General features: G+C 40.6%; 2 pseudogenes; both read left to right on the forward strand.

Moving 5' to 3' along the window:
* The first annotated feature begins 33,925 nt into the window (after positions 1-33,925).
* Positions 33,926-34,867, forward strand: LOC126937686 (60S acidic ribosomal protein P0-like; annotated as a pseudogene).
* A 989-nt stretch (positions 34,868-35,856) lies between these two features.
* On the forward strand, positions 35,857-37,615 carry LOC126937579 (X-ray repair cross-complementing protein 6-like; annotated as a pseudogene).
* The last annotated feature ends 34,474 nt before the right edge of the window (positions 37,616-72,089 follow it).

Consider the following 72,089-nt stretch of genomic DNA (forward strand, 5'->3'; position numbering starts at 1 on the left):
AAGACAGCTCAGTGAGGCCTCGCACTGCCCTCAGCCCATCCTGCCTCATTCAGCCTTATACCCCATAAAGAAGCAAGTTCACAAAATAAACTCAGTTCCTCATCCTGCCCTCCATAATGCTTTTATGGGACACTTGATTTCTTCCATCCTCCATTCACATTTCAATGTGTGAGTTTTAGGGAAGACACAAAAGGCAGCATTCAGCACTCCCTCAGTCATCTCCCGAAGACTGCATTCCCCTTCCTTGCACTTCTCCAGGCCTTACTGTCTCTCAGGTAGAGAGTTAGTTGATTCATGCCTCTCTCTGCATAGTCATGCGCAAAGGCAGGATTCATAGGCAATCTTTCCCTGTGGAAAAAGGAAGAGGCAGTCTCTGCAAGCTAGAAAGAAAACACTCCAAGAAACCTTTTCGGCACAGCTTCCTGTGCCAGTTCACTACAAATCAGAGAAGTTTGAGATGGTATAGCTAACCCTTCTTGAATCAGAAGGTTCTGTTCTTTAACTCCTATTGTTCAAGGAAAGAAGTTTGGATGACTACATGTGAAAGATCAAAACTAGCTATGAATTCTTTCAACTTCTCGCATTAAAAAGTCGAGTGTATTTCCTACTCCTTAAAGCTGGACTGGCCTTGTGACCTGCTTTGGCCAATAGAATGTAGCAGAACTGTTATTTTGCAAGCTTGAGCCTAGGCCTCACAGCTTCCACTCTTTCCCCTCTGGAACGTGATGCCATGTGTACAAGCCCAGGGTCGCTTCATCTTAAAGATGAGAAACCACATAGAAAGAGACACTCCAGACATGAGTGAGCGGTTCGCAGAATGGAGATGAGTCATACGTCTCTTGGTTTTCAAACAAGTCTGCACATTATTTTTTGGCTGGGCACAGTGGCTGACACCTGTAATCCCAGCACTTTGGGAGGCCAAGGCTGGCGGATCATGAGGTCAGGAGTTCAAGACCAACCTGGCCAACATGTAGAAACCCTGTCTCTACTAAAAATACAAAAATTTTCCGGGTGTGGTGGCACGTCTGTAATCCCAGCTACTCAGGAGGCTGAGGCAGGAGAATCACTTGAATCCAGGAGGCGGAGGTTGCAGTGAGCCAAGATCAAACCACTGTACTCCAGCCTGGGCAACAGAGCAAGACTCCATCTCAAAAAAAAAAAAAAATCTGCACACTTTTTGATACACCTCACATAACGTGTTAGAGTTTAATTATCTTGGCCTTAGTCACTTGCTTTCGGTGAATACAATGCAGTAAAAGTGACGCCACATGACTTCTGAGGGTAGGTTGGAAAAAGCAATACACTGTCCACCAGGCTGTCTCTTGTGACACACGCCTTGGGGGCCCTGAGCAGACACATGAGAAATCTGGCTATTCAGAAGCTGCCATCCTAGAGGGAACACATGGAGAAGCTGCATGGAAATAGAACAAGATGCTCCAGGAGCCCCAGCTGTTTGAGTCAGCCCAACACCAACCAGCAGACACGTGAGTGAGAGCCTTCAGATGACGCCAGTCTTTGGGTGACTCTAGGCTGATGCCAGGTGGAACAGAGATGAGCTGCTCCTGCCAAGCTCTGCCAAAATTATAGATTTATGAGAATAAATGTTATTTTATATATTTATTCATTTTTAATTTTATTTATTTATTTTTTTAAGACAGAGTTTCACTCTTCTTGCCCAGGCTGAAATACAATGGTGTGATCTCAGCTCACTGCAACCTCTGCCTCCCAGGTTTAAGCAATTCGTGTGCCTCAGCCTCCCGAGTAGCTGGAATTACAGGCATGCACTACCACACCTGGCTAATTTTATAATTTTAGTAGAGATGGGGTTTCTCCGTGTTGGTCAGGCTGGTCTTGAACTCCCAACCTCAAGTGATCTGCCTACCTCAGCCTCCCAAAGTGCTGTGATTACAGGCGTGAGCCACCATGCCTGGCAATAAATGTTATTTTAAACCACAGTGTTGGGGTGATTTGTTAGGTAGCAACAGACAACAGATACACTATTGCATTTTATTTATTTATTTTTTTACTCACAATTTCATGTAGGACAGCAAAGTTTCAACTTTGTAATGGGAATACTCATAAATTACTGTATAGTCACATGGTAGCCAGTAATTCCAATAAATATTGCATTTTCTTAAACTGGTCTGCCATAACTTGGTGAATTCTGGTAAGGGTATGCCTAAGCCCCAGCAGCCTGAGTCAGTGAAGAATATACTGAGAACAAGATGCTAAAATTAAGAGGGGCAAGGGCTGGAGATACCTGCCTCAGCTGCAGAGGCAGCTGAAGAGTTCAACACATGATGTCTAAAGTTAGAGGAACTCAAGTGAAGGGAAGCAAGCCAACAGGTGTAAGAGGGCAGTACACATTTTCAGGTAGGTGAACAGAGACCACATGGTGGCCACCCGTTCCTGGGAGCTCAACAGGGGTAGAAGTATGGGGAAAACTGTTCTCCATCCCGGAGGAGGGACTTTTCTTCCTGTCTTATGGGACCCAGATAAAGAGACAAAAATAATATACACGAAACCTTTAGAGGGATAATGAAGTACTCAATTACTTGGACTGTATGTTCAAAGAACAGAAAGCTTCAGTGTTTTCAACATGAAAATGACCTCCATACTAAACTATGCTTGTTAACTCACCTATCACTAGTTGACCTAGCCTTAGGTAGAAAGAATTAGATTGAAGATGGGTCACAGATGCATTCTATGGCTTGGAAATGATACATAAAGTTTCCTAGATATGAATGAAAAGGATTTGTGAGAATAAACCACTACTCTTCAGCAATAGAAAGGTTTAGATTCTGCCGGCATTTGAATGTGACAGTTAAATTTCTCAGCCAGCCCCAAATCATCTCTTCCCTTGCAGCATGGTTTTTGGAAATCCATTGTATACTCTCTTTGCTTCATGAACCATTCACTCGAGCATCAGCACCATATTTTTGTATAGGTTAAATGAAACCTCTCATCGTGAGAGAACCCTGTGTTCTAATCAGCAAGCATGAAAAGTAATAATGGAATCGAAGCTATAGATGCTGAGCATTTGTTAGAGGTTGAAGGGTAATATATCATGTGTCCGTGACTGTCTGAAATCATCCCATTTCATTCTGTGGGAGGTTACTATAGATTTTCTACACATTTGCCAACAAGAATAAAAAGAAAGAGAGCAATGTTAGAGACTGTGTTCAAAATAACTATCTGTTGCTATTGGTAACTAAGACTTGCAGTAAATTGAAATGTAGGATTCTATGCCTCTTTTTGATTTTCAGATGGTTGAAACTTTTAGAAAAGGGACTTAGTTTATTTTTGGTTTGTACAGTTCAAATACTTCTCAGATGGTCAGTAGGCCTTGGGAAGGTTTATATGCCATATTTAGATGACTAACGCTATGTTTTAAATAAGAATGTTTAGGACTTATCAAAAAAATTAAACTTAAAAAATGAATTGGGCCAGGCGCAGTGGCTCATTCCTATAATCCCAACACTTTGGGAGGCCAAGGTGGGCGGATCACTTGAGGTCAGGAGTTAGAGACCAGCCTGGCCAACATGGCAAAACCCTGTCTCTACTAAAAATGCAAAAATTAGCCAGACATAATGGTGGGTGCCCATAATCCCAGCTACTCAGGGGGCTGAGGCACAAGAATTGCTTGAAGCCAGGAGGCAGAGGTTGCAGTGAGCTAAGATGGCACCACTGCATTCCAGACTGGGTGACAGAGTGAGACTTCGTCTCAAAAAAAAAAAAAAAAAAAAAAAAAAAAAAAAAAAAAGAATTGGAAGATAAGTAGGATATCAGCTGGTGAACCAACTCCTGGCATGTCCCTACTCAGGGCCATCTTCCTAGATCTTCTCACTTCATGGCAGCTATTACTCATACTCCGTGAACCTTTCTAGTGTCCTCTTACAAGTGGTTTGGCTTTTTCTCTCAGTCTTCACCCTGTGCTCACTCTTTGGACTTGATGAAGGCATTTGGCTAACCCAGTATCCACATTGGGACTTTTGCAGTTACACATAACAGAGTATTCAACCCAAACCGGCCTAAACCAAAAAGGGAATGTACTGGCTCACGTGATTGGAAATTTCAGAAGTTCAGGCACATCATGATGCAGGGGTTCAAATGATATTTCCAAGACCCATTTCTCTCTGTTCCATGACTCAACTGCTGTATTGATTCCATTCTCAGATGGGTTCTTTCCCTGTGGCCTCAGAATGGCTGCCACCTGCTCTGGGAACAACTTATTTCTAGGTTTAAATCTGGTAGAAAACGGTGGGTGTCTTTGATTCAGAATTTTTAAGAAACGTCCAGACCAGGCGTGGTGGCTCACGCCTGTAATCCCAGCACTTTGGGAGGCTGAGGCAGGTGGATCACCTGAGGTCAGGAGTTCAAGACAAGCCCGGCCAACATGGTGAAACCCCATCTCTGTTAAAAATACAAAAAATTAGCTGGGCGTGCTGGTGCATGCCTGTAATCCCAGCTACTTGGGAGGCTGGGGCATAGAATCGCTTGAATCTGGGAGGCAGAGGTTGCAGTGAGCTGAAATTGTGCCACTGCACTCCAGCCTGGGTAACAGAGTGAGACTCCATCTCAAAAACTTATATATATATATATATATATATAAAAGGAAAGAAAAAAAAAAGAGTCCAGAAATTCATACAGATAAGACCAGTCTAGATCCCATCCTTGTGCCAAGAAAATATGGTATGCCAGTTGACTCAGGCCTCAATTCAATTTCCACCCCCAGACCTACAGCTCCATCTAGACCACAAGGAATGAAATGCATAAGGGATGAATCCCAAAATGAAAAAAGGGGCTATTGACAGGAAAGGAAGGATTGGATGCCAGGGAGGCACACAAAAAATATCCATTACATCTGGCTTTGACCATTAGCTCTTCCTGGGCTGAGATTGCACTCAATACTCCAGTTATATTGAACTCTATTCCTCTAACTTGCCATGCTCTCTTTCCTCGCTGTGCTATCCCGCATACTGAGATATGTGCAATGGAGCCTGAGCCTATTGCTTGCCCATCATGAAAGGGTGAAAATGATTTTACGCTAAAACACAGAGTAAGGCTTCCATAATTGAGGTTATTGGACTCTGCCCAATGAAGCACCCTAGCAACCCCAGAGACCTATAGAAATGAGTATTATTGCTTCCAAAGTGTGTTGATTGTGTATAGGGAAGCACAACTACTTTTCAAAATCTATCCTGATGTAAAATGAACTATACTAGTGAAGGAGACCAGAATATGCCACCCCAAAATAGGCCTCTTTGGCATAAGGATTATTCTGAGCTGAAGGCAATTGAGGAACATTAGACCCAGAAAAAGCTCTGAAGCAGGGCATAAATTTCCCTTTCTTAAAGGAAGCTTACATTTATAAAAGACATTTACATTTGCAAAAGTGTCTCCCTCTACCAAACCAGGAAGGAGGAGGATGGCAGTTGCAACTCCTATCAATGGAGAAGGCACCAACTGAAATCTAGATGACAAACCTTAATAAACAACTCTTGTTTCCACACAGTCCTTTGTTACCTTGCATAACTTACCCCCTCAGCAGGTCCCAAACCCCTTTTTCTTTGTGTAACCTAAGAAGGTATGTAAACACTAAGTTCTGACTGCCTCCATGAGCCACGTTTTACTTTATCCAGAACCATGTATATGTGTAACTAAAACTGTTTTTTTCACTCATTACTCTATCACTAGAGGAAAAGTTTTCCCTTCCCTACAAAAGAATGTCTGTAGCAGATCTGTGGATCTGTAGTGCCCAGAAGCACTTAACATGGTGGTCAATACAATTTGGGAGTGCTGGCCGGGCACGGTGGCTCATGCTTGTAATCCCAGCACTTTGGGAGGCAGAGGCGGCTGGATCACCTGAGGTGAGGAGTTTGAGACCAGGTGGACCAACATGGAGAAATCCCGTCTCTACTAAAAATAAAAAAAAATTATCCAGTCATGGTGGTTTGTGCCTGTAATCCCAGCTAATCTGGAGGCTGAGATAGGAGAATCACTTGAACCTGGGAGGTTTATATTTTTATATATATATATATATATAAATAATATATATATATATGCTTTAATCGCTCTTGTTTCAAGAATATTTAAGGACTTATCCTCAAGTAATCAATCCCTTTGAGACTGTAGCAGGAGTCGCAGACAAAACTCCTCAGACACTGAGCTAAAGAAGGAAGGGGTTTATTTAGCCGGAGGCATTGGCAAGACTCCTGTCTCAAGAGCCGAGCTCCCCAAGTAAGCAATTTCTGTCCCTTGTAAGGGCTCACAACTCTAAGGGGGTGCACATGAGAGGATCGTGATCAATTGAGCAAGCAGGGGGTACATGACTGGGGGCTGCATGCACCAGTAATTAGATCAGAACAAAACAGGATAGGGATTTTCACAGTGCTTTTCTATACAATGTCTGTAATCTATAGATAACATAACTGATTAGGTCAGGGGTTGATCTTTAACTACCAGGTCCAGGGTGTGGTGCCAGGCTGTCTGCTTGTGGATTTCATTTCTGTCTTTTAGTTTTTACTTTTTCTTTCTTTGGAGGCAGAAATTGGGCATAAGACAATATGAGGGGAGGTCTCCTCCCTTTTCCCCCCTTTTGAGACTCTCACTCAATAGTAGGAGTTCTCACTTTCATTTTTATTACCTATGTCTTCTTGCAAGACAGATCGATAGTGATTCATATAGTACACTTGTGCTGAAGCATTTTGGTGAACTAAGGTAGCGATGAAGCTTTTTATCATATGAAGAAGTACAGGTAGCAAACAAGGGAGCAGTAAGCAGGTTCCTATTACTATTATAACTGTTATTATAAGAGTTTTAAATCTTCCTAGTGCTGGGAACCATTTTCTAAACATGGCCCCAGGATCAAATCCATGCCACACTTGCACAGCCACATATGCCAGTTTTGTCATATCTCTAACTATGTCTTCAACTACTTGCCTTTGATTATCTATATGTGGATAGCAATTAGTAAGGTAAAATTTCCTACAGAACTCTCCTTCAGCTGCTAGCAAGTAGTCAAGAGCTAATCTATTTTTATAGATAGCATTTCTCATATGAGTTTCTTGCTGGGCCAGAATGGTCAAGGCTCTGCCGGTTTTATTAGTGATTATTTTTAAGACAGCTTGTAACCGTATGATTTGGTTGATCACATAAATGGGGGTCCAGTATCCCCATGAGCTGTCCTGTGCCTAAGTAGCAGGCCCATAATATTGTATGATTCTCTCAGAGGGCCATTTATCATTTTTTCAGTTTCTTATAGCTATGTTTCTCTTTTCGCGGGAAGCATAGACAGGGAAGCCCAGGAATTCGCCTGTGTTTATGGGCAGTAGGAAGAAAGATGGTTTAATAGTGCCAATAACATTACTACCTGCTTACTGGTCAGGTAATTTGGCATAAGCTCTATGCCTACATATCTGGTATAATCCAATGGGGGCTGTCCAGACCTGGTGGGACTCCGGGTGGGTCCACACAATTTGCAACTTTGGGAATTTACTAAATGGATTTCTCTCTGTGTGATTTGAACTCCACCAAGTGACTGTTTTTTGTGGTACCATTATACAGTTTCTGTCTCAGACAACTAAGTCATCCTACGGGGTGAGTGAATTATTTTCCTTCTATAGCTATGCAATACTGTACAATAATTGAGGCTTTTAGGACCCAGAAATTATCAGGGTGATTCTTTTGAGCCAGAAATTCATTAGGAACTGGGTCTGTAGGTACTAATTCTTGGGCTTCCCAAGGCCATTGATCTCCTATTACAGTTCCTCCACATACATAACATGAAGTGACATTGAGAGACTGGGCTACATGCTTGGCTACTTGCAAAAACAAATTTCTTGTTTTTCCTGGAATTTCTGGTACTGTCACATTTAGTTCATCATAGAAAGTTTGAAACACTGGCTCAAGAGAGCATTTGTAAACTTCTCCTCGAACCAAGATATTTACTTGAGGATCCAGTCTGGCCTTGTCGATTTCTAAGGTCACACGCTCCTCTTTTTTCCAGCGAGGATCAAGGGGATCGGCTATTACTAGCCTAAGGGGTTACATTGTCACTTAGTACAGGAAGGGCCATTTTTTTCCTTTCTGAAGGTGGGCTGGATCCTTTTCATTTTTTTTTTTTTTTATTCAAGTGGCCTGAATGACACAAGACCAGTATTTACATTTATTTCCCCACAGTCCTAATTTATGACAGATGTACTTATTTTCTGCCATATAGCCTCTTTTCTAATTAAGAGAACCACACCTTATTCCTAACTTATTAATATTAATGACAGCACAGGCATCACATTTTTAAGGTGGCTTGTTTGGGCACCCCTTTTTCTTCTGTTTTGGCTAACATTTTACTCATATCATTTATAAGCCCCCACCAGTCCTCAGTCCTTAATCTTATTTTAAAAACTGTGGTCATGGGAGGCTCAGATGGGGCATAACACACATCAGGTTGGTCATTTCCTGGGCTACATACCTTGTATAGAATAACATTATACAAACAAGTTCTTTTTAGAGCTCCAGTACACTTATAATAACCATAAAATAATAGGACCATAGCAACCTTTTGTCCTACCTCAGTGACTTGATGTATACATGGGAACAGTCTTCAGTCTGAGGAAAGTCAGTTGAAGTCCTTACTGTAAAAGTCCAAATTTTAAGGAAAATGAGTCCCTCAATGAGTTTTCTCATGCTTCAGCCGAGCGTGGACCAATCAGCTTCTGGGTGTGACTGGAGCAGGACTTGTCATCTTCTTCAGAGTCACTTTGCAGGGGTTGGCAAAGCTGCTCCCGTCCATGTACGGCTCACAGTCTACTGATGTTTAAGGATGGTCTTGGAGGTTGGGCCCAGTAGAATAAACTGAGTCCAACACCTCTACACAGTTGTATTCAACTGGGCTCTCTGATACCAGGAGCAAGGTGGTATGGTTTAGGGTGTTGCAAGCTTCAATGGTTATGTGGGGATTTTCACATAGCAAGCTTTGGTACTTGGTTAATCTAGCATTTGCTAACCGATGATGTCCTTTGGTAGTCATTAAAGTCACCACAGCATGGGGGGGAGAGGGCTTTATATTCAGGTTTTGCCTAAGGGTTAGTTTATCTGCTTCTTGTACTAACAAGGCCGTTGCTGCTAGGGTCCTTAGACCTGGGGGCCAGCCTTTGGAAATCTTGTCTAGTTGTTTTGAGAGATAGGCCACTGGCCTTGGCCACGGCCCCACAGTCTGGGTTAAAACTCCAACTGCCATTTTTTCTCTTTCTGACACATAGAGTGTAAAGAGTTTTGTCAGGTCAGGTAGCCTCAGGGCTGGGGCTGACATGAGTTTTTCTTTTAACTCATGAAAAGCTCGTTGCTGTTGGTTGTAATAGATGTAGTTTAATCTACATTTTTATTAACTGTCACCTATCAAAATATTGACTCAAATCCTGCAGCTATTTGATTTCAAGTTTTAAATTGATCTGGTACTCCTCGTGGGACTCCAATTGCATCTAAATAGACATGAGAGTCGAAAGACCTATAAGAGGCTTCCCTCACTTTAGGATGTTATATGTTTTTCCTTCTGGCTGATGAAATGCCAGAGTGAAAGGGATAGCCAAATGGACAAAAGCACAAGTGCCACTCAAGTTATTCGGCAGAATGCCCAGTATAGGTCCACCGCAATACCACCACACATCCATTCGGGGATGAACAAGGGCTGACTGATTGATAAGTTCTTGAAAATTCTTAAGCTCACTGCATTCTTTCAGGTCTCCAAGGAGTGCTAAGTTTCCTCCTTGTCATGAGGGACATGAAGTGAACTTAGTGTTGGGAGATGGAGGCTGGATGGCCCTTGGGGGCTGACCCACAGGGTGCCGGACTTTGGGATATAGCAGAGAGAGCTTGGCATAACTTATTACTCCAGGCTGTGGAATCCTGGAAAAGAGCTACCATGCAGCCCACACCTGGTCGACTGGAGGACCACCTTAGTGGAAAGGGGACAATCTGGGCCTCTGGCCTGCCATGTACACAAGCATAACAATTGCTTTTGTTTAATGTGCAGATGGAATATTTGATCCATTTTAACCAGGCATTTGCATCTTGGTATCCTGCCTTAATTGCTAAAGTTTTGTTTTAAGTCTTCAACTTCTATGATCCTCTAGTAAAATGAATGTATGGTTTTAGCAAATTACAAAAACCAGTTGGAGCAGTCCATCCTTGCTCTTTAGTGGTCTACAGAATGTTGGACCAACTATGGCATGAAAGCTCTACATCAGGGGGCAAGACTCCTTGGTGGCACTGGGGTCTTTATCAAAATCTCCCCAGATTAAATGGTCCTAGCTTACTAATGCCCAGTCTGAGGAGAGTCAGGAGGGACAGAAGTACTTTTCTGAAGTAGAAAGCTGTCTTTGACTTGGCAAGTCCCCACAGGGTATAACAAGGCAAGCATTAAATGCAATAGTTTGAGGTGAAATTGACTTGGTTATGTTAATAACTAGATGGTCAACAATAGAACCAGGAAAGAAGAAAGAGTAATAGAATAGATGAAAAGAGTTAAATTTTTCTTAGCTTTAGTTTGGTAGGGTTTCCCCTGGGACTATGGCCCATGAGTCTGGAGTGGGTGGCACTTTTATGACTCGGGTGTGATGAGTCCATCCTTTTTTGCTGTACGAACAGCAGTCTTGGCGGTTAGCAGCACAAGGTAGGGTCCTTCCAAGGCTGGCTCGAGTTTTCTTCTTTCCACCCTTTGATGAGAACGTGATCTTCAGGCTGGTGCTGCTTTACTGGAAATTCTAGGGGTGGTACATGTGCTAAAAGACTTTTAGTTTTTGAGAGAAAGGAAAGTGGGAGATAAACCAAGTGTATAATTTTTAAGAAATTGACCTTTTGTCTTAAATATGAGGACTTTGGCAGTGGACTTTATAGTCCTTAGTGCCTTTTTACTGAGAAATTTCCTTTAGCATCTATTTTTATTAGTTTTTAAACCAAAGAAAGCCAAATTCCATTTTACATTTAGCAATGCTTCTCATATTATTTTTATACTAGATAAGTTAATTTTATCTTTATATAGTGTGTTATTAATGTTAAACCTAATTTTAATAAAACCTAGTGGATGTATTTATCTAATTTTTAATGTTTGACCATAAGGTAAGATTTTATAGACTTTTTTAACTTTTTATAATTTTTGCTAAAGAGCAGGTTGGTGCTTTAAGAAAAACCTGTTATGCTTTTACTTTAATGTCCAGTTCACAGAAAAACTGGATGATACTTCTTTAAGTTTAGCTAATATGCTTACACACAGAATTTTCTTTACAATTAATTGTTTTAAAACTTGCTTAAACCTTTAAAACAATAATTTTTTTAACTTTTTAATGTATGTAAAAATGTACATTCTTATGCCTCCTTATAATCCTTTTACCAAAGGTATATTTTACTTTTCTTATACACCTTGCACATAAACTTTTTTTTTCAATAGTTTTACATTCCGGAGGCCTAGCTACTTTTGAATTATACAACATTTTTTGCATAATTCTTTTTTTAATAACATTTTTCTCTTTCATGACTTTCGCAGACATTCTTCGACATGCCTCAACTTTCTGACTTATTATAAATATGTCTTTCTTTAAACAACAGTTAATTTATTTCAGGACAAGAATTTACCATATAATACTCTTTTTACATAAATTCCGCCCCCTCTATTTTTTTCCCCTTTTTTTAGTTTTCCTTAGGATACTTCTGAACTGGTCAAGTGTGCTCACAATGAGATTTCCTCTAAAAGTTATTTTTTTTACTTTTTTTGTTAGCAAAGCAGTTGCCGCTACAGATTGAATGCATCTGGGCCATCCGCAGGTTACTGGGTTAAGGATTTTTGATAGGAAGGCCTCAGTGCTTTTGGGATATGCCCTTGTTTACACTGACAACAAAGTGGTATTGGAGTGTTATAGGACTACGGAGAATACCTTCAATTATCAATTATAGGTTTTAAATTTACCTTGGCTTTTAAAGGAATAGGGTACACTTTTTTTTCTTAACTACTTGTATATCTCTCTCTTTCTTTCTCTCTTTGACTTTGTCTCTCTCTCTCTGACTTTCCTTTTGCCTCTGTCTCTTCCTCCCTCTCTCTGCCTCTCTCTTTCTCTCTCTCTCTCTCTCTCCCCCCTTGACTCCCTCTTTGTCTGTCTCTTCCTCTCTCTCTTTGCCTCTTTTCCTCTCTGTCTCTTTCCTTTCTCTCTTTCTGCTGGTCTTTCCTTGCCTCTGCCAGCTGCTTTTGCTGCTATTCTCTCAACCGCTGTGTGTTGGGGGCGGGGTTCTAAAACCAGCTGTAACCAAATGTCTATGTATGGGAACTGGTCTGGGTTCCCTGGCTTACAGGTTACCTTGTGCCATACCTTTGAAACAAGGAACCTGTCCAGGCTTCCTTCTAATGGCCAACCTACCTCTAATGCTGGCCAGTCTATCTTACACAAAGTTTTAAGTTTTCTTAGTGTCACAGTACTCCAGAGTCTCCTTTTAATTCTTTTTTGGAATTTTTCAACATAGTTCCTAGTAGGGTGGGCTTATTTATGCCTGACCTATGCTTCTTCGAGACAAAACACCACACTCACACCACACGCACAGCATAAAACAAAGGATAAAAAGGGCACACAAGTAAAAAGGGCACACACACACTTTTGCAGTTTTCACCAAGCCAAAATCAAAACCAAAATCACAGTATCCAGAAATCCAAGCCAGGTCAAAACAAAAACCAAAGCATCAAGCAAGTAAAGTCAAAAACAAAAACCAAAGTGCCAGTACAGGCACACCTTGGGTGATCAGGCCTTGCTTCCATTCAAACGGAGTGGGCAAGTTTCAAAGACTAGTCTTACCAAGTTTTAGATGTCCAGAATTCCAGTGCCCGTTCCTTCCTGGTGTTCAGCCACTGCGTTGATCCTCCACGGGGGCCTGCCACACACTGCTCTGGTGAGGCGTCCCACCGGGGCAAATGCCTACCCAGGAACTGCATCACTGGGACTGGTCGGAGTCCCCCGCAAGGATGTTCCACAGGGCAGGCTAAAGCTGCCTAAGGAGCTGCCTCGACCATCCACCATTCACCTCGCTTCCCAGTCAGGGAATCTAGAAATGTAGCAGGATGAGCCGTAGACAAAACTCCTCAGACACCGAGTTAAAGAAGGAAGGGGTTTATTCAGCTGGGGGCATCAGCAAGACTCCTGTCTCAAGAGCCGAGCTCCCCAAGTAAGCAATTTCTGTCCCATTTAAGGGCTCACAACTCTAAGGGGGTGTGCGTGAGAGGGTTGTGATCGATTGAGCAAGCAGGGGGTACGTGACTGGGGGCAGCATGCACCAACAATTAGATTGGAACAAAACAGGATAGGGATTTTCACAGTGCTTTTCTGTATAATGTCTGTAATCTATACATAACATAACCGATTAGGTCAGAGGTTGATCTTTAACTACGAGGCCCAGGGTATGGTGCCGGGCTGTCTGCTTGTGGATTTCATTTCTACCTTTTAGTTTTCACTTTTTCTTTCTTTGGAGGCAGAAATTGGGCATAAAACAATATGAGGAATGGTCTCCTCCCTTAAGACTACCAGGAATCTGACATGGTTGTTCAACCCAGAGAAAAGAAGACTGACTTCGAGTATATGCAGGACTGAGAACTAAGTAATGAAGTGAAAAAATAGACTAATTCTGTGATTTTTTTTTTCAGCACATGAATAGACCTAAAAGGAGAAGTTCAAACAGAACATATTTCGTTCCATATAAGTTTATTAAGAGTAACAAAGTGGGCCGGGCGCGGTGGCTCAAGCCTGTAATCCTAGCACTTTGGGAGGCCGAGACGGGCGGATCACGAGGTCAGCAGATCGAGACCATCCTGGCTAACCCGGTGAAACCCCGTCTCTACTAAAAAATACAAAAAAAACTAGCCGGGCAAGGTGGCGGGCGCCTGTAGTCCCAGCTACCCGGGAGGCTGAGGCAGGAGAATGGCGTAAACCCAGGAGGCGGAGCTTGCAGTGAGCTGAGATCTGGCCACTGCATTCCAGCCTGGGCGACAGAGCGAGACTCCGTCTCAAAAAAAAAAAAAAAAAAAAAAAAAAAAAAGAGTAACAAAGTGCCAGGGTTGAGTATATAACATTGCAATGACATAAATAAGATCGGACTCTCAAGTAGCAAATAGTCTAACAAGAATCAGACAAATGAACAAAACACACATTATCTCCTTATCAGAGAGTGCTAAAAAATAAAAATTAAAAAATACACACATTAACTTGCAAATTAACAAATGTTGCCAGGGTGGCAGTAACCCTGCTTAAGAGCCACTACACTCTTTCCACTTCTCTTCCATCATTCCCACCTGGAAAAGAGGTGAGCAGATGCAGGAGGCTCTGCAACATTCTAGTCTCTGCTTGGCATACTCCAGCTGTGGAATCCTCCTCCCCTATTTTTGCCTTCCCTTTAAATCCTGCTGTGTCAAGGCCATCATGGCACTTTGCTGCTGCTTTCCCTACTGTTGTGAAAGGCCTGTGAACTGGAAGAAGGCTCACTGAATAATTTAAAGGCAGCTTCTCACTTCCAGAAGCAATGCTCTAGTTACCTAAGATAGCATCAGGCCACCCAGCATTCCGTCTGTGCCTGAGGCAGGTATACACTGGTGATGCATTGTAGCTAAAACAGCCAGTGAGTCAGCGATGGCAACAACCACCCAAAGAATCTCATTAATTGTGGACTTCACTCAGAGATGGGGGATGACGCTGCATGTGGAAGAGAAGCCGGTTAGATTAGTTGGTCAGCAGCAGGATAGCAGGCAAAAGTGTGCTGTGTCAACACATTCATAAAGAGCTACGTGTTTGTGTTTGTTTTTCAACCAAGGATGCAAGTTTTATCTTTTATCTACTTCTTTACTGCCACGAGCCTGTCAGGCTTTTTTTTTTTTTTTTTTTTGAGACGGAGTCTCACTCTGTTGCCCAGGCTGGAGTGCAGTGGCGCAAACTCAGCTCACTGCAACCTCCAACTCCCTGGTTCAAGCGATTCTCCTGCCTCAGCTTCCAGAGTAGCTGGGACTACAGGCACCCGCCACCATGCCAGCTACTTTTTGTATATTTAGTAGAGACAGAGTTTGACCACCTTGGCCAGGATGGTCTCGATCTCCTGACCTCATGATCCGCCCACCTCAGCCTTCCAAAGTGCTGGGATTACAGGCGTGAGCCACCGCACCCAGCCAGGTGTTTGAATAAGCATCTTCCTTGGGGAATTCAGAGGAACACAAATCAATAATACATTTGAGTCCTAAACATAAACAGAAGTAAGAACGCCTTCTGTAAGGGAAACAAAATGTAGGAAGACCCAGAACTCCCCAGCAAGTTTGTTAATTCAACAAAATTTTTTTCTAAACATTCCTTAAATTCCGCATGTACTCACAAGATTTCTAGGTGTGACTACTGAAATGTGCTGATTTAGTTAGGGCTAAATAATGAACAGTTGCTAAAGTTGGAGGAAGAATGGAAACAAATCCAAGAAACAAGGTCCTCTTTATATCCACCCTGTAATGGTTGCTCTTGTTAGTTTAATTAAGCTCCTGGATTAAAGTAGGTAAACCCTTCCTGATTCATTCCTTATGCATATAGGGAACCCAGCATGAGCCTAAGCTGGGTTCACTCTAGGACTCAGGCATGTCAAGGCTTGTTGCAAAAACTCATGGGTCAGCAACAGAGACTTACTTATGAGAAAGGTAGAAGAACCTCCCGGGGAAGAACCTTTTTTAGGAAAGAGAGCTCTAAGGCAAACGAGTTTGATACAAGGACAATGGTCCAAAGTAGGAGGGGTAAAAGGGCAAAAGAAGCGAGATGGGGGCTCCCTTGGAGGTTGAAGGAGCCTCAAACTCCTTTTGTTTTTGAGACTCCTGAAATATTACATTAAGAAATACCAAAACTGGGTTATATAAAGAGGCATTTTGCAAACTTATATGTAACATATTAATGTCTTTAACATTAACACAAAACACATTGCAAATAATTGTATTATTCACCAGATCATGAATGGATTTAGAAGTATTAGTAATTCATAATTTAGTATAGTGATGTGGTCCAATATAGGGACACAAGAAAAGGGCTGCGTGGTGAGTGCTGTCTTCTTTCAGTTCAGGTGGCATCTCTCTGAGATGGGATGAATAACCTTGTTTGGAGTCATCTCTGTCATTGGCCTGTGTCTGTCCCTCAGAGTGTCCTCTTGCTCAGCCTGCACTGACCCAGCCTCAAATCTATGCCTGGGGGCTGCAGGAAAATAGCAAGTAGAAACCACAAGAGCTCTTAAGCTCTGAGAGACGCTGAGCATGCAAACCTTCTGGTGCCAACAACTTCTTCAGCAACTTTGTTGACTTTGGCAACCACAGGAGTCAGCTCAGACATTATCGCCTTGACCAGGCGTCAGTAGCCTTGGCACAGGTGTTGCTGGGCCATCACAGCAGTGGAAGTGCCTTTGGCCAACAGCAGCAGCGGCTGCATCTTCCAGGCATATTGGCAACAGAACTGTCGCTTTCAGTATTGGTTATAAGAATGATCGCTGATGAACACCAAGGCTAGCAGGAAAATTGCAATAGCCATGGGGTAACCAGGAGGATCTTGTTCCATCAATTAATTATTCCCTGCCCTCTCTCGGGAGCTAGCCTTCCCCCAGGTAGTACACATTCTGTTTGTCCATGGCTGATCTCATGGGGACAGACCATGTAAGGAATCAGTGCCTTAATGGAGTGGGTGAGTCTAAATAGTTCTGGGGGGTTAGTATTCAGGAGACCACTTGGCCATAGATATAAGGCTCATTTTCCCATATAAGCTTTATCAGTAATTTTTTAAATGTTACAACTTTGACTCTATATGCTGGTTCTTTTGACTTATTTCTAGATTGATTCATAACTCAGGAATGAGAAGTGCTGTTTTATTAAGACTCTCAAATACTATAGGAATCATCATTATCATCATCATCAATCCTTATTTCTGCATTCCAGGCCCCAGTATATTATTTAGCTTTAGCAGACATGTAAATATATATGTAGCCAGGCGTAGTGGCTCATGCTTGTAATCCCAGCACTTTGTGAGGCCATGGCAAGTGGATCATCTGAGGTCAGGAGTTTGAGACCAACCTGGACAACATGGTGAAACCCTGTCTCTATTTTAAAAATACAAAAAATTAGCCTGGCATGGTGGCAGTTGCCTATAATCCCAGCTACTCAGGATGCTGAGGCAGGAGAATCATTTGAACCTGGGAGGCGAGTGTGCAGCAAGCCAAGATCGTGCCACTGCACTCAGCAAAATTCCATCAAAAAAATAAATACGCCAGGTGTGGTGGCTTACACTTGTAATTCCAGCACTTTGGGAGGCCGAGGCAGGTGGAATATTTGAGGTAAACAGTTTGAGACCAGCCTGGCCAACATAGCAAAGCCCCATCTCTACTAAAAATACAAAAATTAGCCAGGCATGGTGGTGTGCACCTGTAATCCCAACTACTCAGGAGGCTGAGGCAGGAGAATCACTTGAACACGGGAGGCAGAGGTTGCAGGGAGTCAAGACCATGCCATTGCACTCCAGCCTGGGTAACAAGAGCGAAACTCTGTCTCAAAAGAAAAATGTGTGTGTGTGTGTGTGTGAGTGTGTGTGTGTGTGTGAGAGAGCGAGAGAGAGAGAGAGAGAGAAAAAAATAATGAATATACGAGAAAATATACAATACTCACCCCAGAACAGTATAAAAAATATCTGGTTGGAATTTGAGGGATGTGTAATAAGAAAAAGGTATATCCAGAAAAGGATTGTTACAATGACTCAACTTTTACCTGAAGGCTGGTATATCCCAGGAAACATAGCTTATTGATTGACTGATTCATACTTTCACAAAACATCTTTTGAGCATTTAACATGCACTAGGCATATAGAACTAGAATGCCTACACCTAAGCAATTAATAATCTAGTTGTGTAAGCAGATCTGAGTGTGAGTAACTGAAATTCAATATGATGAAAGATTTATTGACAATGTAAGCCAGTTACTATCATAGCATAGAGGAAGTAACAATTTTGCTTGTCAAGAGAGTTAAGAAAGTTCCAGAAAGCTAAAGACCAAAACATTTCAAGTAAAAGTCTATTGATTCACAGTATGGAAAAGAAAGAGAGGCTTGGGACTTTGAGCAAACCACCAGTTAACTGGCAGTTTTTCTGGAAGCCAGCAAATGGAATGGTTCAAATCAACCAACGATCCGTTCATTCTATAAGTATTAGTTCAGGGCCTACTTTGTACTAAGAACTGCCCAAGGCCTGTGGTTGATGCAAGTATTACCAAAAAAGGACCAAGACACCTGGAGCTAGATGTGAAAGGGGAACATAGACCTTTCCCAGCTGTCATCTCAGGACTAGCTCTAACTCCCAGGCTCTATACTTGGAAGATGTTTCCTTTCTACAGGGATTCCTACAGGGAAGGGGAAAAACAAGGAATTTGGGCTTCAAACCAAACTTGAACCTGATGATCCCAGACACTTTAATGAAGATAATCAAGACCAGAAAAATCTCAGATCAAAGTTGTTTTTCTTAAAAAAGACAGGATCTACCTCGGTCACCCAGGCTGGAGTGCAGCTTGGCATAATCATACCTTACTGCAGTCTTGAACTCTTGAGTTCAAATAATCCTCCCACCTTACCCTCTCAAGTAGCTAGGACTACATGGCATGCCACTACACTTGGCTAATTTTTAAATTTTTTGTAGAGATGGAATCAATGTTGCCCATGCTGGTCTCAAACTTTTGACCTCAAGCAATCCTCCCACATCAGCCTAGATCAAACTTTTGAGCAATATTCTGTATCATTGGCAGTAGAATATAAAATTACCTTTGGACAAGAATTCATTTGCCCTGGAATCCTCAATTTTCATAGAAATAACCACCTCAATTTACAAGGTACACACTGGCAGAGCTGTTTATACCATATGATACTTTCTTCCTGGCTATAGTTAATAAGATAAAGAGTGGCCACGTAAGATGAACCAATTTTTCTATAGAATTAAAAATGGGGCTAAGAGACACTTGCGAATTAATGATGGCTGCCTGAATTGAAGCAATATAAACTTGAATACTGTGCAATCTTCTTTCTACCTTGTGCATGGACAAACAGAGGCCAATTTGTTAGAGAGGAAGCTGATGCACACTGAGAAAGAACATGAATGAGCCTGGCTGCTAAAGGCTTAAGTCCCTATAAAAGAGCCCTACCTCCTGCTCTTGGGTCCTGTTGCCCTCTGATAAATCCTCTACACACCTGCTTTTCTGCTTAAGTTATTTAGCAGAGTCTTCTTATTTGTCATCAAAAGAGCCTTAGACTTCAAAAAAAAAAAAAAAAAATTGAACAGAGGCCCTCTTCTGGGATGTACGGTTTGCAACTCTCCAGCTGCAAAAGGTTCAGTTAGTTTGCATGGTCCTACAACTTCTATTTCATTGTGGAGAGAGTGACTAAAGATGAACTTACACACATCATCCTACAAATTATTGCTTCTTCTTGGAAATGCAGTTGCTCAAGGAGGTTGGCTGCTGAGACCTCAAGATGGTGGTAAGGATATGCAGGCATGGGTGTTACTTCAAACAGATAATAAAACTGAACATAAACTGGACTGAATTTAGCAATGCTTGCCCTAGACTGGATGGATTATGCCTCTGATGTGGTGTTATTCTAACTCAGTTGAGAAAACAACTGATGTCCTGTTATTATGCGCTAAAGGGACTTTGCTTCTGAGTACAGAGGCCACTTTCCATGGGTTGAAGGTTGCACTTTTTCCTAAAGGAAATAGAAATTTCCAGAACCCATCATATTGAATGAACAGATCCAAGTCAGAAAGAAGAGACAGAGAAGGCAGGGAACTTTTTACCTTTTTGGGGATATGGAGACATGAGGCCTGGGGCTCAGCAAAAACAGGGACATACTGAAGCTCTTCCTCCTATGGTAGGAAGAAGAAAACTGACCTCTACCACTGTGAGGCAGGCCAGAAACTACGCAGGCTTCAGTAGTCTACTCTGAGAACAGTCAGATCTAACACCAGTTTTACATTTCTCTACATTGTAATTTCCTTCTGCAGAATTGAAGCCTTCAGTAAAGTTTTATTACAACCTGGTCTTGGCTCAGATGCAAGTAAAAGAAGGTGCTATATGGAATGGTAAAGGGGGTGCAGTTTTTCTTCATCCTGAGGTCAGCTTTATGGTGGCAGCACTGATTGAAGGGAGGTAGAATGTTCTGGAACTGTATCAAGTGACCGGCAGAGAAGTGAATGATGGTCCATGGTAGAGTGGAGTTTGCCAGTCTGGAATCAAGCAAAGCAGAGTCATAGATGTGGCGCAACTGACTTGGGAGCCATCATGAGACAACTTTCCCCCACCCACGTCTTGCTAAGCATGCCTGAGGGAAAGGACAAATTATAGAAGTGATTGGCTAGATGCTGAACAATATCCTTTTCCTCTCCTGAGCACACAGATGACTACATCTTCCAGCCCCCTTGCATTGGCCAAGGGAACATCACTGGAAGGGATGTAGACCCTTCAATGTAGGGGTATAGACACTTTAATGCCTGGACCCTAAAATCTGCAGGCATCCTCTGCTCAATCTCTCTTTGTTTGCTGGTCAGCTCAATTCAGATGATGTGCAGAGGACTCCGAAAGTAGAAGACAGCAAGCTCCATTGATAGAAGAAGCCCGAATCCCTGAGTCATCACTTAGAGGGGAGCTGCCAGAACTATTTTGAGTTGTGATGGGAGCAAAGAATAAACATTTATTGTGTTAAACCACTGAAATTTTGAGGTTGTTTGTTACTGCAACTAACATTAATTACTCTAATATGGCAACATAAAAAGATGTCTGAAGTCCTATCATTACACAGATGAGGGCCTTTGAATGGTCAGAGATTTGGGTTACATGAATCAGACCTACATCCCTCCCCCAAAGAGTTTGCAGTCCAGTAAGAAGCTTAAAGGAAAAGTAACAATAGAAGGATAGGCAGGAACCTCATAAATGACTTTGTTTTCCTGTTGCAGACTTTAGTGATGAGGCACAGAACACCCAGAAAAGGTTTAGACAAAGATTCTCATTATATTATTCCCTTGACAGAACAGTCAAGAATGGAGAGCTTGTTTTACTAAGGTGGTAAAGTCATTGAAATTCTACCCTTGAATTAAGAGAAACCTTCATTTTTTTCCATCTCTGATCAGGTCATAGGTTTTTGTTTACAACTTTTATTTCTGCATTACCAAGACTGTATTTTACTTTCCTGAAACTATGGGAAAACAAAAGTAATTAAAGAGACAGTATACTAGGTCAGTTATTACTAAACCAAGGTCTTGTTAACACAATGCTAATACAAGTCCACAAGTAGCTACAAATCAAAATGTAACTAAAACTTAAGAAAGAGTTCACCTGGGACAGAGGAACTTTATTTCTTTTAGTCCCCTTTGCCCATTTCCTTGGGACCTGGATAAGGCGCCCAGTCAGAGGTTTGCAATGGCAATAGTTCACAGCCTGCCAAGTAAAACTGGGTGGAAGGAGATGATATTCAGCCATGTGAAGCTGGCCTGTGACATTTTCCCCTTCTTTAATTTTTTAAAATTTTTTGTAAAATTAAAAAGTAACTCACAATACATGCTATAACATGGATGAACTTTGGAGACATTATGTTGAATGAAAGAACCCAGACACAAAAGGCCACATATTGTGTAATTCCATTTATATGAAATGTTCACAATAGGCAAATCCGTAGAAACAGAAACCAGATTAGTGGTTGCCAGGGCCTGGAGGGAGAGAGGGGGCTGGGGAGTGACTGCCGCTTAATGGGTACAGGGTTTCTGGAACTAGATAGTGCTGATGTTTGCATAACATTGTAAATGTACTAAATGCCACTTATTTACACAACTTAAAATGGTTAAAATGGTGACTTACATGTTATGTGAATTTTACCTTAAAAAATCCCGATTGAAAAAAAAAAACTGGATTTTTTTTTATGGCCTTCCTTGGCACACACATTCCTCCTCTGTCTCCTACTCATTGTTATTCAAGCAGTAGTATAATAATGAGAGTATTAATAATAGTAGAAATTAAATGCAACTCACTGCCACCCGACTGGCAAAAACACAAAACTCGGTGTTAGGACAATTGACTCTGCCGAATCAATAGAAAATCTGAAAGTGGAAATCATGTGCTCTTTAGTGAAGTCTCAGGAGAGACTATGCTTCCTCTGCTTGAAGCAGACATAGAATTGCAAGTTCCTAGATGAGAAATTAAAAAACAAAGTGAAAAACTGCTATCTGGGTCCCTTCTCCTTCCCTCCTCCCAATGTGTGTTGATGTTATTTATAAGCCTGGCTGGTTTTTTAAAAAACCCTTACCTCCCAGAACTGGTTTTCACAGCAAATCAGATTTAGATGGTGAAGAATAATGACTGAAGGGCAGAAAATGGGCTGGGGCTGGATGGTGATTGCCCTGCCAATCCATGAAGAGTCACCCTGTCCGTAGGACTAATGCTGCACCAAGCAGGTGTGTAGAAAGACACGAGACTTGAAGAAAATACACTGAAAAGCACTTGCTTTAAATTCCTACCCTCTCCCCTTCCCAGCCATGCTTTCTCCTCAAGGAGAGGGTTTAGCTTCTCTGCCGGAGCTGGGAAATAAAGGGCATGGCAGGTGACAGGTGGTGTCACTTCAGAAAGAGGCTCAAGTTCTTGACCAGAGGTCCCCTTGTGTTCTGTTAGGTGGTTTCTAGGAGTCTCAGTATGTAAGGCTATGGAGATGTCAGCAGACTTCCCATGGTCTGGTGCCACAGAGAGCAAACACCATTCCTGCTTCTAGTTACTAAGTCCTACATTCGAGCCCTGCTCTGCAGAAGGCGTAAAGAGAACCAAGTCAGGTGGCTGCCAGCCCCAAAGGCAGAGGTGTGCTGGAGCTGGCTTTACTCACGACAGCCAGTTGTTAAATTGTCAAGAATTCTGCAAGCCAGTTCTTAACCAAATTATTATTTAGGAAAATAAATTATGTTACAAATATTAGTAGAACTGAGAGACCTCTTAGTTTAATGATTGTACTTTGTAACGGAGTGATGAATGGTAAATAAACTGTAGACTACATACAGATGTAATGACAATGACTTTATTGGGAAAAGATTTAGGAGATTGAAGGGTACACCTTTATTTGTCAAATCACAATGGGATTGCAGTCATAGGTTGGCTGTGGATATATGAAAGCAGCAAAAAGCAACAAAAGCATTTTGTGAGTCAATCGGCTATATGGAATTTATAATGAATTATGTTATGTATTTTGTTAGTTATAACTTGTATGCCACATACCCTTCAAATCAGTAAAATCCATAACAAACTTGTAAACTTACTTTTTTTTCCAGCAAACCAGTTGTTAAACACCACCACAACACCGCTGCCTGAAGATCTACAACCCTAGGAGACCTGAATTGAGTTGTTTGTTCATCTTCTCACCTGTGAAATGAAAGAAAGAAGGACGAAAAGGGAGAGGGAGGGAGAGAGATTACTTCCAGACAATCCTACTTCTTGCATTTCAAGTCTAAAATAGTGAAGAAAATAATAGTGATGGCAAATGCAGGGCTCACTCTGCACACGTAGAGCAGGTGGTCGCCTATCTGGTATGATTTGAAAGGTACTCTGAAGCCAGCCAGCCCAGAAATATCTAGCCCTCTGGCTTGCCCAAGCCTGCTTTTTGAAATTCACAGAATTTGAGTATGCTTCCTTTGGATGAGCTTCGTCTCCCATGCCTTTCTCTTGCCTCCAATACTCCTCATTATCACCTTAGCTCATATTTGAGTATAAATAACTAGATGTGACCTTGAAAAGCACTAAACTTCTTCCCAGGAAAATAAGGTGTAATAAAAAGCTCTGATGTGGGGAGGAAGCCGAAAATAATAACAACAAACCAACGTCAGACATGCCCTGACAGTGCAGGCCATAAAATGGGGATCTCAGACACCATGGGGCATAGGCACTGAGGGAACTGTTGGGAGCATAAGGGCTTTAGACAAGGGAAACTGGAAAGATGCAAGAGGAAAGGGACCTGGTGCAGACCCTGGTATTGAGCTTGCACCTTATACCCCTTTTGAAAAATAAGGAGGTTAGAGTGAGCTGTCGTGAAAACTATGGAGTCTGGGTAATAATGACGTGTCAATGCGGGTTTATGGACTGTAACCAATGCATTACTGTGACCATGAGCAAGGCTGTGCGTGTGTCGGGGACTGAAGGTGTACAGGAACTTCCTGTGCTTTCTGCTCAATTTTGTGCAAACCTAAAACTGCTCTAAAAAAACAAAAACAAAAACAAAAAAAAAAAACTCTTTTCAGAAAAGGGTGGGGGGAGTTCAGATCCTCAATGTGAACCTCGTCACAGTTCCTGTCTTCATCAGCCCACCCAAAGCCCTCCTGCCCTGCCTGTCACCATTTTCATGCCCTCTAGAGTCACTTATCACAACAGCAACAATCACAATCCTTGGAAAGGTGTCACTATGTCTTAATAAATAAACAGGCATACATGTGGATTTGTACATCCCAAGAGGTGGGACTGATGAGAGACAGCAGCACCCCATTCCCCCACAATCAATGAACAAACTCAGTAAATACTCTCTCCATCCCCTGTGCCCTTCAGCTCAAACATTATGACTCCCTTTTTTTCAAATATATCTCAATCTCTTTTCGGATGTGTATTTTATCTTGTACACTGCAACTATCCTGCTTTACAAAATACATATTTTTGAATCTCTTTTCAGAAGTTTATTAACCGTCCTTCCTGTTACTCCTCTTCATCTCCGAATGTCTACTGGAACTCCTCTTCAAATGCTATCATCAAATCTTTGAAGTTTGTTCACTTGCGATGTAAGGGGCTCCCTCCCTTGGATGTTCCTGGAAAGGCTGAATGGTCAGGAGAATATTGGGTTGTACTTGTGTATAAAACAGATTCTAGGCCGGGCGCGGTGGCTCACGCCTATAATCCCAGCACTTTAGGAGGTCAAGGCGGGCAGATCATCTGAGATCAGGAGTTCAAGACCAGCCTGGCCAACATGGTGAAACCCTGTCTCTACTAAAAATACAAAAATTAGCTGGGAGTGGTGGCACACACCTGTAATCCCAGCTACTCTGGAGGCTGAGGTAGGAGAATTGTTTGAACCCGGGGGGCAGAGGTTGCAGTGAGCCGAGATCATGCCACTTTTACGCCAGCCTGGGTGACAGAGCGAGACTCCGTCTCAAAAAAATAAAAAAAATAAATAAATAAAAAATAAAACAAATCCTAAAGCTGATGTGAGACTAGCCTGACTGGTCTTCACTCCCTTCCTCCCTCCCTCATGCATATATTTTATGGGAAATGACACATGTTTTCGAGAGGCGAGTTAAGGAATGACTCATTGACTGCACACAGAGAAAGTTAGCTTTCAGCAGCAACTGTAAGTAGCAGGATCAGCAGGGCCAGCTGGAAGTCGGTTCAGGGATGTGGCTCACCCTTTCCCTGGGCTGGGCCTGACCTCCACCTTGCTTGCCGCAGTGTCATTCTAATGAATCTTAAACCTGCATATCTGAACCTGCTTCATTGAAAAAGCGTTCTGGGATGATTCCCAGGCAACCCACATCACCCCTCTCCACCCAGAGCCCAGGCAACAGCTGTTCCCTCACCTGTCAGACTTGAATCGACTGAAACTGAAAATACAACCCAGCATCTAAGAACATTATATTTTTGGTGTATTTTTTTCTCTGTTTGAAAGTTCTCATGAAGACAAATTGAACCTTACTTCCACAGTTTGCGAACAACTTTTACTGAACAGTTTACCACAGTGGGACCGTTCTGGGAATCCAGAATATGTGACCACTGTGTCTGATGCTCCTCACAGGCCATTGGTCCTCAAGCATTGACATCCACGGATATTTCCACACCATGATTAGACGGCAGGGATCAAAACCAGAGGGCAGTTATCCCTACCTAAAAACTGCAGTCTTGGACAATTACTACTATTATATTTGGAGACGGAGTCTCGCTCTGTCCACCAGGCTGGAGTGTAATGGTGCAATCTTGGCTCACTGCAAGCTCTACCTCCCAGGTTCAAGTGATTCTTCTGCCTCAGCCTCCTGAGTAGCTGGGATTACAGGCATGCGCCACACTACGCCCGGCTAATTTTTGGATTTTTTAGTAGAGACAGGGTTTGAACATGTTGGCCAGGCTGGTCTCTAACTCCTGACCTCAAGTGGTCCGCCCGCCTCAGCCTCCCAAAGTGCTGGGATTACAGGTGTGAGCCACCATACTGGCCTAAATTATTCTTTTGTGACTGTTTTCTCACCTGCAGAAGGGAACAATAATAATACTTTTCTCATGAGGTTGTACGGAATACTGAGATAATGTGTGTGTAAAGGAGAAAAATAGCAACCACACTATTAGCTACCACAATTGCTTTCTAAGGCGAGGGATCTATGGCAGAAGGGTCCTCTTGTTTTCCTGAGATTCTTGCCGGGTCTGCTCAGTTTTGCTTAGTAAATAAACAAGATGTATACACGAAAGAAGAAAGAAAGAGAGAAAGAGGAAGGAAGGAAGGAAGGAAGGAAGGAAGGAAGGAAGGAAGGAAGGAAGGAAGGAAGGAAGGAAGGAAGGAAGGAAGGAAGGAAGGAAGGAAGGAAGGAAGGAAGGAAGGAAGGAAGGAAGGAAGGAAGGAAGAAAGAAAGAAAGAAAGAAAGAAAGAAAGAAAGAAAGAAAGAAAGAAAGAAAGAAAGAAAGAAAGAAAGAAAGAAAGAAAGAAAGAAAGAAAGAGAGAGAATTTGGACTTTCCAGGAATAGTTCAGGAGGATGCTCCTGAGGAATGGGACGAAAATAGCCAAAAAAAGAGGATCCAGGCCCGGCGCGGGTGGCTCACGCCCCTAATCCCAGCACTTTGGGAGGCCGAGATGGGCGGATCATGAGGTCAGGAGATCCAGACCATCTTAACACGGTGAAACCCCGTCTCTACTAATAATACAAAAAAAAAAAATTAGCTGGGCGTGGTGGCGGGCGCCTATAGTCCCAGCTACACGGGAGGCTGAGGCAGGAGAATGGCGTGAACCCGGGGGGCGGAGCTTGCAGTGAGCAGAGATCGCCCCACTGCACTCCAGCCTGGGCCACAGAGCGAAACTCCGTCTCAAAAAAAAAAAAAAAGAAAGGATCCAGTGAGAAGCTGTGAGGCCAGGAGAGGAGCTTGCAAGTTTAGAGGATTTAAGACCTGGGTTCGGATCCTGCCTCTACTGCTTACTAACCATGGATCTTTGGGCAAATTATTTAGCTTTGTTTTCTTTCAGTTTCCTCATATGGAAAATTGGGATAATACCACTTCCCTCTCACAGCTGTACTGAAGATTAAGTGAAATAATCATTGTGAAGTACCCAGTAACAGTATCTATTGTTGCTATTCCCGTGAATAACATTGAGAATGTACAGTCTGACCTCTGTAACAGAGAACATCTTGGCAAAAGCACATTCACTGCATGTTCGACTAAGAATGAACATATTCTTGGCACAACTTCTCCAGAGTCCAGTGTCAGTTCAGATACGGTTGAGAGAATCAAAGGGACATCCCGAGGTTCTGGTGGAAGCTACCCCAGCCTAAGCCCCTTGCCAACTCTCCAGTCTTTCCACCCCTGCCTTCTCCCTTTAAGATTTTTCTGGTCAATAAAAGCAGCATTGCTTTCTGTGATTCAGATGACACTTGTGAAAGACTTATATTTATGTAAATAAAATAAACTAATTTTTGTGAAATAGTTTTAGAAACCAGCTCAAGTCTGTTACACAAAGTAAGGCATTAGAATTATTGTAAGGAAAAAGAGACTTAATGAACACTAGGCTGTACATCCCTGTTTTGTGTCAAGTACAGTTTTCTTCAACTACATCATCTAGGCATTAAGAGGTTTTAAGGCCAGGCACAGTGGCTCATACCTATAATCCCAGCATTTTGGGAGGCTGAGGCGGGTGGATCACGAGGTCAGGAGTTCGAGACTAGTTTGACCAACATAGTGAAACCTCATCGTTACTAAAAACACAAAAATTAGCCAGGTGTGGTGTTCTGTGCCTGTAGTCCCAGCTACTCGGGAGGCTGAGTCAGGAGAATTGCTTGAACCCAGGAGGCAGAGGTTGCAGTGAACTGAGATCACGCTACTGCACTCCAGCCTGGGTGACAGAGCAAGACTCCATCTCAAAAAAAAAAAAAAAAAAAAAGAGGTTTTAAAAAATTCCTCTCTAGAGCTACACCTAGTTTCTCCAGAGTAACTGAATGAGTGCTAATTTTGCAAATGGCATAATTATATGGTTTCTGTCAAGGTAGAGCAGGCCTATTGATGTGTCCTGGAGGAGGATCAGAGAGCTGTGGCTACCTCCTGCTCTCCTACTTTGGTACCTCCATCCCAGGGACTGTGAGTACCTGCTAGTCCCAGGGCTAAGCACTGGGCATAAGAGAGAGGAAGACAGGCAGATCTGTGCTGCAAAGGCACTACTGTTGAAAATATCTGACACAAACAAACAATTAACAATATTCATTTACTTCCTTCTCAGTGAGAAGTGATACAAAGCTAACCAACAGAGGTATGCAAATGAAGACCTGGCCAAGTCTAAGAATGTGGGCGAAGACTTTCCTGAAAGTAATTAACACTTACACTGCAGCAAGAGATTAGAATGCACAGAAGAGGGATACAGAGAGAACTCCTTCCGGGAAGAGGGAACAGCATGTGCAAAGGCTCACAGGCAGAAAGGAGTCTGGTGTTGAGGATATGAAAGCAGATCAGTGCATCTTGAGTCTGGTAAGCAGATGAGGATGATGGGGGAACTGAGAGTGCCCCTAGGAATGAATCTCCCAGTTGTTTACCTTGGGGAATGGTGGAGATAAATTCTACTTTTCACAACTAAGGGAATAACCATTCATAATAAACAACAGAGAGGGGTAGCAGAAAAGTGAGGTGTGTGAGCAGATAGTTGTCGTTAAGTGTGTGAATGCTTTATTCAGCTAACTAGAACTCTGAGACATTGGGTCCAAGATCAAAGACAGATTGAGTGTTGGAGCTGGCTAGTCTTCCTCTATGTCATGGCCAGCTTGCAAAAACCTGGGCAGGAAGGAGGCTATTTGAAACTGTGGGTGGTTTTGTGCAAATCTGTTCCCACTAGTAGATGATCATCACAAGTAGAGAAGAGAGCATTAGACGTTAGACACTAACCAAACGTGTTGTCCCAGGTATTCCAGGCACCAGCACACTTAAGAACAGAACCCAAGCCTACTCCTCAGGTAACTCCTCTGCTTCCAGGGAACTTTCCACATGGTGACTTACTTGAGTGAGCAAATCTGCCTGTCAAGACCTGCTTATTTTGCCCTGATCACTTGGAGGCATGAGAAAATAAGGGTGTCCCAAGCTGGCCACAGGCAGCCATGCAACCTGCCTCTAATCCTAGCACCAAAGGCCCATGCCCATGACAGCACCAGGACAGAGTAGGGTCCTCCTGCTGGCCTGTCCTAGGGCCTTTAACTCATGCATCCTGGGATGGTATGTTCTACCACAGCACTACACAGATTTATGCATAGTCCCTCCATGTGGGACACACCTACAAGTGTGTCAAGTGGAAATCATCTCATGCCAGCAAGGAGAATCAGGAGAAACCATTGCCCCCGCCACCTTTGGACTCACAAGGGAAATATTTTTTCTTTGTAACACAACTGCTGAGAAACACCAGGGAATTTCCAACCCTCTTTGTCTTCCTCCTCCTCCTCCTCCATCACCACCACCACCACTTCTCTCTCATCCTCCTCCTCCTTCATCTTTCTCTTTCCCTTCTCTTCCTCCTCCTTCCTTATCTCTCTCTCTCTCCTTCTCTTCCTCCTCCTTTCCTTCTCCTCCCTCTCCTCATTTTTTTCCCATTTTTCTCCCCCTCCTCTTACTTATCTTTTTTTCTTAACACTTCTCTATACATTCCAATTTTTCTATAATGAAGACATCATGTTTGAATAAACAGGAAAAAGCCGAGGGGAAAAGAAAACAGAAAGGGGAAACTCAATCCCCAAGTCACCGAAGACTGACTACTGTGTGGCAAGAACCCTGGGGTCTGTCCCTGAACATTTCACTAATAATCCCTATAGCCATCAGCTCCATAGGAGAGGACATGATTTGGATCCTTTCTAAAGTCTGTTCCAGGTCTAAATGGAGCTGGAATATGTGAATAAGTTTATTTCTCAAGGCAAAAGAATCCTTCAGAGACTTCATTGTATTCTCCAAGAACATCATTATAGGACAATGAAACAAAGAAACAGCTTTGAACAAGGCCACTGGACTCATCCAGGGACCTATCATTTAGCCATGCTAAAAGGATTTAGCTCTCAGATGTCAAGGTAGTCCCACCAAGGGGACACACACACACATATACACACACATACACACATACATATACACACGCATACACACACATACACACACACACACAAGTACCACAGGAGGACTGCTGAGCTAGCAGGATTTCTTTCGTCACTGATTTGCTTCAAATTTTGTCTAAATTAGAGTCTCAAAGTAATGAACTTGTGTTCATCCTCAGCTTTAGGAATATGTAGGATTGTGGTGTTAGTAAACAGTGCCTATTGAGTAGAACCATTACTAATCAATTATTTATTTCTAAAAATTCATTAATGCCCCACCCTGAAGAAGTCTTCTACTCCTTTCATATCTGGGGCAGCTCTGATAAGTGGATGGCATCAGTCTTCAGCCCCATAACCTTATAGAGGTTCTCCACGTTTTGAGGGACAGGTGGAGTTTTTTTCACCCACTTGAAAGAAAACGTCTTTGTATATATCACTCATACCCTTCAGGAAGCCAGAGCCTGGAGGCCTATTGGTAGAATGAAAACTAGAATTGACTTAATTGACTCTGAGTTTCTATGGGAGCTTTTTCATGTGAATACAGTAATGAGGTTCCCTCCCCATCTCTCCTTTTAGTTGAACATGGTGCCGGGTGTAGTAGTTCATGCCTGTAATCCCAGCACTTTGGGAGGCCCAGGCAGGTGGATCACTTGAGGTCAGGAGTTAGAGACCAGTCTGGCCAACATGGCAAAGCCTCATCTCTAATAAAAATGCAAAAATTAGCCAGGCATGGTGGCATACCCCTATTCCCAGCTATTTAAGAGGCTGAAGCACAAGAACTGCTTGAACCCGGGAAGCTGAGTTTGCAGTGAGTTGAGATCATGCCACTGCACCCCAGCCTGGGTCATGGAGTAAGATTCCATCTCAAAAATAAATAAATAAATAAAAATAAAAAAGATCATGGTCACACCTCACCATCACCACCACTCACTATTTGCACATCCCCAATCCCCAGTGCTCATGGGGATTGGCCTTAACTTGCGAATAGTGATTTATTGATGCCACTGTAGGGGTGGAACCCTGAATCACAAAAATCAATGCAGAAAACTGACTGTCTTAGTCTGTTTTGTTTTGCTATAAAGGAACACTGGAGGTTGGGTAATTTATAAAGAAAAAGAAAGTTTATTTGGTTTATGATTCTGGATGGCTGGATAATTTATAAAGAAAAAGAAGGTTTATTTGGTTTATGATTCTGGGTGGCTGGAAAGTTCAATATTGGGCATCTGCATCTGGTAAAACCTTCAGGCTGCTTCCACTCATGGTGGATGGCGAAGAGGAGCCGGTGTGTGCAGAGGCTGCACGCTAAGAAAGGAGGGAAGCAGGAAGGAGCAAAGATGGTTTTAGCAACCAGTTCACATGGGAACTAACATAGTGAGAACTCACCAGTCCAGAGTGGAAGGGCATTTGATATATTCATGAAGGATCCACTCCTGTGACCCAAATACTTCCCACTAGGCCCCACCTCCCAACATCGCTACACTGGGGATTAAATTTCAACATGGGATTTGGTGGGGACAAACAAATTATATCCAAACCATAGCATTCCACTCCTGCCCCCAGCCCCAGCAAACTCATGTTATTCTCACATTGTGAAATACAATCATCCTTTCCCAATAGACCCAAAAGTCTTAACTCATTCCAGCATCATCTCAAAAGTCTAAAGTCCAAAGTCTCATTAGAGACTCAAGGTAAGTTCCTTTCAACTATGAGCCTGTAAGATGAAAAACAAGTTATTTACCTCCAAGATACAATGGTTGTTCAGGCATTGGGTAAACCCTGACGATTTGCAATTAAGTGAGAAAGCTATTTTCATATTTTGAACTTATGGTTTAATTATGTCATTTAATCTCCACAGCAGAACACTGGTTATTAGCACTCCCATTTCATAGATCGAGAACCTGAGGCTCCATAAGTTGTATCAGCTATACATGAATATTAATCCATACCTTAACAGCAGACCTAGAATAACCAGGAATAATCAATCAAATAAAGATGGAGAGGCTAAAAAGAGAAAACAAGACTATCATGAGAGTATCAGCAGATTTCACAATTCCCTGAAATACCTAGAGCTTCACTGTATAATAGGATCACCACTATCCACATGGGTCTATTTAAATTCAAGTTAGTTAAATTTAAGTAAAAGTTAAAATTTAGTTCTTCAGTCACGCTAATCATAAGTTCAGTGATCACACATAGTTAGTGGCTACAGTACTGGACAGGACAGATTTAAATAGCATCTTTATCATCACAGAAAATTCTATTGAATGGCACTGCTCTAGAATATGTCCTCATGAGTGAAGGGGTCTATTCTTAGAAGATGGTAATTTTTCAAGTGCTATTGTGCGAGCTGTATTTATGTGAAGTTCCTAGAGTACAGAAGGCATCTGCTTCCTCCCATTAAAGGGACAAAATGCAACAGAAAGCCTTTGTTCCTAGTTTTTCAAGAACCTCCCCACGTGCCCAGGAAACAGAGTTCTTCAATGGCCAAAAGATAGGATTCTTGGGGTCACACAGGCACATTGTCTTTCTCTGAGCTCTGTTTCCCACTCCATGTGGCATGATAAATAAGTGGACTCAGGCCTTCTCCCAAGAGGCTCTGTCAGATCTTACCTTGACATCCTTTCATCATACAGCAGACTACAGGTAGGTAAGATCCTAAGCTTCAGATTTGACCCACAGTGGGGAACAGGGAGAGAAACACAGGGTAGAAAATCTCATTTGTGCCTTGAGCCTAAACCAGAGGCCCACCTATCCCCACCAAAGCTGCACTGAGTGTTATTGACATTGACTTGGGCCTTAATAAAATTGCAATTTGGTTATTATTTGATATTCCTATGTGTACCATTCCTTGGGGAACCTGAAAGGTAGAAATTAACAAGCAGGGAAGAATGAGGGTATTTCTTGGTTGCTAAACATTAATTATTGCTATTAAAACTTTATCCGCTATAGTTTGAATGTGTCCACTCCAAAATTCAGCTGTTGAAACTTAATGCAATGTGATAGTATAAAGAGGTGGAGTTTTCTAGAGATGATAAGGTCATGAGAGCTCATCCCCTCATGAATGGGATTAAGGCCTTTATTAAAGAGTCTTCTTTAAAGAGTCTTATTGAAAGAGCTGTAGCACTCAGCTGGCTTGCTCTTTAGCCTTCCACCATGTGAGGACACAGCGTTCCTTCCCTCTGGAGGATGCAGATCTCACCAGAAAACATCATCTGCCGTCATCTTAATCTTGGACTTTCCAGCCTCCCGAACTGTGAGAAAATAAATTTCTTTTCTTTATAAATTATCCAGTCTCAGGCATTTTGTAATAGCAGCACAAAACAGACTAAATCACCATTTCCCAATCATTAATAATTAATCAATTTTCTTTCTTTGTGACATGCTATTCTCTCCTTTCTGAAAGTCTCTTTATTTTTCTTCAATGACAGTGCTCTCTGAGTTATCTTTCTACCCCTGTGGCTATTCATAAAAAGTGCCTCCTCTCACCAGGTGTCCTCATGAAAGTGACATCGTCTTTAAACCCCGTGTGACAATCCCTGATGCACCACTATGATGCCCAGGGAAGACAGGGTGACCTGGAAGTCAACTACTTCCTTAAAATCATCCAACTTTTGGATGATTATCTGAAATGTTTCATCGTGGGAGCAGACAGTATGGACTCCAAGCAGATGCAGCAGATCCGCATGTCCCTCTGCAGGAAGGCCATGGTGCTGATGGTCAAAAACATCATGATGTGGAAGGCCATCTGAGGGCACCTGGAAAACAACCCAGCTCTGGAGAAACTGTTGCCTCACATTCGGGGGAATGTGGGCTTTGGGTTCACCAAGGAGGACCTCACTGAGATCAGGGACCTGCTGCTGGCCAACAAGGTGCCAGCTGTGGCCCATGCTGGTGCCATTGCCCCATGTGAAGTCACTGTGCCAGTCCAGAACACTGGTCTGGGGCCCAAGAAGACCTCCTTTCTCCAGGTTTTAGGCATCACCACTAAAATCTCCAGGGGTGCCACTAAAATCCTGAGTGATATGCAGCTGATTAAGACTGGAGACAAAGTGCGAGCCAGCAAAGCCACACTACTGAATATCTCTCCCTTCCCCTTTGGGCTGGTCATCCAGCAGATGTTCCACAATGGCAGCATCTACAACCCTGAAGTGCTTGACGTCACAGAGGAAACTGCCTTCTCACTTCCTGGAGAACGTCCGCGATGTTGCCAGTGTTGGTCTGCAGATTGGCGACCCAACTGGTGCATCAGTACCCCATTCTATCATCAGTGGGTACAAACGAGTCCTGGCTTTGTCTATGGAGATTGATTACACCTTCCCACTTGCTGAAAAGGTCAAGGCCTTCTTGACTGATCCATCTGCCTTTGTGGCTGCTGCCCCTGTGGCCACTGCTGCCACGACTGCTCCTGCTGCTGCTGCAGCCCCAACTAAGGTTGAAGCCAAGGAAGAGTTGGAGGAGTCGGACAAGTATATGGGATTTCGTCTCTTTGACTAATCACCAAAAAGCAACCAACTCAGCCAGCTTTATTCGCAAAACAAGGAAATAAAGGCTTCTTTAAAAAGAAAAAAAAAAGTGCCTTCCTCTGGACATGGTGGCTTGTGCCTGTAGTCTTCGGTACTCCAGAGGCTGATGTGGGAGAATTGCTTCAGCCCAGGAATTCAAGGCTTCAGCAAACTATGATTGCACCACTGCACTCCAGCCTGTGCAACAGGGCAAGACTCCATCTCTCTCTCAAAAAAAAGTACCTTTAGCTTATGCTTCTTTTGCACCCCTTTAAATGTTGATATTCCCCAAGATTTCATATTCAACTGCTTGCCCATTCTGAATTCTTCTTGAACTATTGTACCTACATTTATGATTTATCCACTTACCATATATTAATACTTAAATGTTCTATTTACATCTCACACCTCCACACAGAGATACTCAATGACCTATTACATACCACCTCTTGGATGTCCCACAGATAATCCAAATTTATCTTAGCTCAAACCAAACTTATCATTTTCTCTTCCCATTGCTAAATCTTTTATTTCCCCCACTGTCAGCCAAAATGAGTCATTGCCAGCACCACTCATCTTTGCTGATCAATTTTAACCAGAATTATGTTTGTGTTATCCTAGGCTTCTTCAAAAAGCCTGAGCCACAACACTCCACAAAAACAACTAGTAATACATCAAAGATTTTTAAAAGATAATATTCCATGCTGGTTACATGTAATATTGTAAGGAGGATACATTATTAGGATATACATTAATAGGATACATTGTAAGGAGCACAGTTATGTACTCTTATGATTGAGTTGTAAATGTATACATTTCTAGAGAGCAATTTGATGATGTGTATTGCTACCAATATCAGAACATTCCTTTGGAACACTCTTGGGTCTCTGAAATAATGTAGTGAGACAGAGACCAGACTGGCAGAGAGAATCTTAAGAGACCATTCTGCCCTGGCCTGCACCAAAGTGAGCAATAAGCAACATGTCAGGGTGAAAGTCTTATTACAAAACTGGAGGCGATCAAGAAGCAGAATAAGAACATTTTGAACTGGACATCGCTAAAGAGGTTGCACAGACCCACAGCACTTCAGCATTACCAAGGGCTTGAAACCCATGAGAATCATGTGAAGCAAGTGGAGACTATAAATATTCAGGAAGAAATAGTTTGATTTTTTTGGTTGATGCCTCCACAGCTATGTGTGAATCTCAGAGTGAAGATGAGTTGACTCCTTTTGACATGAGCATCCAGGAATTGGATAATCCAGGTGCAAAACGAATTCTAGAGCTTGACCGGTTTAAGGGGCAGTAGGGACAAAAACGTTTTCAAGACCCAATGGGCATGGACCTGACTACTCACTCAGTGAAATGTTGTGAGTCTGTGCCAACAACCTCTTCAGCAATGTACTGTACAAGAGGAGTCATGTTGTTCACCAAGGAAGACAACCCCCAAGGCAATGACAGTGTCAAAGCCAGCTGGGCCAGGACCAAAGCCAATAACCACTGAGATACAGGCATCTTCCTTGACTTGATGCACCTGAAGAAACCTGGAGGCTTTGACATATCTTTGTTTTACAGAGATATCATCAGCATAGCAGAGGATGAGGACCTCAGGGCTCCCTTTGAGGAATCCAGCAAGCTAGAAGACCTGTTGAGGCAGTTTTGAGCCAAGGAGATCAGGAAGTGAGCACTCAGCAGGTTAAAGTTGAAGTTTAGCAAAGATATAGTGCTCTCTGTGGGCATTTATAATCTGATCCAGAAGGCTCTCAAGCCTCCTCCAATAAAACTCTATCGAGAAATAGATGAATCGGTGAAAACTAAGACCTGGACATGTAATGTAAATACAGGCAGTTTGCTTCTGCCTAGAGATACCACGAGGTCTCAGATGTATGGAAGGCATCAGATTATACTGGAGAAAGAGGAAACAGAAGAGCTAAAATAGTTTGATGAACCAGGTTTGATTCTCATGGGTTTAAGCCCTTGGTAAAGCTGAAGAAGCACCATTACCCAAGGCCCTCCTTCTTTGTGTACTCTGAGGAGTCGCTGATGAATGGGAGCTCAACCCTGTTCAGTGCTCTACTCATCATGTGTCTGGAGAAGGAGGTCACAGCATTGTGCAGATACACACCCTGCAGGAACATCCCCCCTTATTTTGTGGCTTTGGTGCCACAGGAAGAGGAGTTGGATGATCAGAAAATTCAGGTGACTCCTGCAGGCTTCCAGCTGGTCTTTTTATGCTATGCTGATAATAAAGGGAAGGTGCCCTTTACTAAAAAAGCCACGGCAACCCCAGAGCAGGTGGACAAGGTGAAGGCTATTGTTCAGAAGCTCCGATTCAAATACAGAAGTGACAGCTTTGAGAACTCTGTGCTGCAGCAGCACTCCAGGAACCTGGAGGCCTTGGCCTTGGATTTGATGGAGCCTGAGCAAGCAGTGGACCTGACATTGCCTGAGGTTGAAGCAATGAATAAAAGACTGGGCTCCCCACTGGTGGATAAGTTTAAGGAACTTCTCTATCCACCAGATTACAATCCTGAAGGGAAAGTTAGCAACATAAAACACAATAATGAAGGTTTCAGAAGCAAAAGGCCCAAGGTGGAGTATTCAGAAGAGAAGCTGAAGAACCACACAAGCAACGGCACACTGGGCAAGTCTGCTGTCCCCATGCTGAAAGAGGCCTGCTGGGGTATGAGCTGAAGAAGCAGGAGCCACTGGAAACCCTCACCGATCACTTCCAGAACTGACCAGAGGCCACGCGTCCAGCTGCGCTTCCACATTGTAGCCAGGCTGCCTGGCCTTGTTCTCAGCCAGTGAAAACTGGTGTCAGCTGAGCTAGGAAGAGCCTGCCTGACAGAAGCAGAGGGACTTTATCTTTATGAGGCTTTCTGTTGCCATGGCAATGGTGTAGCCCTCCCACTTCGCTGTTCCTTACTCTACTGCCTGAATGAAGAGCCCTAACTTTGTACAGTAGGAAAAAAAATAGAGACTATACTGCCCTCCTGATGCCAAGTGTCACTCCGAGCAGCATCAAGGGAGTAAACAATGTGATGTCGGGATTTTTTGTTTGTTTGTTTGTTTGTTTTTGTTTGTTTTTTAGAGAGAGAGAGTCCTAGGCTAGAGTGCAGTGGCACAATCATGGCTCAGATCTTCCTCCGGTTCAGGTGATCCTCCCCTGTCAGCCTCCCAGGTAGCTGGGACTCCAGGCGTGAACCACCATGCCGGGCTACTTTTTGTATTTTTTTAAGAGATAGGGTTTCACCATGTTGCCCAGGCTGGTGTCAAATTCCTGGGCTCAAGCAACCTGCCCGCCTCAGCCTCCCAAAGTGCTGCAAAGTTCTGGGATTACAGGCATGAGCCATCAAACATGGTGTGATGTCTTAAGATCAGTTTATCAGAATGATTTTTCACAAAAGTTTATACTGAACTCCTCTTGAAATCACATCATCCATGTTATCCTCTCAAGCCATTTGTCTTCCACGATTATAACAACTCACAACTCATTACGTCAGGAATCAGGGCTGATGACAGAAGTCCGACTGCAAATGCAGACACCTCTCTCAATTTGAAGGGGCTTATGCTCATGAGTCTCAGCCAGTGCTAGTTTCTTTCTCTTGCACCTTCTTAGAATGCTAGATATCAGGCCCCAGTCAGCCAGCCTCAAGACACTCTGATATTTCTGTTGCAATATTGTATAGATCCTAAGTAGCTAATATGAAAAGAGCAAAGAATTCTAACTCTATCAAACTATACTCCAATCACAAAAGGAGACTTTCTACTCATTTGAAGGGGCACTTTCTGATGGCGCCTGGTGGCATTTTGCATTAAATAAAATTTATTTTGCAGTAAATAAAATGTAATGCAAAATGCCATCAGGCACCACCAGAAAGTGCCCCTTCAAATGAATGGAAAGCTCTATTCAGAGAAATCAAGGAAGCAAAGAATGCAGACCACCTGGTGAATGAATTGGAGATATAATGTGGTACTTTAGCTTCTAGGGCCTGGTGCCCAAAGTGGTGGTGCCCAAAGTGGTGCACCCGAAATCTGTTTAGGGATCTCCATTCTATCTTGTGTCTTCTCAACATATATCAGGAATCTCCAGAAATTTATTCTCAATTCCTCCTGAATAAATTTATCCTAAGTCAATAAGTAGAGACATGAGAAAAGATTTGTGGTCTAGGATGTTCAATGCAATATAATTTATAAAAAATTAAAAATATTAAAAACAACCTAAATGTCCAGAAGACATTACAAATTAAAATACTATGAATATTATTCTGCCATTAAAAATTATACATTGGAATAATATAATGTCATGAAAGAGTGCTCATAATATTCAATAAAAAATAGGATATACAAGTGTTTATAAATATCATTCAATTAAATGTCTAAATATACATGTGCATTCAAAAGAAGAATTGAGGAAATGATGATGAGATTAGAGGAGATTTTCCTGCAATATGTAGTTATTATTTTTAGAATAAAAAAAAAGAAGAGACATTAGGTTGTCTCTGGCTAATTAATTAGTACCTGGTGATATATAGTTTTTATTTACATGTTCTCTTCCTCCAATTAGATTTGAATGTCCTGGAAAGCAAAGATCTTGTTTGCTATTCTTTAGTGTTTCTGTCTTATAACACAGAGCTTTTTGCACACAAAGGCAATCAATCAGTAAGTCTGAGGAGAAGTAGCTAACACCATCAGTTCAGTGATCACTTCTAGAAAGGCCTTATGGTCAATCTGTCAACAAAATGAGTGGTGGCTAACTTCATTCTTCTACAGCAACGAAGATGCCAAAATTCCACGTGTAGAGGAACAGCAATAAAATGAGGGTCACACACATCAGAGTTCCAATTCCAACTTCACCGCTTAATGGCTAAGTGATTTTGACCAAGTTATCTACTTCTGTGAGCCCGTTTGAGCACTAATAAGAATACCACTCCTCACAGTGGTTATGAAAATTAAAGAAGATACAGTGCCTGGCAAATCATTGGTATTTTCCCTTTTCCCTTTTGAAGCATGGCTCATTTTACTGAGAAAATTACATTATAAATAATTAAAAGTGTCATCAGCTCCCACAGTTTGTTAAATATCTTCTTTTGAAGAACTCAAAGGTTCTAAAATTAAATTTTACATGATACCTGTATTGGACAGAATCCACCGACATCTGGAAAACTGGAGGCCAAATTTTTTCTTTTTGTCGAAATTAGTTTTTTTGGTATTTTCTTGGAAACCTCTTGCTGTTTTATCAAATCTGATTAAGGAGGGACATCCAACTCCCCACGGACTAGAGTTAACATTAGATACGAAAGACTCATAGAGACAAGAGAGATGAGTAATATGTTTCAGCTCATTTATTTTCAAAAGCTTCTCTAGGTAGGAGAAAAGAAGAATAGCAGGAACTTGTAAAGAATGACCAGTTTTATGAGGCAAAACGATATCCCTTTCATAATTTAATACTAGGAAGGAAGATTACCTTTGATAAAATAGTTACCTTAGAACTGTAGTTCGAAATGGAGTGAAATGGAGTGATACTTCTTTTGTGTTCCTCCCTTATAGTATATTATAATGAATTTAATAAGGTTATATGAAAATTTATTCCTTTTTATTATTATACTTTAAGTCCTGGGATACATGTGCAGAACATGCAGGTTTGTTACGTAGATATACATGTTCCATGGTGGTTTCCTGCAACCATCAACCCGTCATCTACATTAGGTATTTCTCCTAATACTATCCCTCCCCTACTCCCCCAAACTCTGACAGGCCCCAGTGTATTATGTTCCCCTCTCTGTGTCCATGTGTTCTCATTGTTCAATTCCCACTTATGAGTCAGAACACGCAGTGTTTGGTTTTCTGTTCCTGTGTTAGTTTGTTGAGAACGATGTTTCCAGTTTTATCCATGTCCGTGCAAAGAACATGAACTCATCCTTTTTGATGGCTGCAAAGTATTCCATAGTGTATATGTGCCATATTTTCTTTATCCAGTCTATCATTGATGGACATTTGGGTTGGTTCCAAGTCTTTGCTATTGTGAACAGTGCTGCAATTAACATACGTGTGCATGTGTCTTTATAGTAGGATGATTTCTAATTCTTTGGGTATATACACAGTAATGGGATTGCTGGGTCAAATGGTATTTCTGGTTCTAGATCCTTGAGGAATCGCTGTCTTCCACAATGGTTGAACTAATTTACACTCCCACCAACAGTGTAAAAGCGTTCCCATTTCTCCACATCCTCTCCAGCATCTGTTGTTTCCTAACTTTTTAATGATCGCCATTCTAACTGGCATGAGATGGTATCTCATTGTGGTTTTGATATGCATTTCTCTAATGACCAGTGATGATGAGCTTTTTTTCATAAGTTTGTTGGCTGCATAAATGTCTTCTTTTAAGAAGTGTCTGTTCATATCCTTCACCCACTTTTTGGTGGGGTTGTTTGTTTTATTCTTGTAAATTTGATTAAGTTCCTTGTAGATTCTGGATGTTAGTCCTTTGTCAGATGGATAGATTGCAAAAATTTTCTCCCATTCTGTAGGTTGCCTGTTCACTCTGATGATAGTTTCTTTTGCTGAGTGGAAACTCTTTAGTTTAATTAGATTCCATTTATCAATTTTGGCTTTTGTTGCCATTGCTTTTGGTGTTTTAGTTGTAACATCTTTGCCCATGCCTGTGTCCTGAATAGTATTGCCTAGGTTTTTTCTAAGGATTTTATGGTTTGGGGTTTTACATTTAAGACTTTAATCCATCTTAAGTTAATTTTTGCATAAGGTGCAAGGAAGGGGTCTAGTTTCTGTTTCCTGCATACAGCTAGCCAGTTTTCCCAGCACCATTTATTAAATAAAAAATCCTTTCCTCATTCCTTGTTTTTGTCAGGTTTGTCAAAGATCAGATGGTTGTAGATGTGTGACATTATTTCTGAGGCCTCTGTTCTGTTCCGTTGGTCTATATATCTGTTTTGGTACCAGTACCATGCTGTTTTGGTTACTGTAGCTTTGTAGTATAGTTTGAAGTCAGGCAGTGTGATGCCTCCAGCTTTGTTCTTTCTGCTTAGGATAGTCTTGGCTACATGGGCTCTGTTTTGGTTCCATATGAACTTTAAAGCAGTTTTTTCCAATTCTGTGAAGAAAGTCAATGGTAACTTGATGGGGATAGCATTGAATCTGTAAATTACCTTGCGCAGTATGGCCATTTTCCTATCCCTAAGCATGGAATGTTTTTACATTTGTTTGTTCCTCTCTTATTTCTTTGAGCAGTGGTTTGCAGCTCTCCTTGAAGAGGTTTTTCACATCCCTTGTAAGTTGTATTCCTAGGTATTTTATTCTCTCTGTAGCAATTGTGAATGGGAGTTCACTCATAATTTGGCTCTCTGTTTGTCTATTACTGGTGTATAGTAATACTTGTGATTTTTGCACATTGATTTTGTACCCTGAGACTTTGCTGAAGTTGCTTATCAGCTTAAGGAGATTTTGGACTGAGATGATGGGGTTTTCTAAATATACAATCATGTCATCTGCTAACAGAGATCATTTGACTTCCTCTCTTCCTATTTGAATATCCTTTGCACTCAGAGAAACATACAAAATTAAAGGATTTATTATACTCACAGGCCCTAGAATGGGACACAGATCACACCATGCAGGGGGCCTCGTGGGAAGAGTACTAAAGAAGCGGACTCAACCAAGCAGGAGTGGAGTCAAGAGAAAGGACCCCTGGGCAAGTGGATTTACTAGGAGTCCAGGTGAAGTACACAAGCAAAAAACATGAGGGGGTTTCATCGGTGCATTTGAATGTCTCTAGGTCACAGTCAAGTTATGGTAAAAAGTTAACTTGTAGTAGGGACCAGCTTCATCCAACTGGTGCACCTGGTTGCTTAGGCAAGATGCTCACAGCCTGTTTGTGGACATGTTGAGACACCAGTAACATATGAAGCTTTAAAAATTTACAACATACCCTTCCTCTGAAAGGTAGTTCAAAGATAGTTGCAATAATAAGGTTGGACTATTTGTGCATTAAGCAAGCCAGTCATTTCAGCAGGAGAAAAAAACAGTGATAATGATTGGCTGAATTTTAGTGTATGTAACTCAAGGCTGTTTAATGCTACGTCTGGGTACAGTTCCATAAAAAACGGTCTCATTCCCCACCATGCTTTGGGAAATACTGCTTCTGTTAGTTACAATATCATCCATATTGCAGAATTCTTGATCCTTGTCCTACAAAATCTTTAGTATGTGGTTTTTGTTCTCTTGGTCTCAAGATGGTTCCTCTATGTCCTTCAGATACCACATCCTCATTCCAGGCAGGAGGAAGGAGTGAGGACACCAGAGCGAGTGTGCCAGCTGGTCTTTGATTTTTCATTGAAAAATAATAGTTTTCCTAATATTTTTACCCAGTAGAATGCAGCTTGCATCTCACTGGGCAAAATTATGTTACTTGCCGATTCGTAAGTGCAAAAGAGGCTGGGAAATCATCATCATGAAACATTTTTTTTCTCTGCAAGTTCATCAGATACTCTATCAAATCCATTTTCATCCCTAGAGACATCTCTCCTGGTGTACTCTGTCATCCTACTCCAATCTGAGCTGGATACACTGTAGGCTGGATGCTTAGTCAGAAAACTTGGGACACTTATATTTCCACCATCTTAGAAATTTTTCTCCTTACTCCGGTGTTATATCCTCTGTTTCTTGGCTGCTTAGTTCTTGGTTTACTCCCTTGTTTGGTGGTTCTCATCCTTCAGTAGATTTTTGAAAGGGGAAGTAAATTTTTGAGACCTTACATGTCTGAACATGTCTTCTATCTAGTATCAAACTCGACTGGTAGCTTGGTTGAGTAGAATTTTAGATTGAAAATAATTTTTCTGGCAGGGTGCAGTGGCTCACACCTATAGTCCCAGCACTTTGGGAGGCCGAGGTGGGCGGATCCCCTGAGGTCAGGAGTTTGAGAAAAGCCTGGCCAACATGGCGAAAGGTCTCTACTAAAAACACAAAAATTAGCTAGGCGTGGTGGTGGGTGTCTGTAATCCCAGCTACTTGGGAGGCTGAGGCAAGAGAATCGCTTGAACCCAGGAGGCGGAGGTTGCAGTGAGCCAAGATCACACCACTGCACTCCAGCCTGGGCAACAGAGTGAGACTCCGTCTCAAAAAAAAAAGAAAAGAAAAGAATTTTTCTTTGGCTTTTGAAGGCATTGCTTTCCTATGATTCCAGTGATTGAGAAGTCTGGTCCCTTTCTTATTCCAGAAGTTATGTATATATTCTATTTTTCTCTCTGACGATTTTCAATGTGCTCTGTCACTGATGTTGTAGAAGTTGGCTTGATTCCTTATTTATTAGGCAGTTGTGGGCCTTCGTAATCTGGAAATTTATGTCCTTCAAATCTAGGAAAAGTTCTCTTACTCCTTCTTTGATCGTATATTTTCGTTTCCTCTGTTCTCGTTACCTAGAATGACTATTAATTAAATATTGCACCTATTGGATGCTCCTTTTAGTTTATTGTTTTTGTTTTCTCTCATTAACCATCTCTCTTCCTATTTATTCTACTTTCTCATGATTAGTGTTTGCATAATGTATCTTTTCTATCATTTCACTTTTAACCTATGTGTTTCTTTCGATTTCATGTACATGTCTTGCAAACAAATACAATGTGATCTTGCTTTTTATCCAATCTGACAATCTTTGCCTCTTAATGGGTTTAATTCATTTACATTTATTGTAATTATTGATATGGTTGGATTTAAGTCTTGCTGTTTGTTTCTTATTTATCCTATGTGTTTTTTGTTCTTTTTATACCTCCTTTACTAATATCTATTGAATTAGTTATTACTTTAATACAATATCAAAGCATACAGCATTTTAATACACTATATTAATACAATATATTTAATAAAATATTTGATTGTATCTATTGCCTTTTTAGTTATACTTCTTTGTTTATTTTTTGTTCACCTTGAATTAGCATTTTACAGTTCACATGTAATGTAAGAACCTAACAACACAATGTTCCCACTTACCCCTTCCATGTTCCTTGTGTTGATTTTGTCAAAAATTTTAGTTCTATATATGTTATAAAACTCATAATATATTACTATAATTATATTCACTTTGAACAGTGTATTGTCTTTTAGAATATCAAGGAACAAGAAAAATTATTATCATTATTATTATTTTGAGACAGAGTCTCTCTCTGTCACCCAGGCTGGAGTGCAGTGGTGCAATCTCGGCTCACTGCAATCTCTGCCTCCTGGGTTCAAACAATTTTCCCCTTCAATGTCAGAGTAGCTGGGACTACAGGTGTGTGCCACCATGCCTGGCTAATTTTGTATTTTTGTTAGTAGAGATGGGGTTTCACCATGTTGGCTGGTCTCAAACTCCTGACCTCAAATGTTCTGCCCACCTCAGCCTCCCGGAGTGCTGGGATTACAGGTGTGAGTCATAGCTCCCGGCCTCAAGGAACAAGAAAAAAGTATTTTTTAATAATTACTCACATATTTACTATTTACAGTATTCTTCATTTAGGTGTGAGTTTGTTTTATGTTATTTTCCTTCAACCTGAAGAACTTACTGTAACATTTCTTGTAGTACAAGTTTGGTGGTATCATATTGTCAGCTTTTTAAAAAATATCTTCTTTTTTAATTTCTTTCTTTTTTGTGTGTGTGACAGGTCTCAGGTCTTTCTTTGTTGCCTAGGCTGGTCTGGAACTACTAGGCTGAAGCAATCATCCTGCCTCAGTCTCCCAAAGTGCTGGGATTACAGGTGTGAGCCACCAGCCTTAAAATATCTTTATTACCTTCATTTTTAATGGATATTTTCCTTCTAGGCTAATAGTTTATTTTTTCTCTCAGTACTTTTCTGTCATCAGTACAACTGATGTCATTCAGTTGTCTTCTGTCTTGCATTAGTTCTGATGAGAAGTTCAGCAGTCATATCTATTACTGTTGTCCTGTATTTAATATATCCTTTCTTCCTCTCCAGTTGCTTTCAAGATTATCTTTGATTTAGCAATTTTATTATGATGGGCATACCTATGATTTTCTTTGTATTTATCCTGATTGAGGTAAGTTGAGCCTGTTGAATCTCTAGGTTGATATTTTCCTTCAAATTTGAATTTTTTTTTTTAGTCAAAATGTCTTCAAATACATTTTTCTGTCTCTCCTTTGCCTTGGACTCTAATTACAAATATGTTAGACCACTCAATATTTTTCCAAAGGTCACTGAAGTTGGTTCTTTTTTCCTGCAGTCATTTTTTTCTCTGTGCTTCTGTTTTGCTAGCTCCTATTGATGTGTTTTAAAGTTTATTGATTTTTTTCCCCTTCTGCAGTGGTCAAATTAATGTTAACCTCAGTCAATAAATTTTTTATTTCATGTATTTTTTTTTAGAATTTCCACTTGCTTCTTTAAAATAGTTTCCATTTCTGTATTGAAATTTCCCATTTGATCATTCATTTTTTATACATTTTCTGTTATGCCCTTGAACATATTTATAAGTTATTTTACAGTCTTTGCTAATTCCAATACCTGTGCCATATCTCATATCTGGGTTTGCTTCTACTGAATGTCATTTCTCCCTATTATGGTTCCTGTTTTCTAATCTCTTTATAGATGAATAATTTCTTTTATTGAAGTTGGACATTATGGATAACACAATGGATTTTACTGTCTTCTTTTAAGACTGTTAAATATTGCTCTTGCAGATAGTTAACTGGTGATTTAGTTTAATCTTGCTGAAGCTTAGTTTTACTATGTATTAGGCCAGGTGAAGAGTTACCTTTACTCTAGGACTGACTTAGCCCTTCCCTTAAAGTGTAACCTTTCTATGTTCTTATCTAAATATTCAGAGTACATAGAATGGTCTCTTTACTCTGGTTAGAATTTAAATGCTTCCCCAGCACTGTGTATCCTCCAGGATCTCCAGTTGATTTCATGGAGTCTTCCTATACACTTGTGCAGCTTAGTATTTGACCAAAGATTGAAGAGGACTCCCTTGCAGAATTCTAGGTCTCCCTCTCTGTGCCGCGTTCTCCTTCCCAATACCTTGTCACACATATTTCAGCTATTTCATCCCTGAATTCCAATTTCTGTTTTCATCACTCTCTGACTCCATTTCCTTATGACATATTTTGGAAATAGCCCCCAAGCAGAAATCCAGGATGAATGTGGAGGTTACTGTGCATTTTCTCCTTTTCTCAAGAAGCTTAGTGTTGCAGTGTTTGATGTTTAGCAACAGAAAAAATCGTTTCATATATTTTGTGCAGTTTTATAGTCACTTGCTATAGGAAGGTAAATCCATACCAGCTACTTCATTATAATTGGAACTAAAAGTCTGATTAACGGAATTTTTCACTTTTGACTTTATATTTTCAATGCATATATAATAAAATTTAATTCAACACTTTTAAAGGGAAAATTTTTGTAGTGTTATCAATTCTAAAACTCCTCACCCCCAGTATTTAATGATCAGGATAGGAAAAAGTGAGAGGTTTTAACTGAGGATAGGTGATATAAACACTTACAGCATAAATGCTGGTAAGATTGAGTTCTCACTATAAAGTGAGGCATGGGTCAAAAAGTATGTTTGTCATTGGAATAATCCAAGGCAGGCTTAAATTCCTACCTTCACTGGCTACCCAGAGGCTTTTAACGTTAGCTCCAGATGAGGTGGTTCCCAACTTAGGAATGGAGAGAAGATTCTGCCAGAATAGATATACATAGTGGTATTGTCTATTGTAATTCTGGCACTTAGCTTAGTGAAACAATTTGTTGGACCCAGAAAGCACCAATAGACAATGAAAACCAATGTTCAAAAGAAAAGCTTATTTATTTATACTCTAATACATGCTGTGGACAGAAACAGCTGCTGGGCTCCTTTTCTAATAGCTGCAGAGCCTGAGTCTGCACTTCTGTGGTTTGGAAGGTTATTACTATACTCCTCACACTCTTACGGATTCAGGTTTTGCCTTTCTCAGGCATTGAGAATCTAGCACTTGATAGTCCTCAGCATAGGAGTGCTGGGCCTAAACTAACCAGTATTCAGGCCCCAGGTGCTTCCTACATGTTATGTGTCCATTAGCAAGTTACCCTGTCTGAGCGTTGGTTCCCCACCAGTAATATGGCAGAAAGCACCACTCTTTCAGATATTTGCTTCTGCTCTGCCAAGCTGTTGGCACTAAAGATCCATCACTATCTAAAGACAGTGCTTGAAGTTGAGTCCCATAAGAACCTGTGCTGCAGTGGCGCGATCGTGACTCACTGCAGTTTCAATCCCCCCGGGCTCAAGCGATCCTCCCACCTCAGCCTCCTGAATAGCTGGGACTACAGGTACTCACCACCATGCCCAGCTAATTTTTTAATTTTTTGTAGGGATGGGGTCTCGCTATGTTGCCCAGGCTGATATCAAACTCCTGGGCTCATCTGCCCACTTCAGCCTCCCAAAGTGCTAGGATTACAGGTGAGAGCCACCATGCCTGGTCTGCTTCTCTTAATATAGCATGCATCGCAAGTGTAAATATTTAATATCAGTTTTCTCTGCTAGATTTTAAACTGCAGGGGAGCAGGAGTCATGCTAGAGATCTCCAGGAACTAGTAGATGCTCAGTAAGCCACTGTTGGTTTGAGTTGTTAACTTTAGTGGTGATGCACACGTGCATATATATTTCGAGTATGTTGAGTGTTTGAAGACACAGTATGCGGAAATGGGAAGGCAAGGTGGGGGCTTAAGAAGGGGTTCAGCAGAAAGGTCTTTTTACAGTTTATCTTTTTATATGAAAAACTTCACACATTGAAGGAGTCAGATGGCAGAGTAGTGACTGAAGGATTCAGAGTTGAACAGCTGAGTACTCTGCCCATGAAGTTCCTTAAGGAACCTTTGCAGAATATGAGACAGAACAAAAAAACTAAGCATCACAGAACAACTCTATTAATCTGTGGTTGGTAAAAATGGGTGGAAACTGAAAGTATTTGAATCCTGGCCATTGTCTCGTTTGGCCAGGACTTAAGATAATCCATTTTACATGCTCAGCACTTGCCTTTCTTCTTTGGTGAAATTCAAGAGGCAGACAGTATGTTTATGATAGTGACAGCTGTCTTCTTTTTTATACTGAGAGGGTAAAATCTCAGTATTTTGAGGGTAAAATTATATAGCTTATCTTTAAGTGTAAGAAAGCCAAATACGAGAACAAACTTCTTGATTCTAAAGAAGAGATTCTCAATATGGGTGAGACGATTGAAAAGGAGAGGAGGAAGTGACCTTGGTTGTAAAAAATGTGTATACTTTATCACAATGCTTCAGAAAATTGACTGATAGGCAGGTTGCTTTCTTTTTCCTTTTATGTAATGTATATGTAACATTACCTGAAGGTGTGTGTGTGGGTCTGTTTAGGGAATGTCACCTAAAGACATTTATGTATGTATGTGTGTGCGCACGCGCATGCACACTAATGAGAGAAAAATTAAGCACATATGGAAAAACGTTAATTGATGGGTCTACGTGAAGGACATATATTGGTATTTCCTTGCATTTTTTTGCAGTTTTTTGAGAAATTTGAAATTTTACAATTAAAAATGTCATCATGATTAATAAAGGCAAATCTTTGAATTTAAAAAACATATTTAGTCCATCCAAAAGGCTACAGATGCTTTATTTACTGACCTTTACATTTTTCTCCCCAAGACTCCATCTCTCTTCTCACAAGAATGCATATGAATCTCTGCTGGAGGAACATGCCCAAACCCTCCCCCGTGGCCACCCCTTCCAGACATGGGGCTAGGCCGGCTGAGTCTTTAGAGCCAGTTCACTGCTCTAAAGATAGTGACATTGGAGCCACTCACCAAAGGAGGTTATGCATCATCATTCTCCTGGAGGTTTTTATATGCTTTGAAGTTTTAGATAGAATCTTCCTTAGAGGCAGAAGTTTGAACCAGATAAAGCCTCCCAAGTTCCTTTCCATTACAAATTTGTCTGAGTGCTGAAAAGTGAAGGTTTAGAGTCTCTGGAGTAAGTATGACAGTTCTCTTTCTCTCCCCTTGTGATTTGACTACTCAGATTTTTGAAGCTGGCATGTAGCTTTTGTTTTGCTCTGCTTTGTTTTCCTTTCTGTCTCCTGAAAGAGCTGTGCTCCAGTGTCTGCCCAGTAAAGTTGCTAGAGGCAGCATTCCTGGAAGCTCCCTGCTCCAGATGATGTCAGACCTCATGTGACCCAACCATCGCACGTCCGGAAACATTACATCATTCTAGGATGTGATTCCTTTTAACACGGAGCTTGCTGTTATTGTGCTGTTGCTGTTGCTGCTGCTACTATGAGCAGTAAGCCATAACCTCAGGCAGAGGCAGCATTGTACAGATCAGCAATAACTCACCTGAGGATCATGCTGTCCCCCTAAAAATGCAATGACTTCTGGGGCAGCCCACATGCCACGTTAAACACGAATAAAACATTTCATAATTAAAAATCAGAAATAAAATGAAGATGATATTTTTTTCCTGGCAAGATACGGTAACATGTAGTTCATATTTTATTGAGTTAGATATTTTGGCATATCAGGTTCACATTATGTGGGCAAATGTGCCTGTGAATGGTGCCTGTTGATTGGCTGAAGGAAACTGACCCTGAGTGTGTAATTCTCTTTTTTTTTTTTGAGATGGAGTCTTGCTCTGTCGCCCAGGCTGGAGTGCAGTGACCGGATCTCGGCTCACTGCAAGCTCCGCCTCCTGGGTTCACGCCATTCTCCTGCCTTAGCCTCCTGAGTAGCTGGGACTACAGGCGCCCGCCACTTCACCCGGCTAGTTTTTTGTATTTTTTAGTAGAGACAGGGTTTCACCGTGTTAGCCAGGATGGTGTCGATCTCCTGACCTCATGATCTGCCCATCTCGGCCTCCCATAGGTATATGAATGGGACATGAAATCTATAGAGGGCCATTAAAAGAAGACAAGGCAGGCTGGGCACAGTGGCTCACGCCTGTAATCCCAACACTTTGGGAGGCTGAGGTGGGAGGATCACTTGAGGCTGGGAGATTGAGGCTGCAGTGAGCCATGATTGCACCACCGCAATCCTGAGTGACAGAGCAAGACCCTGTCAAAAAAAAAAAAAAAATATATATATATATATATTTGTAATTCATGTCACTTCAAAATAATTATACAAGCAAAATCTTAGGGGTGAAGGGAGTAGAGGAATATTCAATACCCATTGGTAAGGACCCTTATAACAATAACAATTTGAAAACCAACCATTTCTTGAGCTCTTACCATGTGCCAAGACACTGCGTCAAGCAAACTCGTGGCCTTGCTAACAGCATGACTGAGCAAGTAGAGTGCCCTTTGCTTTGGAGTGGCCTTAACCTTGTGTCCTAAGGGTGTCCCATCAGGGTCCAGTTGACCATTGCTCCCCACGCAGTAACACTGAGCTCTACTGGATCACCCTCTTGCTATTCAGAGCAATTCAAATACATCTGCACTTGGATCAGTGCTTCCTGGAGACGAGATCGGGCCCAGGAGAGATGGCATCAGACAGTCAGTGGATCTTAGCAGTCCTGCAGGCACCCAGCCATCGTGGCAGCCCTGAGGAAAGCAGACCACTATTAGTCTCATTCAGGTTCACCGGGAGTGTCAATCAAAATGACTTTTGTTTTTATCTCCTCTGAGCAATAAGCCTTTGGTGTCTGCCATCTACGCAGCCTCCTGCAGTGCTCACCTCCTGTAGTGCTTCATGTCGCATCTCCACCTCTGATCTATATGCTCTTCCCCGAAACTTCCTCCCTTTCCGTTCCCAGCCCACCCCCATGTGTATTTACCTCAGTCTTTTAAAACTAGATCAGGAGTCCAGGAAGTATTTGTTTCCTTTTTCACTCAACTGTTGTGTTCACCCTTGCAGCTTTCCCAACTAGCTGAGCCCCTCTGGATCCTGCCTGTCTGCCACCCTGGTCTCCTAGCAACCCTCCACTCTGCAGTCTGGGTGGTGGATGTGTCAAAGGGAGTCTGGGCGGCAGAGGTGAGAATGCGAAGAAATCTCTCCCCTCCTAGGCCCTGAAGTACAGAATCACTGCTTCACAGTAATGAATATTTCAGAAGAAGAGATTCGCTTTCCCTGGCATAGCTGAAACAGGCCTAAGGGTAACAAATAATAAGGAGGGCAGGGGTTCCTTTGTGCCAGAAGCAGAGATTTCTATTTGAAAGATACTGAATGATATTGCAAGTGGCTTGCCCTAAGGACTAATGAAAAAACAGTGGAGTTAAATTGTGATATCTTTTTGATATAAGAACGGAGAGGTCAATGCCATTCACAGGGGATGCATTTGAGTTGTTCTTTGATAATAATGTAATTTTAGAGCCAGAAGGTATCTTAGGATCTTGTTGTCCAAGTATCACTTTTTTTGTAACCTGATAAACTAAGGCCCAGAGAAGTCAAATGTCTCAGCAGGGGGTCTTCCAATAAGAAAAGAATGGGGTTGGGACTGGACCCCTCTCTCTGAAGGCTCAGTCTGGTGCTCCTTCTATCACCCCATGCTGGCTTCCAGAGTCAGTGTAGACATGCCACACTAGCTCACACCACTCAAAGGTACGGGTTGCAAAACAGCTGGATATTTGGGTAGTAAGTCTTGTGCTGTAGACAGAAAAGAACTAACTAAGCCACCTGACCGCCGCTCTTGGCCTCAGTAGCAACTTGTCCTTCCTGGTTGAGCTGACCAAGACAGACAACAGTGAGGAAATACAAAAAGCTGATCACTACTCACCCATGAGGTTTATACTGAGAGACTGACTTCTGGCTTATCCTTCCTTAGTTTAGGGTCAGAGGAAAGGCGATATTACCCTACACCCACAGTGACTACAGACAAACTGTTTACCTAAAACAGGGGGTGTTTTTTGGTATGTTTGGTCTCTAGAATTTCTAGTCAAAATTTTTCATTGTGAGTGATAAAAATCTAATTCCAACTATCTTTAAACAAAAGAAGGGAATTGATAGGCCCGTGTAGCCAGGCATAATAAAGTAGGGTAACTTGAAGAACCTGAGAAAAGATGTCGGATCCAGGGCTGAAGAATTGGGATTGTGATTCAATCTTACATCCAGCTTTTCTCTCTGAGTCTCTGCTTAACTCTCTGATCTGCTCCTATAGCAGGTCTTCTTTGTTTGGTTAGAAAGATAGCCACAGTCTTCTAGCTTCATATCCTTATGGTACCATGACCCCAAGGAAACATCACTGCTTCTCTTGTTTTTAAACTCAGAAATCTCAGGGAAGGACTATAACAAAGCCAGCTTGAGTTTATACCTTCTCCTGAACCATTGCTGAATGGGAAGAAATGGGGGGCTGTGATTAGCCAGAACTGATACTGGCCCCTGCCTCTGCAAAGGGAGTGAGGAGGAGGGAGGGCAGTTACCAGAATAAAGGGAGATGAGAAAGCTTGCTTGGATGACAAAAAGACAATAGCTAGCAACATCCACTACATCTTGTTTTCCACAGGTGGTGGAATAGAGCATAATTTCCATTACCTTTTGCTACTCCTCCCTTTAGCCCACACACATACCTATGGACCATTGATAAATCAATGTGGATAATCGCATTGGTGGTTCAAGGAATTCTTGGTGAGTTCATCAGTCTTGTCAAAATTGATCCATAGCTGGCCAGGTGCAGTGGCTCACGCCTGTAATCCCAGCACTTTGGGAGGCCGAGGCGGGCAGATCACTTGAGGTCAGGAGTTGAAGACCAGGCTGGCCAACATGGTGAAACCCCATCTCTACTAAAAATACAAAAATTAGCTGGGCGTGGTAGCAGATCCCTATAATCCCAGTTACTTGTGGGGCAGAGGCATGAGAATCACCTGAACCTGGGAAGCAGAGGTTGTAGTGAGCTGAGATCGCGCCACTGCACTCCAGCCTGGGCAATAGAGCGAGACTCAGTCTCCAAAAAACAAACAAACAAACAAACAAAATTGATCCATATCAGTAGACCAGACCCTGCAAGAGTCCTCCAAGGACTGCAGAGCAGGAGGCAGTGTGCTGGAGGAGAAAGCACAAGGTCTGGTATCTCGGCCTAGTTTTGTCACTGATCAAGTCTGTAGCCTTAGGCAAGTTTCTTCATCTCTATTTGTTTAGAAGATGGGAGAAGGTGGCCCAGGAAGTCATTAAGATCCATCTAACCCTAATATCCCACAGGTACAATGCAGGTGCAGCAGCAGAGCAGGTCACTGCCCCCTCTAGTGGTTCATTTAAAGCAGGGAAAGAGCTCAGGCAGTCTCAATTTCTCATCAAAAGGAGGAATAACTTCTTCGTAGAGCCTGACAGGCACATTCCCAAGGAACACGTTAAAAGGCAAAGTTCTGAGGGTGGAAGGACTCCACTGCCTTATCAGTCCAAGCCCTGGAGAAGTGCAAACAATAAGAAACTACTCTCCAAAATGAAAATGTGTAGCCACCCTGACATCTACTCCCCAAGACATGGGTTCAACCAGTAGTGGGTAGGAATGGGAAAGTGACAGTAGGAAAACAAAAATAAAAACACAACAAAACAACAACAAAAAACACACCAGTTTGGAAAGGATGTAAATCACCATGTAGAGTAGAGGATGAGAAGAAGAGAGAGACTAGTCTCATAAATGCGATTGATCAAAACTCATTTATTCCAGAAATGTTTACTGAGCATCTATTGTGTCTTAGGTATTGATTATAAATAATAGCCCTGAGGATAAGGGAATGTTACAGACTTCCTGGGGTTCTTATTCCAGTACAGAACACAAACATTACATAAATAAAAGTATAGTAAGTGCTATAAAGTAGAAACCTAAACCTAAGGTGTTCTCTGAACTCATAATAGGGGGCCCAGACCTTAGCTTTGGTATTAGAGAAGGTATCCCTGAGGAACTGATCTCTAAGCTGAATTATGTGAGGACTAGGGGGTACCAGGTCAGTTGTGTGGGGTAGATAGTAAAGAGAGCAAACCGTATGCACATTGTTTGTGAGAAATAACTTAATTTTTTTTAAAACATTATTTAGGGTTGGCGCGGTGGCTCACACCCGTAATCCCGCCACTTTGGGTGGCTGAGGCGGGCAGATCACTTGAGGTCAGGAGTTTGAGACCAGCCTGGCCAACATGGTGACACCCCGACTCTACTAAAAATACAAAAGTTAGTTAGGTGTGGTGGTGCGAGCCTATAGTCCCAGCTACTCAGGAGGCTGAGGTAGGGAGAATTGCTTAAACCCAGGAGGTGGAGGTTGCAGTGAGCCGAGATCGCACCACTGCACTCCAGCCTAGGCAACAGAGCAAGACTCAGTCTCAAAAAAAAAAAAAAAAAAAAATTAAACTATTATTACATGCTATGCTCTGGGGATGCAAAGATGAATAAAATACAAAGTTCTTGCCCTCACAGACAGCAATCTATGAATGACAGAGGAGAGGGTTTGGAGCCAATAATAGCTGTAGTCCCAGAAGTCTGTGGTTGCAAATTGAGGATGGTTATGATTTTACTAGAAATGTTGGAGGATATAAAAGGCGAATTTTTTCTTAATAAACACCACACTTTAGGGACTTAGACCTTTCTGGACATGCATTTTGACAGAGTGCACTCCTGCAACAGCTGAGGAAGGGAGGCAGCCTGTGTTCTCAAGTGCCATGTCCCAACATCCACATGTCGCATTTGATAGATGATGCATAAATGAATCACATTGCTTCTCTCAGACTCTTCAGCCTCATCCATTGAATTCATTCAGAATGTGGAATGGATATTGAGACAAGGGGCAGGGAGGAAGCGGTGGCCAAGTAATGCCTGGCACAGAGTAGGTACTAAAAAGCATTTGCCAAAGGCATAGTTGAATGAATGAGTACACTAATAGCTCAAACTGGTGTTGAACAACTAGATGATGAGAAAGTATAATCGTCCCTTAGAGATCTGAATGAGATCCTGACAGGATTTTAAGAATCAGAAGAAATCTTTTATTTGAGGCACAATTAACTTCATGTTTTTGTTAGCCATTCTCACTGCTCAGCACCCGAGGCTTGAAATCTTCCTGTCTATAACCAATAACTCGAACACTGGTAAGTGCAGTCTTCTATTATTCTAAAGATGAAGAAATCCAGTCCAGGCTCAGCAATGCCTGGGCTGAGGACCACTTAGCAAGGTGCTGAGATAGAATAAACATTAAAATCCCTCTTCCCTTCACACTTAGACTTTATTTCATGGAGTCAACACATATATCAAAGACTCAGAAGAGAATATGTTGGAAATTAAATCATTTAAAACATACGAGAAGGTCTCATCATTTAAAGGATGGCCATTGATGATCCCTTTTTCACAATTAACTTCTTCTGACTGATGCTCTGTGTGAACTTTCACCTTGAGTTTCTGAAAATGTGACTGAGCTTTAAGGCTGAAATTTGTGGTGAAAAACAAACTTTGGTTTCTTATCTAAAAAAGACTTTTAAGAAATCTTCACCTCATATCAGTAAGGACTTTTTGTTATAAATAATCAAAAACAACTCCAACTGATTTAAAGAGAATGAAATTCATTAAAATGATATGTATGTCATAGAATCACAAGTAAGGTTGAAAAACGAGTCCAGGGCAATGAATCAGAAATGAAGCCTCAAATCACACCCTAGAACTGGCCTCCTGCAGCCTGCACAGTTTCATATTGCAGCTTGTACCACCAACAATGCTTTGATTAAGATTAACTTCAGCAGCAAGTAACAGAGACCCCAAATTACCGACCTTAAATAAGATAGATGTATACTTCTCTTTCTCATATGAAAGTCTGGAGGTCCAGGACTGATAGGTAAATTCTGTTGCTTGGAATCCCCAGAGATGCAGGCCCCTTCTATTTTCTTGCTCCCCTATGCCGGGCCTCCACTACTGTAGTTATCTCATCGTTTATGGTACTAATCCAGCTTCAGCCATCCTGATCCACATTCAAGCCAAAAGAAAAGAGAAACGGATGAAACTCCAGCTGTCCTTTAAGGAAAGAAGATCCCAGAAGAGGTAAGGCAACACTTCTGGTTACAGCTCATTAGCCAGAATTAGCCAAACCTGGCCCCAAGGAGCCTGGATAATATAGCCTTTATCCTGAATGGCAAGTGCCCATTTAAGAAGAAGAGGCTTCATTACTATGGATGAAGGAAAGAATAGACAACCAGCAATCTCTGCCACACATAGCAAGCACAGACACAAAGCATTACTATTACCTCTGCTGCCCCTGCTGGTACCCAAGAACTTGGGTTTTCTATAATCCTTGGCACTGCAAGGATCTCTGGTATAGGGGCATGTGATTGCAGGGCCAAGGTCATATGCCTACACCCCAGTGAAAGGCAGTTTGAGAAATGAAGTGTCTGGCCTAATCAGCATTTAGAATGGGAAGCAGACTCCACATGCAACAATATTCATAAGATATGAAAATGCCCAAACATAGAGAAGGGTGGAAGTATTGAGTTGCCTAAAAGAACAACTCCTTTTCTTTTTTGCTACCAAGGCAATCTGAATTCTAGATAGATCCTTAAATAATTATAATTCTAGACAATGCTGATTGTTCTCTTCCTCATGTGGGATTCCATTGTGAAACTATACGAAAATACTACTTTTGGCAATGGTTTCCTAGATATGATACCAAAATCATAGGCAACGTAAGCAAAAATAGACAAATAATATTCTACTAAACTTAAAAACTTTTGTGCATCGAAGGACACAATCAACAGTGAAAAGAGAACCTACAGACTGAGAAAACATTTGCAAATCATATATCCAACAAGAGGTTGATATTCAGAATCTATAAAGGGCTCCTATAACTCAACAGCCACAAAAAAATCAACAACCCAATTAAAAAATGGGCGATGGACTTGAGTAGTCATTTTTCCAGAGAAGACATACAAATTGTCAGAAAAGTACATGAAAAGATGCTGAACATCACTAATTATTAGGGAAATGCAAATCAAAATTCATACCCATTAGGATAGCTACTATTATAAAAAACAAAACAAAACAAAACAAAACAAAAAAACCAGAAAATAACAGGGGTTGGCAAGGATGTGGGAAAAGTGGGACCCTGTAGACTGTTGGTGGGAATGTAAAATGATGCAGCCACTATGGAAAACAATATGGTGGTTTCTCAAAGAATTAAAAATTGAATTATCCAGCAGGGCACAGTTGTTCGCGCCTGTAATCCCAACACTTTGGCAGGCCGAGGCATGCCTGCCTCATGAGGTCAGGAGATCGAGACCATCTTGGCTAACGAGATGAAAACCTGTCTCTACTAAAAATACAAAAAATTAGCTGGGCGTGGTGGCGGGTACCTGTAGTCCCAGCTACTAGGGAGGCTGAGACAGGAGAATGGCGTGAACCCAGGAGGCAGAGCTTGCAGTGAGCAGAGATCATGCTACTGCACTCCAGCCTGGGTGACAGAGTGAGACTGTCTCAAAAAAAAAAAAAAAAAGATAGAATTACCTAAGATTCAGCAATTCTACTTCTGGGCATATACCCAAAAGAATTGAAAGCAGGTATTTGAACAGATATTTGCACACTAATGCTTACAGCAGCATTATTCACGATAGACAAAAGGTAGAAGCAATACAAATGTCCCTATATAATGAAATATTATTCAGCCTTAAAAAGGAAAGAAGTTCTGATGCATGTTACAACATAGATGAACCTCAAGGACATTATGCTAAGAGAAATAAGCCAGTCACAAAAAAGATGAATACTGCATGGTTCCACTTACATTAGGTGCTTAGAGTAGTGAAATTCATGGAGACACAATGTAGAATGGTGGTTGGCTGCCAGAGGCTGTAGGTAAAGATAAATGGAGAGTTGTAAAATGGTTCAGCTGCAATGGAAAGCAGTTTCAGTTTTGCAAGATGAAAAGAGTTCTGGAAATTGGTTTCACAATAACGTGAATGTACTTAACATTCCTGAACTATACATTTAAAAATTGTTAAGATGGTATATTTTATGTTATGAGTATTTTATTGTAATTTAAAAGAATATTAGTACTACTTAGCACTATTTTCCTGGTGTACACAGCAGTGGGCAAGATTTTCAACTCCCTTGGCATATACCTTGCCCAGAATGTGCAACCACTTAGTAAAGAGACAAATGATAAAAACTATGGCACACAACTGAAATCATAGAAGTCCTTGCCCTTGAGTGAGAAAAAGAAGGGGCATTTTTCGTTTTAATTCAATGGAATTTATCTCTTATGGATATAGGGAATAAGGTTTTTCCACTTAATTGTAGTTTTAGTATTCTATGAAGGGTTAATTCACCTTTCTCTTTTACAAAAAACAAAGTTCTGGGGATTCAAATATAAGCATATGAGTGGGCCAGACCCACAATTCTCAGAAACATTCAACTGCAGGGAACAAATGCAAGCGCAACTTACCAATCCTATTACTACTTGAAAGTACCTAGCAGTAACTATCATTTGCATCATGTTTTACAATCTACAGAAAGCTGTCGCCTACTATATGTTATTTCATTTGAACTTCTTAATAACCCTAAGAAGTAATTAAACAAGTATCATTTTTCCTATTCACAGGTGAAAACTAAGGATGTCAGAGGATAAATTACATATCCAGAGTTAAATAGAGAATAACAGAGAGGGTAAAGACTCAAACCAGAAGGCAAAATATATTTCTTTCAATCACATTATGATGCCTCCTTAGCACTTAGAAGAGCAAGTTGATTAATACAAAAAGCAGGCAAGGATGCTATGTCTTTTAAATACATGTACTGATTTAATTTTCATTCAGATTTTTGTGCTTTGCTCTTTCATTATATTTTTTTTCCCAAAGGAAAAAAAATACCTCAAAGTTTATTTTAAATAAAAGCAAAATTTAAAGCTCTTAAAAAGAAATTTGAGAGAGTTCTGGTTCTAGCTACAAAGAAAACTATAAATATCTGACAAACTTTCAGCTATAAGCACATAGAAATGCTGGATAAAATATAACACATACTCTTTTAAATCATAGTTAAGGGCACCAAAACAAAAGGAATATCCCAGGTGATAGAAATGAAAAAGGAAAACTGAAAAACAGAGAAGCAAGCTTGTGGGCTGACAGAGACTATGTCAGAGCAACAGGCTGTCTCAGCCTTCATAATCCAGGGAGATTTAATGCCCATCTGGAAAATGGCACTTATGTCTTAAGCTTGCCCAAAACAGTGTTTGGAACTGAGAACCTCCTTCATAAAACCAGTATCCTAAAAGGGCTGCTACATTAGTGAAAGAATAGTTTAGGAGACAATTCACCTTCCAGCCCTGGGAGTTAATGGGAGTTAATAAAAGAGCTCGTCTGAGTAGTCCTAGCTCTGTGTGGGAAAAAGTCTCCCTGAAAATTTAACTATGGGAATCCACTTCCTCACCACCCCAACAAGCAAGCCAAATAATTAGCATATAAATTGGTTCAAGCTTCTGATACTCTTATAACATCTGGTCAAGGCAACCAAAACCTACTCCAGAAGACCACACCGTTAACCCAGGCTGCAAAGGTTTCTCACACATAAATTCTCCTAAAAATTAGAGAACAGTCCAAAACTACAAAACAGATGAAGAAACAATCCACTCTGAATCAGAGTCAGAATAAGATCCCCAAGAATATTTGCTATTAAAACAATTTAATAGAAATCATAAAATAAGTATATTTAAATGTATTAAAGATATAAAATAAGAAATTGAAATGAAAAAGTTAAATCATACCATTTAAACAGGGAATATTTTTGAAAGAACCAAATGAATTTCTAAAAATTAAAAACATTGTAATCAAAATTTTAAATTACAATAAATAGGATGAATAGTAAGTTAAATACAGCTAGAGAGAGAATTTGTGAACTAAAGGATAAGTCTTAGAAAATTGCCCAAACTACAGCTCAAACTAAAGAAAGAGATTTAAAAGAAAAAAAAAAAAAAAAAAAAGGACAGGAGAATGAAAAGTGAAAACCCAGCATATGTTAAATAGAAGTTCCAAAAGGAGATAGAGGCAATTTTGAAAAGCAATGAAGAATTAATGACTAGGAATTTTCTAAGATGAATGAGAAGACATGAATACTCGGGCTCAAGAAGTCAAGAGAATTTTGAAATGTATAATATAAATAAGTTTATGCATAGAAACATCACACAAAAAAATTTCAGAACACCAAAAAAAAGAAAAAAGGTAAACTAAAAGCAACCACAGAGAAAAGATAAAAATATCTTCAAAGAAAGAAAAATTTCCAGCAGACTACTCAACACCAAACATAGGAGACAGAAGAAAATGTAATACCTTTTAATACTAAAGTAAAGTAACTCTTAACCTAAGAAACTATAACGACTTTATATACTCTTTAAGAGGAGAATGGTACTAAGACATTGTCTGAAAAACACTGAAAGACCTACATTCATGAATCCACAATGAAAAATACTATCTAGGAACGCACTTTTCACACCTGTAACCCCAGCACTTTGGGAAACCAAGGCAGGCGGATCACCTGAGGTCAGGAGTTTGAGACTAGCCTGGCCAACATGGCAAAACCCCATCTCTACTAAAAATACAAAAATTAGCCAGGTGTGGTGGCGTGCACCTGTAATCCCAGCTACTTGGGAGGCTGAGACAGGAGAATCGCTTGAACCTGGAAGGTGGAGGTTGCACTGAGCTGAGATCGTGACACTGCACTCCAGCTTGGGTGACAGGGAGACTCCGAGAAGAAAGAAAAGAAAAGAGAGGAAGGAAGAAAGGAAGGAAGGAGGGAAGGAAGGAAAGGAAGGAAGGAAGGAAGGAAGGAAGGAAGGAAGGAAAGAAGGAAGGAAGGAAGGAAGAAAAGAAGTAAAGAAGGAAGGAAGGAAGGGGAGAGAGAGAGAGAGAAATAAAGGAAGGAAGAAAGAAAGGGAGAGAAAAGAAATTGACTGGGCATGGTGGCACACGCTTGTAATCCCAGCACTTTGGGAGGCTGAGGCAGGCAGATCACTTGAGGTCAGGAGTTCGAGACCAGCCTAGCCAACGTGGTGAAACCCCGTATCTACTAAAAATACCAAAAAATTAGCTGGTTGTGGTGGCACATGCCTATAGCCTCAGATACTCAGGAGGCTGAGGCAGGTGAATTGCTTAAACCCGAGAGGTTGTCGTGAGCCGAGGTCACGCGGCTCCACTCCAGCCTGGGCGACAGAGTGAGACTGTTTTTAAAAAAAAAAGAAAAGAAAAGAAAAAAAAAGAAAATTTAATGCAGATGGAAGGAAAGGGATCTGAAAAACAATGGTTCCTGCCATATATTTCTATGTTTGAAGTGCTAAATAATTTTTTCTAATTCTTAAACAATAAATTAAATCCAAATGCACAAATCACTTCTCTTTCTACCCATCTTAAGTCCCATATTTTGCTTTTACAGTGAATTGCAGATCTTACCAGAATCATGTATTTTTTTTTCTTTCAGGTATTTTAAGGGATGGTCAAATATTTAAGCAGGATAAGATAATGAAAATAATTTTCAGACAAATAAAATAAGAGAACACCTTTTGTGCAAACATGCGTATTCTCCTCAGAACAGACGCCTTGGAAGCAACACAATTTTTCCAAAGCTGGTGTATTGCTTGACTTATGTAACTCCTCTTTTTAAATGTACTTAAAAGAAATGAAACCTCCAGGAAAAAATTATCTCTGGGTCTGCTACTTAAGAAAGTTTTCCTACCCTTCCTTGCTCTGCTCAACTTCACTGTACACCATCCTTTCTTGCTGTCTTTCATAAGGTAACTGACCAATGACCCTGGGGCTGTGGTTTTTAAATAAATGTGGCCCACATGTCAATTTTGTTCAAACCAGCAAGCATTCAGCAAACCCTCACCATATATATATATATATATATATATATATATTTTTTTTTTTGCTTTCAGATGAAGCAAATACATAAGCAAATAATGGCCGTATTGTGGTCAGTATTATGATAGAGCTATGGACAAAATCAAAATTAGGCAGCAATTCCTTCTGAGGAAGAAGCAATGGGGAAAATGAGAATTGGGGGCTTCAGAGAGTTGACGCTTGATTTGATTATAAAGGAACAGTGGGGATTCTGCAGGTTGACAGAGTGTGTGGGTGTGAATCCTAGGCCACAGTAATGTCATGGACAAAGATAGAGCAGTTGGATAGTGCACAGAACGGAGAAGACCCCAGTGTTCTAGAACACTGGACACATTTTGGAGAAGGCAGTGAAAGGTGAAGGAAAAGAAGGGAGGATGGGACAGTCCTATAAATGAGAAGTCAATTTGGAAGGGCCCTTTTATGCCATGATAGGTTGGGGACTACGATTTATTGAGCTTGACACACTGCTAGAAGCTTTTCATATATTCCCTCATTTAAGGAGTGTGTTAGTTTATTCTCGCATTGCCGTAAAGGAATACTTGACACTGGGTAATGTATAAAGAAAAGAGGGTTCATTGGCTCACCGTTTTGCAGGCTGTACGGGAAGCATAATGCTGGCATCTGCTTCTGGTGAGGGCCTCAAGAAGCTTCCAATCATGGTGGAAGGTGAAGGAGGAGCAGATGCATCACATAGCCAGAGCGGGAGCATGCAGTGAGTGGGAGGAAGTAGGTGCCGCAATCTTAACTGGATCCTGCAGGAACTCACTCACTATCACGGGGACAGAAGCAAGCCATTCATGAGGGATCTGCCCTATGATCCAATACCTCCCACTAGGCCCCACCTCCAGCATTGGGAATTACATTTCAATATGAGATTTGGAAGGACACACATCCAACCTAAGGGAGTTTGAGCTTCACTGTCTGTGTACTGAGGGACATTCAGAAACAAGGCAGTGACACCATTAGATAAGGAAGGAAGGATAATGTAAGTTCATTTGTATCTGCTTGCTTACTTTCAAGGCACAAAGTGGTAATATCTGGGAAAGTGATGGAATGCCAGAAATGTAAAACAGTGGGGGTAGAACCACCCAAATCTGAGAACTGTCTACATTAACTCCAAACTTCACATTCCTTGTAGGTCCTCCAAGGGATCTAACTGCAACTGATTCCCTTTTTTCTTTGGACTAAAGCAGTAAAAATTTCCTGAAAATTTTACACACTAATTAGGAAATACCACAGTTGGAAGTGGGCTAATCTGGAACCCCCACCCAGATAGTCCTTTCATTTATACACTGCAGCACCTTCTTTGCCAGGAGATGTGGTATATTAAAATACAGAATTCCCTGGGGAAAGAGCTACTAAAGAATAGTATGCGTGTTCCTCTTCATTCTAATCATCCTATCTCCATCATATTTGCTGTATACTCACCATGCATGCCTTATTTAACAAAGACGAACTCCTCTATGCAGCTCTAGCTCTAAAACAGCCCCAGTATTCTGTCTCCATTGGTACAACAGTGAGAGGAGAATATTGGACTATGGTGGTCTCTATATTTTCAGCTCTAAATTTCTATGATTCTAATAAAGTGCATACTTACTTAATTACCTTTTGTTAAATGACTGTTTTATCTAGCCAAAGGAATTTCATTCAAATTCTAGATGTTGTGTGAGAAATATCACAGAGCATTGCATTATATTTACAAACATCAGTGTTCTACACTGTGTTAATATCAGTTTAGTTAGTTTATATTGAGCCATACACATGCACACCTCCTTAGGGGAAAACACTTCAGAACCTTTGATAAAGTAAATGTTGTTTTTTTAAAAAATTGATTACAATGATTACAGAGTTGTTGATAACTGTACTGGAGAGTGAACACTTTATATATATAGGTACTACAATTTATAACTATGAAGTTTTCCTATAAGCAAACCAATTACATGAATAAACTCACGGTTAGATGGTTGCTTTATAAAAATAATCTCATAAGGATTTACTTCAACAATGAGGTCCTCTAAATGCAATCTTGACAGTGGTTTTGATTTTTTGTTCCCAAAAGATAATTAATAACCTGGGATGAAATATTCACTGTATATATGTACACACAAACACACACAAAAGGACGGGACTTGTATCCAGAATATATAATGAGCTCTTACAACTCAACAAGAAAATAACCCAGTTTAAAAATAGGCAAAGCCTTAAGTGGACACATCACAAAAGAAGGTGCATGAATGGCTAATTAGCACATGAAAATATATTCAACATCATTAGGGAAAAGTAAATTAAAATCACCATGAGATACCCCTAGAGATCATTAACAATACCAAGTGCGTTGGTGAAAATGTGGAACAATTGGAACGCTTGCCCATTATTAGTGAGAGTGTAAAATGGTACATCCATTTACCTATGAAGATAAACAAAATCTATCTTATGATACAGTAATTCCTGCTCTAGGTGTTTACCCAAGAGATACAAAAACACATGTTTATAAAAAGGCTTGTTCCTGAAAGTTCAAAATGGCTGTTTTGTAGTAGCCCAAAACTGGAAACGACCCAAAGTCCTTCAACAGGTGAATGAATAAACAAATTGTCATGTCATCAAACAAATGAATATTTCTAAGAAATAAAAATGAACAAATTTCTAATATACACAAAAATGTGGATAAATTTCACAGAGATTAGATTGAGTGAAAGAAGTCAGACATAAAAGGGTATATACCTGTACTTTCTTATTATATTTATATGAAGTTCCACAGCAGCCAAAACTACTCTATTGGGATGGAAATCAGTGCACTTCTGGGGCAGGATTTGGATTAGTGTAAGCCAGGATTGACAGCAAAGTAGCAGAATGGAACTTTTTAAGGTGATGGAAATGTTCTATGTCTTAGTTGGGGTTAAAGTTACATGAGTACGTCTATTAAAATTCATCAAACTGTGCACTTAACATCTGCATGTTATTGTATATAAGTTATACTTCAATAAAGTTGATTATACAAGAGTGATCACTGCAGAACACTGATCATTTTCTGTCACTTAAGATAAAGGATTTTCGAGATTGCCTTATATTAGGAATCCTAAGCTTAGATTCCTTCTATAAAACATTTTATGGTAAAATAGAACTGCTTTATAAGGAATGATTTTGTCCTCCAGAGAACATTTGGTAATGTTTAGGGAATGTTTAGGCAATGTTTTTGGTTGTCACAACTAGTTGAAGGTGCTCCTGGCATCTAGAGTGTAAAGGCCAGGGATACTCCTGAACATCCTACAATGTGCAGGGTAGGACAGCCACACAACAAAGAATTATCGGGACCAAAATGTGAAAAGTGCCATGCTGTAGAACATTTTCTGAAAGGATATTCTGCTGTGCTGCTTATATAAAAATTGGTGAGATTATTTAATATTCTCGTTAAATGTGAGCAGCTATATAATATCACTAGTGTGCCATGAGTGACCAAAGCAACAGTTTTGCAGTTGAGAGGACTAATACATTCTTCATCCCACCTATGCAAAAATGTCAAATTTTTGAAAATGCACTGTTTGCTAAAAGTTGAAATAATAAAATTACAATTTGAATTTATAAAGTGCATTCAAAAACATTTCAGGCACATATATACGATATGGTGAGAGGCTGTGCATTTAATGAAACAGCAATGATGCTCTTAATATGTGTGTTCAGAATTCATCCTGACAACCTATTTCAAATGGAAAGAATCCTAATCATACAATAAAATCATATTTAGGGTATGATAAATAAGTATCTTTGCCTGTAAATGTCTTGCACTATTAATGAGTTCATTTATTAAAACTTCCCAAAGTGCCCTTTTCATATTTATTAGTGAGTTTTGTTAAATATTTTATCTATAGATTCATGGTCAATAATACTAAATACTTTAAATTGTAACATATAAAACATTCAAAGAACTTCACTTACTGAGATATTAATGTACATTAACCAGGACTCCATTTAGCACTGAAGTATTTATTAATACATTTATGAATAATTTACTCCCTTGTTTTATCCACTGCTTAACATCTCAGCACTTTTAAAATTTAATTTCTTTGAAAAAAAAGCTCAAATGGATTTTGCTAGTTTACAGAGTTTAATGTCATACCTCACAGAAAATATTGTTCTCCAAAGGGTAAGTTTTTTCGGGAATGTGATTTAGCTAGAATGTCTGAGATCCAGCAAGCCTGCATATTATAGTACAGTGTCATACACACAGAGTATACAATGAGTGTTTGAGGATGATGTGATGGTGGAGAGGGAGGAAGGAGGAACAGAATAGACAAATTAAAATAGAATGCAAATGGATGCCAAAGGATTAATACTATGGAGCTAAATTAGCTAATAAAATGTGAGATAAGGTTACACATTTTTTTAAAAAATAAAATATGGGTGGCTCATATCCATACATAAAATTTATACTGATTTCATATCATCATTAATGATAATAATTTTTAAAATTGACAGTGGTTATATGTACCACAAAATCAGAGTATTTTATCTGACTAAATAGCAAATCATTTCCTTATCCCAAAGGTTAAGAGACATCCAGTGTGTGAGACCCCTAGAGTTACTTAAAGCATAAACTAAATAATAAATGCTTCTTGTTTTTATTCCTCTTCTATATAAATGATCACTCATCAAGCATTTGGTAACAGTAGCAAAGCTGTTTCAGGGATACATTTTTAAAATTACTGGTCTCAAAAGAAACTACTGGACAATCTAAAGGTTATGGCACTTGCTTTTCAAATTCTGTAACAACAAATTATATCTTATTTTGCTGCTTATAAATGATTATCCTTGTTATTGTCTTTTCAAACACAAAGTTTACTCAGGATAAATTATTTCTACAGTGAATTGCGTTCTTCAATTTGCTTAGATTTTTGACCTTTTAAGAAGCAGCGTTTATTGCCTCCTAGATTTTTTTACCATGTACATTATTGTTCAATTGCTTAAGACTTTGTTGGTATGACTAAGGCCATGAGCTACCATAAATTATCTGCGGACCGGTTGTATTTTGAACATAGTGAATTCATAATTTACATAATTCCTGATTATTGGTCACAAGTGTCACAATTAAATTTTGTCCTTTAAGTAGCAGGTAGATGTATTACTAAAATGGTTATATTTCCAATAAGATATAAATTATCTAACTGGCAAAAGAGAACCAAATAATTTAGTTCAGTGTTACTATTTGCTATGGTTTATATATTTGTCCTCTGAAACTCATGTTGAAATGTAATTGCCAGTCTGACCATATTGAAAGGTGGGGGCCCATAAGAAGTAATTAGGTCACGAGGGCTCTATACTCATGAATGGATTAATGCCATCATTGTGGGAGTGGGTTAGTTATCTTGAGAGTAGGTTGTTATTAAGTGAGCCCAGCCCCTCATGCTTTCTCTTTTGCACATGATCGCTTGCTCTTCCATCTTTCCACAATGGGATGATGCATCCCAAAGACCCTAACCAGATGCTAAAGCCATGCCCTTTGATTGCCCAGGCCCCAGAACTGTAAGATATAAACTTCTTTTCTGTATAAATTACCCAGTGTATGCTATCCTGTTCTAGTGACAGAAACTGGACTAAGATACTATTGTTATCAATAAATAATTTACCTTGACTCTCACATACAATTTTGGAAATGTTTTTTATTTTCCCTAAACTTTTAAATTTGGAAAAGCCTAGGGAGGAGAGAGGCCATGATTATTAAAAAATAAGTTATTAACATAAACTCCACTTGTGATTTTATACAAACTGACTGGCAAGTCCGAATAAAGTAGAGCTCAAGATGCTAATGCCAATAAACTAACTAATTTGCTTCAAATACTTTTGAAAAGATCACAGAAAAGCGTGGTACTTCTTAAAAGCTTTTTAAAGAAAATGTGTAAACTTGTCCAAAAGTTTAGAAATAAAACAAACCAAAGTCATAGTAATACTTATGAATATATTAACGTAATTCCATTGGGACCTTTTTTGTATTAGTTGAGTCCAGATTCCTCCAAACTATTATTCCTGTAATAAATGGAGTCCAGTGTTATCACTGTAGAAAATACTTCGTGTTTACTGTCCTATATCATTGATTTTAATATATATTTCCCCATATTTTAACACTTCTGAAATAGAGATGTGTTTTACAAATAATAATGTTATGTTGTGGTTTAACTGGCAATGTTTCTTTATTTCTTTGTGATATACAAAATAAGAATCTGTGCTGAGGCCAGGAACAGTGTCACTCCTGTAATCCCAGTGCTTTGAGAGGCAGTGGCAGGAGGATCACTTGGGCCTAGGAATTCAAGACCACCCTGGACAATATAGTGATTTCCTATTTTTACAAAAAAAATTTTTTAAACTTAGCTGGGTACAGTTACTTGAGAAGCTGAAGCAGGAGGATCACTTGAGCCCAGGAGTTTGCGGTTGCAGTGGGCTATGATTGCACCACTGCACTCCAGCCTAGGCAACAGAGCAAGACTCCAACACTGAAAAAAATAAAAAGAATCTGTGCTAAATCGTTTATATGAATTATCTTTTCCAATCTTCAAAGCAGATACAATGTATATAGTGTTAATAACCTCATGTTATGGGTGATGAAATTCAGATTATAGAGATTAGAATAACTTAGATGCTATATTACTAAAATATGGTAGTGCTAGAAGTCAGGTTTAAGGTGTTCTGGCTTTAGAAAGAGCCCTTGCTTGAGCCAAACTATACCATCTTACACATTTATATAAGGCTTAGCAGGAAGTAAGATATGTGCAGAATAGGATCAGTTTCATGTGAAAATAAATGTCAGGTGTTCATCAGAGCCTATTTGAGACTGTTTTTTGAAAAGTGATGTATTAAAAAAACACATTAAGTTAAAAATCTTTTTTAAAAAAATTACCTTGATCACAGTCAGCAGTGTGTTGCTACGCGTTTAACGACTGGCTTTGGCAAGGATAGAAAGGGCAAATCCTAATTTGTAGTGTTTGCCAGTTTCTCTGGTATAAATATTCCCACTGTGGCAGATTTCAGGATACTAAGGTGCAAGCAACTGACTTACAAATTTTTTGAGAAGTTGTCAGTTCTGGTAAGCTGATAGGAGCCACCTCCAACATGCCATTGCCAATAAATATTAACTAATGAAGAAAATATGTTATATCATATGTTATTAAATGTTATTTGCATATTAATTCAAATTACTTGGAAAGGAAGATTGAAAACTGACAAAATTATCATAAGGCAAAGATAATATGGCTAGCCTGTTGAAAGGAAGGTTGTACAAGGGTGAATAACAAATCAGGTCATAATATTTGTCTTCAAGTACTTACTGAACTTCTACATTGAAGCCAGCACTTTTAAGTTATAGTCTATAACTGAACAGCATGAATGTGGTGGTCAAACTTCAAAATTTTTTCTATGAGAATAAAAGCTCAATAATGAAATTTATAGGTTATTCTAAAATTGGAAGTGTTTCAAGCAATAGCAAAGACAAAAAAGCATGCCGAACTGAAAAAGCTTAAAAGACAAAGAACCATAAGGATAAAATAAATTTCAGTTTCATTATGTGAACTATTAAATTCAGAGAAAATAATTTCATATGCTAACATTGGAAATTCTGCAGAAGCTGGGATCATAATTTTAAAAGAGAATTAAACTGGGCACAGTGGCTCATGACTGTAATCCCAGCACGTTGGGAGGCCAAGGTGGGAGGATCACTTGAGGTAAGGAGTTCAAGACCAGCCTGAACAACATGGTGAAACCTTGACTCTACTAGAAATACAAAAATTAGCCGGGCATGGTGGTGCACACCTGTAGTCCCAGGTACTTGGGAGGCTGAGGCAGGAGAATCACTTGAACCTGGGAGGCAGATGTTGCAGTGAGCCAAGATTGCGCCACTGCACTCCAGCCTGGGCAACAGAGTGAGACTCCATCTCCAAAAAAAAAAAGAAAGAAAGAAATGAAAAGAAAAGAAAAGTAACATTGAAAAATAAAATTCAAAAATATCCAACTGTGATATGCAAGCTGCAACTGGAAAATGTGTTTACAAGATGATAGGCAAAAATGCCAGAGCGTTGAATAGAAGACTTAGCCAGAACAGAGCAAGTCAAATTCCATTACCCAGGCTCCAAGTAAATGCCCATAGACTTGTTGTTCCAGAATGTTCTCAGTTAAATATTGCCTACAATTTATAGGGTAAATTACTTAGTTGCTTTTGTAAAGAAAAAAAGATCCTGTTTGAAAATGGCATTTATTTTAGCTGAACAATTAACATCGAGTCTCTGTATACAATAAACATTCATGTCTCTGCACACTTTTAAAAAAGAACTCTAATCCATACCAAAATGTAAATTCCATTCAGGTCAAGCTTATAAGGCTGAGTCTCCTTGCGCTCTAATTCCACGAACAGACCTTCCTTAGATAGGGCCTCTGTCCAGTGCTCTTGTGCGTTTCAGCAAACTCCTTGATGTGCTCAAAACAGCTCTTAAACAGAAGCTAATAGAGAAAGAATCAAGAAAAGTTTGCCCAAAAAATCTGTTCCCTCTTTCTACTGCCCTTCATGCCTTCGTCTTTATGTGGTAAGATCCAGAAGGCCTTTTTATTCTTTTATTCTTAAACCATACTCATCCTACAGATGCAATTCAGGTTCCATCTCGTTGATATAGGCTCCCTTGGTAATCCCTGGTCACAGCAATCTCTCCAGACTTAACCACACTTGCGTGTACGACTCTTTTTGGTATTAAATCCAATGGGGACTAGTATCTACCGATGTTGACAGATAACGTCTTGTCTATCCAATGACACTGAAGGCAGACAAAAATCTGCATTTCATATTATTTCTAATATATACCACCCACCGGAGTGCTGGGTCATTCCTTTTTTTCTTTGCTCCCTTCCATGAACATTTATTAACCAACCACCTGTTTGATAAGTACAAACACATGAGAGAGGAAGAAATGTAAATAAACCATAGTCTGTGCCCTTGAGTCATTTTATGATTTTTGTCCCTCCTTACTTCTCCAGTCTCATGTTAACAGTCTTTTTTTTTTTTTTAGCTCCAGACAAGCTGAAAGGTATTTAATTCTTAAATACACTGTCTTCTCACTTATGGAGTTTTGAGCTGTTTCCTCTGTATCTAAGAATGTTTGGCCTCCCTGCTTCCATTCTACCCTGTATCCTATTTATTTCTGGCTTTGGTCTAGTCTTAGCTAACATGGTACTTCCTACAGGAAGACCTCCCTAATCTCCAAAGTGAGGTGACCCTCTTAACTGTTCCTGTGTACTGTTCCCAGCATTGCATTTTCAAAAATGAATTATAATTGCCTGTTTATCTATCTGTCATAGGAGTGTATTATCTATCAGTACACATATGTGCCTCTTTCTGTACTGGGTATGAGTCATGTGTATGTTTTGCTCCTGGTACACAGTATATATATTTTAAATGTGTT

The sequence above is a fragment of the Macaca thibetana genome, chromosome 1 (genome assembly GCF_024542745.1).
Source record: "Macaca thibetana thibetana isolate TM-01 chromosome 1, ASM2454274v1, whole genome shotgun sequence".
Taxonomy (NCBI): Eukaryota; Metazoa; Chordata; class Mammalia; order Primates; family Cercopithecidae; genus Macaca; species Macaca thibetana.